Source organism: Rhinopithecus roxellana, chromosome 19, assembly GCF_007565055.1.
Source record: "Rhinopithecus roxellana isolate Shanxi Qingling chromosome 19, ASM756505v1, whole genome shotgun sequence".
NCBI classification, from domain to species: Eukaryota; Metazoa; Chordata; class Mammalia; order Primates; family Cercopithecidae; genus Rhinopithecus; species Rhinopithecus roxellana.
Genome location: NC_044567.1, coordinates 18,591 through 90,679, shown reverse-complemented (window position 1 = coordinate 90,679; position 72,089 = coordinate 18,591). Strand labels below are relative to the sequence as shown.

Below are 72,089 nucleotides of genomic sequence, written 5' to 3'. Positions count from 1 at the left end.
CGAGTAGCTGGGACTACAGGCGCCAGCCACCTCGCCCGGCTAGCTTTTTGTATTTTTTAGTAGAGACCGGGTTTCACCGTGTTAGCCAGGAAGGTCTCAAACTCCTGACCTCGTGATCGCCCGTCTCGGCCTCCCAAAGTGCTGGGATTACAGGCTTGAGCTACCGCGCCCGGCCGAGATTCTCTTTTAAATTGAATTAGAATCTAATTTGAAATGTCAGTAAAACGTTTAAATATTCAACTCAATTATATTAAATTTTGTTTTGTTTTGTTTTGAGACCAAGTTTAGCTGTTGTTACCCAGCCTGGTGTATAATGGCGTGATTTCAGCTCACTGCAAGCACCTTGTCCCAGGTTCAAGCGATTCTCCTGTCTCAACCTCCCAAGTAGCTGGGATTACCGGAGCCTGCCACCACGCCCGGCTGATTTTTGTATTTTTAGTAGAGATGGGGTTTCGCCATGTTTGCCAGGCTGGTCTCGAACTCCTGACCTCAGGTAATCCACCCACCTCGGCCTCCCAAAGTGCTGGGATTACAGGCATGAGCCACCGTGCCTGGCCTTTTTAGATTATTTTACTTTATTTTAGTTACTTATTTTTATGACTTTATTGTTACAAAAATGCTAGTTTTAAAAAAAGTCAATCAATATAGCAAAGAACAAAGAAGATGATCAACAAGCATTCCCACCTCCAAGATCTAGAAATAAGTGTCATCATTCCAAAAGTTGATACATGGTGGATTCCTTCACACCAGTTTGCAGTACAAAGTAACCCCTTGCTTGTAGAAAACATTATTATTATCATTATTATTTTTGAGGCAGAATTTGACTCTTGTGGCCCAAGCTGGAGTGCAATGGTGCAATCTCAGCTCACTGCAACCTCTGCCTCATGGGTTCAAATGGTTCTCCTGCCTCAGTCTCCCAAGAAGCTGGGATTACCGACACATACCACAATGGCTGACTAATTGTGTGTATTTTCAGTAGAGACAGGATTTCACCATGTTGGCCAAGCTGGTCTTGAACTCCTGACCTCAGGTGATCTAGTCGCCTCAACATCCCAAAGCACTGGGATTACAGGTATGAGCCACCACACCCAGATTCGAAAACATTATTAAGTAGCAAACAGTAGCAGTATGCTTGGGGGTTTTAGGATTGATTATTTTCAAATCTCTAGAAAAGCTCAATACATTATCTTGGGCTATGATCCCAAGGCAGAGTCTCATCTGTTAATTGGGGGCAGGTCTAAGGGTCCTTTCAGTTCTGAGATGAATGGTTTTCCAGGTTGATCTGCTACCTGCCACCCACCCATCCTCGGTTTTGTTTGTTTGCTTTTTCAGAGACAATGTCTCACTATGTTGACCAGCCTGGTCTTGAACTCCTGGCCTCAAGCGATCCTCGTGCCTTGGCCTCCCAAAGTGCTGGAGTTAGAGATGTGAGCCTCTGTGCTCAGCCCATCCTTAGCTGTTCAAGTGTGGAGGTAAATAGTAAATGCCAAGTTTACATCCGGGTCAGAAGTGGAGATGCCCCAGGGCAGAATCATAACCCTAATCAGGCCTCCCACTGCATGAAGACCTTATTTTCTAAAGCTTAAACCTGGACAAAGGTGGCCGGACACGGTGGCTCAGGCCTGTAATCCCAGCACTTTGGGAGGCCATGGCGGGTGGATCATGAAGTCAGGAGATGAAAACCATCCTGGCTAACTTTGTGAAACCCCGTCTCTACTAAAAATACCAAAAATTAGCCGGGCATGGTGGGGGGCACCTGTAGTCCCAGCTGCTTAGCAGGCTGAGTCAGCATAATGGTGTGAACCCGGGAGGCAGAGCTTGCAGTGAGCCGAGATTGTGTTATTGCACACCAGCCTGGGCGGCAGAGTGAGAATCCATCTCAAACAAACAAACAAACAAACAAACAAAAAAACACCTGGACAAAAATCTAACCAGTAGCACTGTGTTCATGAATATCAGGTTGAAAATTTTAAATTGGGACTATCAAGAAGAAACTGGTAGATGCAGGTGCCGTCCACAGTCCAGTGGTCAGCTATGAAAACAGGTTATTTGTACTTTTCTTTTTCATGGAGTCTTTGATGTAAACATTGATGACACTTTCTTACTTCTGCTGTGTTTCCCTTTCTTCTTCATTTTCCATAAGTAGCTTCCTCCATCCCGACTCCCAGCAAGCCACATTCAATTCAGGATATTTTCACCATGAAAATGAGTCTCCATAACACAAATTTAGAGGCCAGGCATGGTGGCTCATGTCTGTAATCCCAGCACTTCAGGAGGCCGAGGCGGGCAGAGCACCTGAGGTCTGGACTTCAAGACCAGCGTGACAAACATGGTGAAACCCTGTCTCTACTAAAAATACAAAATTAGCCACGCATGGTGGCCCGCACCTGTAGTCCCAGCTACTCAGGAGGCTGAGGCAGGAGAATCACTTGAAGCTGGGAGGCGGAGGTTGCAGTGAGTCAAGATCATGCCTGGGCAACAAGAGCAAAACTCCATCTCAAAAAAAGAAAAAGAAAGAATTTAAAAATTAAAATAGAGGAATGAACAAGGGGGTCAGCCCCTTAAAAATCTCCCAAACCTCTTTAATGGGAGTTTAGGTTATAATATAAATGTGTGGAGGATACTTTTTGCCTTTGTTGATGGAGTCCAGCGGGATTGTGCTGATGATATTGCTGTACTGGGAATGGACTGGCCCTTCCATTTCCCAGATTTGTCCCTTTATTCTTTTGAGTGCAGGCATACCTCATGTTATTACACTTGCTGATATTGTGTTTTTCACAAATTGAAGGTTTGGCAATCATGCATGGAGCGTCTATCTGTCCCACGTTTCTATCATCATGTGCTCACTTTGTGACTCTGTCACATTTTGGTAATTCTTACAATACATTAAACTTTTCCGTTACTATTATCTCTGTTACAGTGATCTGTGATAGGTGATCTTTGATATAACTGTTACAAGTATGTTGAACCAGGCCAGGCCCCTATATGATGGCAACATTAATTGATAAACATTGTGTGTGTTCTGACTGCTCCCCTGACCAGCCGTTTCTCCATCTCTCCCTCTCCTTGGCCCTCCCTATTCCTTGAGACTCAACAATATCAAAATTATACCAATGAATAATCCTCCAATGGCCTCTTAGAGTTCAAATAAAAGGAAGATACATGTCTTTCACTTTCAGTCCAAACCAAGAAATGATTAGGCTTAATAAGGAAGGCCATGTTGAAATCTGAGACAGGCTGAAAGCTATATTTCTTGTGCCAAAGTGAGCCAAGTTGTAAATGGAAAGAAAACGTTCTCGAAGGAAATTAGAAATGTTACTCCAGTGAAAACATACATGATAAGAAAACAAATCGCTAATCACTATGGCTAGTGCCTAGAGGAGTACTCCATGCCCTCTGGGCATACAAGAGATATTATCTAATGAATTGGAAAAGAGCAAACCAGAAGTGGCTTTATTCTCCCCCTTGGACTCCTTTGTACTAATTTTTAAGTCTTGGTTGGAAATCACTGAGTACATTCATAATGTGTATGACAGAAATCAGTCTTATAGTAGTTTATCTTCATTTAGCTCTGGAAGTTTACCTTTGCCTTAGTTTTGGAAGTAAATCTTAGTTTGTAGTTCTGAAGTTCTCATTTGTGTTGAACACATTAAAGACCAGATTTAAAAATTGCCTTCAAGATTGTTCTTACCTATAAGACTTACTCCTACTTCTATATGCTGAAAATTGACCCCGGAGGCCAGACGCAGTAGCTCACACCTGTAATCCCAGTACTTTAGGATGTCAAGGCGGCTGGATCATGAGGTCAGGAGTTCAAGACCAGCCTGACCAAGATGGTGAAACCCCTTCTCTACTACAAATGCAAAAATTAGCCGGGTGTGTTGGTGGCTGCCTGTAGACCAAGGTACTCCATAGGCTGGGGCAGAGAATTGCATGAACTGGAGGGCGGAGTTGCAGTGAGCCAAGATCGTGCCACTGTGCTCCAGCCCGGGTGACGGAGGGAGACTCCATCTCAGAAAAAGAAAAAATAAATAAAGAGGGGATGAAAATTGACTCTGGAGAGAATACTATAAGATTATGAGTTAGTGGAAAAGTGATCAGATTAATAAATGTATATTGGTAGTTGAATTTCACAAAGAAATAGAGATAATCATGATTATACCTTTATTTTTACAAGAAGAGATGATATAACTAGAGTATGTGTCTACAGGAGTAATAATGGTTTCCAAAGAGTATTTTTTAAAGGAAAAAAGTGAGCATGAATTAACTCTTTAATGTAAGCTCTAAAGTAACATTTGGTTGTGAGTCTAAATGGTACCACCTAGCACCTTTATGTTTTAAGGGTCTTCCAATGTTTCCAGAAAAAGCCTTTGTTTTCAATGGTTTTTTATAGACAAAATCTCTTTTCCTGGCAAAAGCTGCTCTGAAAAACCTCAACTTGGGAAGTTAAAATTTTTCCCTGAATTACAAAATCTACATATTTTGGCCTTTCATTTTGGAGGAGTGCAGAAGTTGGAAGTAAGAAGTTTTATTTTAAGTACTTTCAGTGCTAAAGAAATGCAGTCACTATGTTATATAAAATAGTTCATAGGTTGATCACTCATAATAATTGACTCTAAGGCTTTTATTCAGGAAACAGCAGAAAGATTAAATCTTGAATTAAGTCTTATTGGGGAAATGGCTACTGTGCAGATGGAGTTTTAGAGTAATAATGAAATTCTACCTAGAATGCAAAATTGCATAAATGAATTATATAGCATGTTGTTGGGATTTTTTCATTTTGTGACACAGTCTCATGCTGTCACCCAGGCTGGAGTGCAGTGGCATGATCTCATCTCATTGCAACCTCCACCTCCTGGGTTCAAGTGATTCTCCTGCCTCAGGAGAATCCTCAAGTAGCTGGGTTTACAGGCCTGAGCCACTACGCCTAGCTAATTTTTCTATTTTTAGTAGAGACAGGGTTTTGCCATGTTGGCCAGGCTGGTCTCAAACTCCTGACCTCAGGTGACCCTACTGCTTCAGCCTCATAAAGTGCTCGGAGGTATAAGCCATCTTCCACAGCTGGAATTTTTTTTAATGTGCAGAAGATCAAAGCTGCTTGGAAGGAGTGCCTGTAATTTTCCAGTAAGCCACAAATTAAGATGGCATCTTATATACCAGCAGAGTAGCTCTAGCTTCCAGGGGGAGGGTGGAAAGGTTGAGGTTCTGTGAAGATTTAGGAGGATCTTGATAGAGAACTTTATCAACTTCCTTCTCTTTAATAAACACTTGTCTTACATCTTGCTGTCATTAAAGGCAGCTGTTCCTGAAATTTCAAACACTTAAGTACATCCACAAAACAAGAATATGGAGATCTTCATTTCCCTTCAACTATAATTTGCTCAGTTATACCTCAGTGTTGTAACAGTACTGTGACACCTGGGACAGTGCTTTGATCTTGCGATAACCTCTGTATTGACCTATAGGAGACCTAAGAGACCTTTCTCTTTTTGAGTTTGAATCATAGGCTTGATGTAGTCTCTTGTTTTATGTACTTGTTCCTAATGTAAAAGTGCTTAACTGCCTCTTGGTTATATTGGGTAGCATTGGGATAAGGTTTTAACTGGATATTCTTGAATCACCTTTATAATAAACCAATTCTATAATATTTAAATAAGGAAAACAAAGCCTTATTGCTTGATATGGAGAAAGTTGAAGTGGCCTGGATAGAAGATCAAGCCAACCACAACTTTCCCTTAAGCCAAAGCCTAACCCTTAGCAAGGCCCTAATTCTCTTCAATTTTATGAAGGCCGAGAGAGATGAGGAAGATGCAGAAGGAAAGTCTGAAGTCAGCGTAGGTTGGTTCATGAGGTTTAAGGAAGGAAGCCATCTCTATGATATAATAGTGCAAGATGAAGCTGCAAGTTCTGATGTAGACGCTGTCCTAAGTTATCCAGAAGATCTGGCTAAGATCATTGATGAAGGTGGCCGTCATGCATGTCCATGTGAAGAGACCACCAAACAGGCTTTGTGTGAGCAACATGGCTGTTTATTTCACCTGGGTGCAGGCGGGCTGAGTCGGAAAAGAGAGTCAGCGAAGGGAGATAAGAGTGGGGCCGTTGTATAAGATTTGGGTAGGTAAAGGAAAATTACAGTCAAAGGGGGGTTGTTCTCTGGCGGGCAGGAGTGGGGGTTACAAGATGCTCAGTGGGGGAGCTTTTTGAGCCAGGATGAGCCAGGAAAAGGAATTTCACAAGATAATATCATCGCTTAAGGCAACGACCAGCTATTTTCACTTCTTTTGTGGTGGAATGTCATGGGTTAAGGAGAGGCAGGGCATTTGCACTTCTTTTGTGATTCTTCAGTTACTTCAGGCCATCTGGGCGTACACATGCAAGTCACAGGGGATGCGATGGCTTGGCTTGAGCTCGGAGGCCTGACATTCCTGTCTTCTTATGTTAATAAGAAAAATAAAACAAAATAGAGTGAAGTGTTGGGGCGGCAAAAATTTTTGGGGGGTGGTATGGAGAGAGAATGGGCGATGTTCCTCAGGGCTCCTTCAAGCGGGATTAGGGGTGGCGTGGGAACCTAGAGTGGGAGAGATTAAGCTGAAGGAAGATTTTGAGGTAAGGGGTGATATTGTCGGGTCATTAGAAGAAACATTTGTCGTATTGAATGATTGGTGTGGCCTGGATGCAGTTTTGCATGAATTATAAAACTAAACAGAGGACACAAGGTAAGAGAAGGAGACCTAGCACATCTAATTAGAGAGTGCTTAAGGAGGCTCAGCACAGCCTTGCCGGCAAAGATTATTTATTTACTTTAAGAGGAAATTTAAAGTGGCGGTTGGGGATAGCACTAGGAGATATCAGCTGTGATGGCTTGGAGAAACGGTGTAAACCAGCAGTGTAAACACAAGCAGGGCATTTATGAGTAGTTGAGAATGGTGAATAGGAGTATGGCTAGACAGCAGACAGAAGGGATGAAAGTTTTTTGGGTGCAGTCTAGTTGGTCTGGTGTCTGGAATGAGACTGGGACCTAATAAAAAGGAGTGTCCACACAGGAGCTCACATGGGCTGGAACCTGTCGCATTCCGAGGACAGGCCTGAATTCTGAGAAAGGAAACTGGTAAAAGTATTGCCTAGTCCTTTTTAAGTTGGTGACTGAGCTTGCTGAGGTGTGTTTTTAAAAGATTATTAGTCTGTTCTACCTTTCCTGAAGATTGAGGACGGCAAAGGATATAAGGGTTTCACTGAATACTAATAGCCTGAGAAACGGCTTGGGTGATTTGACTATTAAAAGCTGGTCCATTATCAGACTGTATAGAGGTAGGAAGGCCAAACAGAGGAATTATGTCTGACAGAAGGGAGGAAATGACCGTGGTGACCTTCTCTGTGGGAAAGGCCTCTACCCATCCAGTGAAAGTGTCTACCCAGGCTAAGAGATAATTTAGTTTTCTGACTTAGGGTATGTGAGTAAAGTCAATTTGCCAGTCCTGGGCAGGGGCAAATCCCCAAGCTTGATGTGTAGGAAAGGGAGGGGGCCTGAACAATCCCTGAGGGGTAGTAGAATAGCAGATGGAACACTGAGAAGTGATCTCCTTGAAAATAGATTTCCATGATGGAAAGGAAATGAGAGGTTCTAAGAGACAGGCTAGCAGCATGTAACCTACATGGAAGAGGTTATGAAACGACGATAGAATAGAATGGGCCTGTGAGGTTGGAAGGAGATAATTTTCCTTGGTCTAAGAACCATTTGCCTTGTGTGGGAAGAGATTGATAGGTGGACGTTTCAGGGAAGGAGTAGGTGGGAGTGGCCGATGTGAAGGAGGAAATCTGGTGTGAGAAGTTGGAAGCTCCTTTTTTAGCTCACTTATCAGCATAAACATTGTTCTGAGCGATGGGATCCGATGCTTTTTGATGGCTGCTTTTTTAGCTACCTTATCAGCATAAGCGTTGTCTTGAGCAAAGCTTGGGGGAAGAAAATAAATTTTGGAAGTTATGAGAACTGTAGAGAGTTGATCATAGTTTGTGATTTTTAGGGCCTCTAACAGTATTAAAGCGGTGGCAGCCGCTGTGCGCAGACATGGAGGCTAGGCTGAAACATTAAGGTCGTTTGGACAGAAAGGCTACAGGACGCGGTCCCGGCTCTTGGGTAAGAATTCTGTCTGCACTAACCATGCCTAGGAAGGAAAGGAGTTGTTGTTTTGTAGAAGGGGGGGTTTGGGAGATTAGCCGGACACGATCAGCAGGGAGAGTAAGTGTGTATTTATGATAATTATGTCGAGATAGGTAACAGATGAGGCAGAAATTTGGGCTTGACTGAAGTAATGGGGGTTGTCCGTGAGGCCTTGCAGCAGTACAGACTAGGTAATTTGCTGAGCCTGATGGATGTCAGGGTCAGTCCAAGTGAAAGTGAAGAGAAGCTGGGATGAAGGGTGTAAAGGAATAGTAAAGAAAGTATGTTTGAGATCCAGAACAGAATAATGGGTTGTGGAGAGAGGTATTGACGATAGGAGAGTATATGGGTTTGGCACCACGGGGTGGATAGGCAAGACAATTTGGTTGATAAGGTGCAGATCTTGAACTAATCTGTAAGACTTGTCCGGTTTTTGGACGGGTAAAATGGGGAAATTGTAAGAGAGTTTATAGGTTTTAAAAGCCCATGCTGTAGCAGGCGAGTGATAACTGGCTTTAATCCTTTTAAAGCGTGCTGCAGGATGGGATATTGGCATTGAGTGGGGTAAGGGTGATTAGGTTTTAATGAGATGGTAAGGGGTGCATGATCAGTTGTGAAGGAGGGAGTAGAGGTGTCCTATACTTGTGGGTTAAGGTGGGGGGATACGAAGGGAGGATGTGAAGGAGGCTTTGAACTGGGGGAAAAGGCAGCAATGAGGTGTGGGTGTAGCCTAGGAATAGTCAGGGAAGCAGATAATTTATTTAAAATGTCTTGGCCTAATAGGGAACTGGGCAGGTGGGGATAACTGAAAAGGAGTGCATGAAAGAATGTTGTCCAAGTTGGCACTAGAGTTTTGGAGTTTTAAGAGGTTTAGAAGCCTGGCCGTCAATACCCACAACATTTATGGAGGCAAGGGAAACAGGCCCTTGAAGAGAAGGTAATGTGAAGTGTGTAGCTTCCATATTGATTAAGAAGGGGAGGGACTTACCCTCCACTGTAAGAGTTACCCAAAGCATCTGTGATGGTTCAGGAGGCTTCCGAGGCGATGGGGCAGCGCTGATCTTCAGCCACTAAGTTGAGAATAAACGAAAAAAGAAAAAAGAAAGGAAAAACAATAAGCCAGGTATGATGGTGTGCACCTCTGGGGGACGTATCACTTGAGCCCAGAAGGAGGAGGTTGCAGTGAGCCGAGATTGTGCCACTGCACTTCAGCCTGGGAGACAGCATGACACCCTACTCTGCCACGGAAAGTTTTAGTTAGGTCCCCATTATCAATTTTTGTTTTTGTTGCAATTGCTTCTGAGGACTTAGTCATAAATTCTTTTGCAAGGTGGATGTCCAGAATGGTATTTCCCAGGCTTTCTTGAATTCTTATAGTTTGAGGTTGACATTTAAATCTTTAATCTTTTTAAATTTTCTAATATAGTGAAAGGTAAGGTTCCTGTTTCATTCTGCCTATGGCTGGCCAGTTATCCCAGCACCATTTATTGAATAGGGAGTCCTTTCCTCAATGCTTATTTTTGTTGACTTTGTCAAAGATCAGATGGCTCTAGGTGTGTGGATTTATTTCTGGGCTCTTTATTCTGTTCCATTGGTCTCTGTTAGCACCAGTGTCATGCTGTTTTGGGTACTGTAGGCTTACAGTATAGTTTGAAGTCAAGTAATGTAATGCTTCCAGCTTTGTTCTTTTTGCTTAGGATTGCTTTGGCTATTTGGGCTCTTTTTTGATTCCATGTAAATTTTAGAATAGTTTCTGCTGTGAAAAATGATGGTAGTAATTTGATAGGAATAGCAATGAATCGTAGATTGCTTTGGGCAGTATGGCCATTTTAACGATATTGATCCTTTCATTCCATGAGCGTGGCATGCTTTTTCATTTAGCAAACCTTTTTAGATCAAATGATCAAACGATGTATTATATAAATGTTTACAGATGGGCAAATAAAACCCTCACTAAAATGATAAGGTCATTATCTCTGCTATTTCTTTGAAAAAAAAAAAAAGAAAGAAAGATATTGAATGGCAACTGTAGGTGTTAGGCAACCAGTATCATGTTTCTGGGACACCAACTGACTTAAAGAAGTAGATGACATTTTCAAAGATGAATGAATCATTAACGTGCCTATAGCACAGATTAGCAATTAGTGTATTCAGACTCCAGTTGCATCTACTTCTCTTTTGAGACAGGGTCTCACTCTGTTGCCCAGGCAGGAGTGTAGTGGCATGATCATGGCTCACAAAACCTCAGCCTCCCAGTCTCCAGTGATCGTCCCGCCTCAGCCTCCTAAGTAGCTGGGACTACAGGTCCAGAGACCAAAATGTCTGACGGCCTACAATGAGGCTGCAATATCACTTACAGTTCATGTCTTAACTCAAGTAAATTTCAGAAAGAGGTCAAACCTTAAAGATAAATGTAAGCTGGGGGTGGAGGCACAAGTCTGTAGTCCCAGCTACTCAGGAGGCTGAGCCGGGAAGATCCCTTGAGTTCAGGAGTTTAAGACCAGCCTGGCCACCAACAGGCTTGCTAATTAAAAAAATATATATTTGTATAGATGGAGCCTTAAGTTGCCCAGGCTGGTGCATTTCCATTTTGACATAAAGACTGAGGACTTTACAAAAGGAATAGCACTTTTAAGGGAATCTGATCTGGAAGTCAGAAGACTCAAGTTCCATGAACAGTTTGTTTCTTCTCCCCATTCTTTCCAAAGATATCTAATGTTATGCTGCTCCATTTGTTTTTAACAGTGTGACTTTGGGAAAAAATTTATACATCTTAGGTTTTCTATCTGTAAAATAAAAATCATAGTTATTTGTTTTCTTCCTAAAAATATTGTAAATTCAACAAAAATTCCTAGTAGACTCACTTGCATGCAATGTGATTTGTTAGTTTTTGTTGTTTTGTTTGCTTGTTGTTGTAACCATACGGCCAACCTTCATGCTCTTCTCCCTTCTCATGTTTTACTATTGCCCTCTCCACAGGGCTTGACTCTGATTAAAGAAAAACAGACACCAGTTGAATTTTCATGGAATAGAGGAGCTGTGGGAAAGAAACAGGTGGAAGAGTCATGGGGTTAAAAGTCAGGGCCAGGAGAAGACAGGTCAGAGGATGGGATTTTGACCCTTTATAAAGACTTGTGTGGCTAATTTATGAAAATTTATGGAAACACTCAACTAGAAACTTGTATCATTTACTAGGCTGGCACCATCTCCCTCAGTTCCCATCATGCTTGCTACAAGGAATTTTTGCTAGAAAGAAAAAGCAAAAAGGAAATTACAAAATTACAAGTCACAGATGATCTACAACAGATTGATTTTAGTGAATTTCATGACTTCAAGGTGTCATCACTTAAATACCATGATGAATGCTTTATATAACAAGGATCTCACTCTCCCTGCCACTCAGTATCCCTGTCACCACCGCATCTGCTCAGGAGGCCTCATTCCACTTCCTGGCCCATCACAGAGTCTGGTGCCCTCCACTGGTGAAGCTGCCTCTTTCCTGGTCTGGGCTTTGGAGTGGAAGACTTGTGCACCTGTCATGAGCACTCAAGCCATGAGCAGCAGGTCTGAGCAGAAGGCAGATGGCCCTTCTCAACCAGGTTGGAGATTTAACTTGCAATAATTTCATGTCAGGCAGTGCATCCTATCCTCAGTGGAAATATTTCTCATCTCTCCAGGAGACTGGCCAGGTAATAAAGCCCTGGGAACCAATGATCAAATTATCTAAAGACCCTCAGAGTGGAACAGTAATCACTGCTGATTTTCCTACCATCTCCTATCCCAGATGAAACTGTGTGATTGTGAAACAGCACAAAGTCTAGGCGCCTTGGGAGCGGCTTCGATTCTCCAAGGTCAGCACAAGGTCAGCAGAAATGACCAGGAGATATGCAGTGAAGGGACGAGATGCTAGGGAACATATGTCTTTGATGAATGTCTACCCAGCATCAGTGTCATCACAATGGGAGGGCATAGGCCTGGGAAGAAATTCAGTGATTCAGCCCCAGGTGGAGGCCTTTCTCTGTCCTAGGCCTCCAGAAGGCAAGATTTGCCCTGTTGAGTCTCCAGAGGAGTTGGTAGGAAAGTGTGAATGCCTGTGTTGAACTTGCACCCAGAGCAACCTCCCCTGATCAGCAGAGGGCAAACTAACTTGAATTACACTTGAATTTCTTAGGAGAACAGGTCACAAATGGCAAATAGTGATCCAGAGGCTGAAGTGTCCGACGGTCTAAAATGAGCCTGCCATGTCACTTAGGGTACATGCCTTAACGCAAATAAATTTCAAAAAGGGTCAAACCCTTGTTTAAAGATAAATGTAAGCGAGGTGTGGAGGCACATGTCTATAGTCCCAGTTACTCAGGAGGCTGAAGTGGCAGGATCCCTTGAGCTCAGGAGTTCAAGACCAGCCTGGGTAACATAGGAAGATCCCATCTCAATTTGTAAAAAGAAAAAAATAGATCAACTTAAGTATATTAGAATTTTAAAGAGGGCATTTGAGCAAACAGAGTTTCATGGATCAGGCAGCTCCAAACTGGAAGTGATTGGAGGATCCACTAGAGGTGTTTGTAGGGAAGGTTTTATAGGGTGAATGTAGAAACAGACTAGAGAAATTATTTGATTGGCAAAAATTTGGGCAATTGCATTATTTGAACTATCCTGGTGGAAGGTCTCTCATCACAAAGCTAATACTCAGCTGGTCACTTGTGACGGGTGAAGCTTGGTTCATTTTCTCTATGTAGGATACCAGGCCATAGGAGCTATCTCAGCCTAATACTCTCCCATTAAGTTATTTTACACCTTCTCTCTGTGTCAGGGTAAGTGGGGGTCTTCCCCATGAGTCTTACCACCCTATTTCCCTCAGCAAAGTGAAACTGTCCCTTTTGCCTCTGTAGGCAATCTTCTGAACAAGTTTTTCCTAATAATCTTAGTTCATCTTATTTTATCTTATCCTCTTCTCTGTACTTTGTTTACATGCTTCTGGAACACTTGTGTGTCTTGCACGCAGTCCCTGCATTATTTAGGCAATCCTAAAAGAAGACTTCTAGGATGGATTGGTAAAGAACTGCTGACATATCAAACCCTCTCTCTTTGTACCTGAAACTTTCATAATTACCTTAGTTCTCCAGGCCAATTTTGCAATTATCTTTGTTCTCTGCTTCAAAATGCATTTACCTCTGAAAGAAGTTGAGCACATAAAAGGGACATTGTCCAGTGGTACATATGAGGCAGGAGACGTGATATACTTAAAATTATAAACTAAAAGTTTTCTGACACCAAAAGCATGGGCAACACTTGAATTTCATAGGCGAGCAGATCACAAGTGGCAAATGGTGGTCCAGACATCAAATTGTCCAACGGTCTAAAATGAGCCTGCCATATCACTTAGGGTACATGCCTTAACACAAATAAATTTCAAAACGGGGTCAAACCCTTGTTTAAAGATAAATGTAAGCTGGTGTGGAGGCACATGTGTGCAGTCCCAGCTACTCAGGAGACTTGAAAGTAAAGCCCATCCTCTGACCTGTCTTCTCCTGACCCTGGCTTTTAATCCCATGACTCTTCCACCTGTTTCTTTCCCACAGTTCCTCTATTCCATAAAAATTCAACTGGTGTCTGTTTTTCTTTAATCAGAGTCAAGCCCTCTGGAGAGGGCAAGAATAAAGCATGGGAAGGGAGAAGAGCATGAATGTTGGCTCTATGGTTACAACAAAAAGCAAACAAACAACAATTTACTTGAAAGTAAATTGGACTTCATCAAAATTTAAAATTTTTGTGTAATCAAAGACAACCTGCAGAACGGAAAAAAATATTTCAAATGATATCTTTGATAATGGATCAATATCCAGAATATATAAAACATTCCTATAGCTCAGCAATAAACAACCCAACGAAAAAATAGGCAAAGGACTTACATAGACATTTTCCCAAAGAAGATATACAAATGGCCATGAAACACGTGAAAGATGCTCAACATCACGGATTACTCAGGAAATGCAACTCAGCACCACAATAAGATACCACTTCATACCCGTTCAGATGGCAATCATCAAAAATCCAAGAAATAGTAAGTGTTGGTGAGGATGTAGCCAGTCGGAACTCTTGTGCATTGCTAGTGGACTCTACATTGTTATAGTCATGGTGGAAAAGAGTACAGTGGTTCCTAATTCTTTTTTAGAAGTAGGAACCTAGGCTGGGTGTGGTGGCTCATGCCTGTAATCCCAGCACTTTGGGAGGCTGAGCCGGGCAGATCACAAGGTCAGGATTTCGAGACCAGCCTTACCAACAAAGTGAAATCCCGTCTTTACTCAAAATACAAAACTTAGCCAGGCATTGAGGTGTGTGCCTGTAATCCTAGCTACTCAGGAGGCTGAGGTAGCAGAATCACTTGAACCTGGGAGGCGGAGGTCACAGTGAGCCGAGATCATGCCACTTCACTCTAGCCTGGGCAACAGAGAGAGACTCCATCTCAAAAATAAATAAATAAATAAAAATGGAACCTAGAATTACCATATGAGTCAGCAAGTCAACTTCTGGGTTTAAACCCACAAGAGTTGAAAGCAGGGACTTCCACAAATATTTGCAAAGTCATGTGCATAGCAACATTATTCATGATAGCCAAAAGGTGGAAACAGTCATTGACAGAGAAACAGATAAACAAAATGTGGTACAGACATACAGTGGGATATTACTTAGCCTTAAAAAGGGACATTCTGACGCATGCTACAACATGGATGAACCTTGACATAATGCTAAGTCAAAGAAACTGGATACGAAAAGCTAATACTGCATGACTCCACTTATATGAGGTATCTAGAGTGTCATATTCATAGAAACCAAAAGTGGAATGATGGTTCCCAGGTACTTGGAGGAGAGAGTAATGATGGGATATTGTTTAATGGGTACAGAGTTTCAGTTTCAGAAATTAAAAAGGAAAAAGCTCTAGAGATGGTGCCTGGTGGTGATGGTTGTACAATCAGGTGACTGTATTTAGTGACATTGAACTATGCACTTAAAAATGGTTAAAATGGCAAATTTTATGTTATGTATATTTTGCCACAGGAAAAATTAAAATCTTTTTTAAAATTAAAAGCTTTACAATAATTAATTAAAATAAAAGTAATTAAATCTATTTTAAAATTAAAGCTAAAATGAATTCTCCCTCAATCCCAATAACTACATGCCAAAAGTGCTATTTCTGTTCTGATCTTTACACCTACTGTCAATATCCATGTGTGACTTTTTGGTTAGTTCATAAAATAAACTTGAATGAACATTAGATTTTTCTAATTCTGTTACTCTATCCACCAGCTACATTCTACATCTTACAACTTGTAGACCACACCTGATACAGATGAATCACTTTTCTGCTCCCTTTCTCAATTTCCTCTAGTATCTGTGACTTATATGCCACCTCCTGCTGCTCTAGGTCCAATCTCTGTGCAGTTGGCTGTCTTGGTATTGGTAACTCTTGACCTGGGTAAGCAAGAAACACAAAGAAATTGATATTTTCTCTTTGAAGATGACCCTGGAATAGTAGAATCTTTGGGTGATCCATCCATGTCCATTCATTCTATTAACAATGTTATATATTTTCTGGCTTAGGACTTTAAAAAAGGAGAATTTTATTTTATTTTTTATTGTTATTTTATTTATTTTTTTGAGACGGAGTCTCGCTGTGTCACCCAGGCTGGAGTGCAGTTGTGCAATCTTGGCTCACTGCAACCTCCGCCTCCCAGGTTCAAGCAATTTTCCTGCCTCAGCTTCCAAAGTATCTGGGATTACAGGTGCATGCCACCATGCCTGGCTAATTTTTTAGTATTTTTAGTAGAGATGGGATTTCACCGTGTTAGCCAGGATGGTCTCGACCTCCTGACCTCATTATCCTCTTGCCTTGGCCTCCCAAAGTGCTGGGATTACAGGTGTGAGCCACCACACCTTGCTTAAGGAAAGAGAATTTTATTAATTTATCAGCTGAATCACCATTTACAGGGGCTTATGAAGCATTTGCCATTGTTTGGGGTTGCAGTGAGGTCAACATGAAACACTTGATGAAAAACTTTCACAAAACCTGGTCTCTGTCCAACAGCTTGGCTATGTGAGAATAGCTTTTATCACATGACAATTCTAAAAATAAAACCATTTTCAATTTAAAGCTACCCTTCCAGTTGCTGTTTCAAACTTCATCCCAGGAACTGAGGTGCCATTCAGTAAAAGACAACTATAGGCTTCTCAGCAATAAGGCTAAGTACTTGTTTTATGTTTTCTGATGATGAATTTATTTCTTGTCTTTGAGTTTACAGTGACAGCTATAAAAGTAATTGTCAATAATATTAGTATAATTTCATTTCTAATAGAATGAGTGCTCTGTGTATGTGTTACTCAGAGCTATGATATTCTTAATAATACCAGAATATATTTTGTGCTCTATGATGATGATATTAGTGAACTGTATTCTCAGCAGTATTTTGCAATGTTTCAGAGTATTAATATACCTCCCTGTGTTTTTGGCTGGGTGCTGCGCTCATGCCTGTAATCCCAGCACTTTCAGAGGCTGAAACAAGGGGATCACTCAAGCTCAGGAGTTCAAGACCAGCATGGGCAATATTGTGAAAGCCCCTCTCTACTAAAAATACAAAAATTAGCTGGGTGTGATGGCGGACACCGGTAGTTCCAGCTACTTGGGAGGCTGAGGCAGGAATATCATTTGAACCTTGGGAGGTAGAGGCTTGCAGTGACGGAGATGGCACCATTACACTGCAGCCTGGGCAACAAGAGGGAAACTCCACCTCAAAGGAAAAAAAAAAAAAAAAGACAGGGTAAATAGTAAGGTTGGGCACAGTGGCTCACACCTGTAATCCTAGCACTTAGGGAGGCTGAGGCGGGCGGATCACCTGAGGTCAGGAGTTCAAGACCAGCCTGACCAACATGGAGAAATCCCATCTCTACTAAAAATACAAAATTAGCCAGGTTTGGCGGTGCATGTCTGTAATCCCAGCTACTCAGGAGACTGAGGAAAGAGAATCACTTGAACCAGGGAGATGGAGGTTGTGGTGAGCTGAGATTGTGCCATTGCACTCCAGCCTGGGCAACAAGAGCGAAACTATGTATCCAAATAAAATTTAAAAATAAATAAATAAACAAAATAGTGAATAGTATTCATATATCTATGTGTGTGTGTGTGTGTGTGTGTGTGTGTGTGTGTGTGTGTATCACATTTTCTTTATCCATTCATCCAATGCTGGCCTCCTAGGTTGCTCCCATATCTTAGCTGTTTTGAAGAATGCTGCAGTGAATATGGGAGTGCAGTTATGTTGCAGGCTGATTTCAATTCCTTTAACTATACACCCACAGGAGGGATTGCTGGAACATACAGTAATTCTATTTTTAGTTTCTCTGATGAATCTTCATATTATTTTCCATAATGCCTATATTAATATACATTAGGATATGTAGCTACTTTTGATGCTGTTGGGAGTGAACTGGTTTATTTAATAAATTGTGTTAGGTACATTGACTAATAGTGTGTAGAAGTGAAGTTATATTTACTGAATTCTGTTTTGACATATAGTCAAAACAGACTGAATAATTAAATGTAAAAATGATCTGGAGAAAACCTTGGTTTTGGTTTTTGCTTTTGTTTATTGAGATGGAGTCTCCTCGCCCAGGCTGGAGTGCAGTGGCATGATCTCGACTCACTGCAACCTCTGTCTCCGGGTTCAAGTGATTCTCCTGCTTCAATCTCCCTAGTAGCTGGGATTACAGGCGTGTGCCAACACAACTGACTAATTGTATATGTTTTAAAATATTAACTTAGGAATGGGTTTTCTAAGCTAAACTGAAGGGAAATGCTAAGGAAATAGTGAGATTTGACTTGATAATTATGTGTCTGAATGAATCAGTCAATTAAAAAAATGAAAACAGGCCAGGGGCGGTGGTGAATGCCTGTCATTTCAGCACTTTGGGAGACCAAGGTGGGCAGATTGCTTGAGTCCAGGAGTTTGAGACCAACCTCAGCAACATATCAAAACCCCATCTCTAAAAAAAATACAAAAATTAGCCAGGCGTGGTGGCTCGAGCCTATAGTCCCCGCTACTTGGGAGGCTGAGGCAGGAGGATCACCTGAGCCTGGAGATGTCGAGGCTGCAGTGACATGTGATTATACTACTGCACCTCCAGCCTGGATGACAGAGTGAGATTTTAACACATAATATGATGAACACACATAGTTTGTCGATCAAACTCATGGTCACAAGTCTAAAGGAAATAGAAATAACAACTATAAATTCACAACCATTTACAACATTAGAAATGCAAATTATCAACAGATATGTCAGACTCACAATTACTTGACCTTTTAAGAATTCATCCTGCTCTCCATAATGAATAAGAAAATATTGATAACTCTTCTCCCCTTAACTTAGCCCTTTGTGGTCCTGAATCTCTGAATTTGTGTTCACGTCTTAACACTGTTTTTTTTTTTTTTTTTGTAATTATTTTCTGTAGCATTTTCTATTCAGTTGAGACATCGCCTATATTCTCTTTACACTTTTCCACAAATGATCCAATTTTTTCATAAGCATCATTGATGAGTTCCATGTGTGTGATGATAGTGTAATGATAAATTATCAATATGGTTTCCCTCCTGTCTTGTTCATTATTCAAGTGACTCTTCTTGGTTTGGCAACAGGCCAGGAGGTATATATGACATTTTGTTCAGGTTAAGCAGTAAGAAGAAAACAAAATCTACATTCTCTTTTTCATATTTTAAACACAAGCCAACAAATAATTTGAAAGGACCCATGATTAGACAGTGAGGATTTTATGCCCCCTCAAGAGTAATTGAGATTATTTAGTTGTATGGAGGAATGAGCATATCTCAAAGGGAAGCAAGAAGATATAATATTTAGATGATATAATCATTAAGAAGTGGCTTTGCGCCCTGGCTACACCGCTGTACACAGGAAATATCAGGGCACAGTGGTGCGTGCCTGTAATCCCAGCACTTTGGGAGGCTGAGGTGAGTGGATCACCTGAGGTCAGGAGTTCAAGAACAGTCTGATGAACATGGTGAAGCTCCATCTTTATTAAATATAAAAAATTAGCCAGGCGTGGTAGTGCATGCCTGCAATCCCAGCTACTTGGGAGGCTGAGACAGGAGAATCACTTGAACCTGGGAGGTAAATGTTGCAGTGAGATGAGGTCATGCCATTGCACTTCATTCTGGGCAACAAGAGCAAAACTCTGTCTCAAAAAAAAAAAAAAAAAAAAGTTACTGCCCCACAAACTTTTTTACATAGAATGATGAAGGATTTCAGAGTCCATGCTACCTCTAGGGGCTCCTACTCCTGCCACACCATACATATAGCTTGACAGGGCCTGTTACAGAGAAGAAAATGCCCAGTTAATTAATATCACAATCATTGGCACATACCCACCAAAAGACTCAAAATTTTGACAAAATTAAGTATCAACAAGAATGCGAAGATTTGGGAATTGTCAGACCTTGGAAGACTGTCGGTTGGTGTGTTAACACTGGGATGAAACCAGTAATACCTAGTAAAACTGAAGGTCTGTTACCCTGTAACCTATGATTTTACCTCTTGCTTTATAGTGTACATAAGTACACACTAATGATAACCAAATAGAAATACAAAAGTATTCACAACAGCATCATTTGTAACTGACAAAAATGAACACAACCCACATGTCCATCAACAATGAAGGGATACACACTAGTGTACTGTATGTTTTAATATATATTTTTCGAAATAGAGTCTTGCTTAGTTGCTCAGGTTGGAGTGCAGCGGCATGATCTCAGCTTACTGCAACCTATGCCTCCTGAGTTCAAGCATTTCTCCTGTCTTAGCTTCCTGATAGCTGGGATTACAGGTACATGCCGCCACTCCTGGCAAATTTTTGTATTTTTAGTAGAGACGGGTTTCACCATGTTGGTAAGGCTGGTCTCAAACTCCTGACCTCAGGTGATCCACCTGCCTTGGCCTCCCAAAGTACTGGGATTTCAGGTGTGAGCCACCGTGCCTAGCATTTTTTTTTTTTTTTTTGAGACTGAGTCTCACTGTGTTGCCCAGGCTGGAGTAGAGGGCATGATCTCGGCTCACTGCAACCTCCACCTCCAAGGTTCAAGGGATAATCCTGCCTCAGTCTCCCAAGTACCTGGGATTACAGGCACACACCACCACACCTGCCTAATTTTTTTTTTTTTTTTAAGACAGATTCTCGCTTTGTTGCCCAGGCTGGAGTGCAGTGGTCCTAATCTCGGCTCACTACAACCTCCGCCTCACGGGTTCAAGCGATTCTCCTGCCTCAGCCTCTTGAGTAACTGGGACTACAGGTGCGTGCCACCATGACTGGCTAATTTTTGTATTTTTAGTAGAGGTGGGGTTTCTCCATGTTGGCTAGGCTGGTCAGGAACTCCTGACATCAAGTGATCTGCCTGCCTCAGCTTCCCAAAGTGCTGGGATTATAGGCATGAGCCACCATGCCTTGCTGGTGTACTGTTCTAATAGAATGCAGACACAATGCTAAGTGTGAATCTTAAAAACTTAGTATTGAGTAAAAGAAGGCAGATGCAACAGGATACAGACTATTACTCCAATTATGTAAAAGAAAAACCAGGCAAAATCAGGCTTTACTTTAGGCATATTAAAAATACATAATAAGGACAGACACTGAGGTCAGGAGTTCAACACCAGCCTGGCCAACATGCAAAACCCCTGTCTTTACTAAAAATACAACAATTATCCAGGCATGGTGGCATGTAGCCCATGCCTGTAATCCCAGCTATACAGGAGGCTGAGGCTGCAGTGAGCCAAGATCACACCACTGCATTCCAGCATGGGTGAAACAGCGAGGTTCCATCTCCAAAAAAAAAAAAAAAAAAAAAAAAAAAAAGAAAAGAAAAGAAAGAAAGAAAATACATAATAAAATTACAAAGAGAAGCAAGGAGAAGATGGCAGATATCCACCCCTGGAAGTTGTGGGTCACGCCTGTAATTTCAGCACTTTGGGAGGCTAAGACGGGAGAATCATGAGGTCAGAGATTCAAATGCAACCTGGCTAGCATGGTGAAACCCCAAGTCTAAAAAACAAACAAACAAACAAACAAAAAGAAAACACTTGGGCCAGGAGTGGTGGCTCACACCTGTACTTCCAGCACTTTGGGAGGCTGAGGCAGGAGGATTGCTTGAGCCCAGGAGTTCAAGGACAGCCTACAGTCTTGGCAACATAGTTAGCCCGTATCTCCATTAAAAAAAGAAAGAAGGCCAAGAGGCGGATGTGGCAGTGAGCTGAGATCTCACCATTGCACTCCAGCCTGGGTGACAGGCCGAGACACTCTATCTCCAAAAAAAAAAAAAAAAAAAAAAGATAAAGAGAATAATTGATGAAAGTATGCACAATAACATTAAAATGTTGACTTTAAAGTGATCTACTGAATGGGATACGTGAGAGAAAAAGTTACTTAACATTTTTCATACCTATTGAATTGTATAACCTATGTATGCATTACAAATTTAAATGTACAATAATGCAGATAACTGAAATGTGGGTATGCTTTGATTAGGACTTTGCATTTCCCATTTGCTCAAATTCCTCATGATTCTAGATGCAAATGAATAGAAATACAAAATGTAAGGAGACACAGTGCTTCTGATAGCCCTTTCTTTTTTCCACATTTTGTGTCTCTGCCTGTAGTTCACCTTATGAGTCCATATGGCTAACGAACAAAATATTTTTCATTTGGATACCTGTGACCAAGCATTGCAAGTTAAAGATATTTCTGAATCTTGGACCTCTTATTCACAGTGAAGCCTGCCCAGGCATAATAAAGCCGAGAGGAATAGTAAAAGGTTGCTGAATGGATGATCAATTTCTGGTGAGCAATAATTAAAGGTAATGTAAAATGAGACAATTATTGCTTTTCATCATGTCTTGAAAGAACTCCTACAGTCAATGATTTTGAAAAAAAAAAATCTAAGTTCACTCTTTTATTTTCTATAATGAAAAGATATTATCCACTAGAAGTTCAAGAGTAAAATCTGAAGGCAGCTTATCTGACCTGGCCATATGGTCTTGCTACTTATTAAACATAACTTTCTACAAACTAACCTCTCCAGACCTCAGATCTTCAACTCTCTAAAATGGAAACCTAGTAGTATTTACCTCTAGAGCCCCAGCTGAACTGAGCATTTTAGGGAAGGAACAAACACACACATGGTATGTGTAGTCATATTATGAACCCAGCATAGCCCAGAATACAAAAATTTCTCAGTAATAGAGATCCTCAAGAGAAAAATGAGATGTAGCCTATCTCAGTGGCCTTTCATGTGGCAAATGAAAAGTGAAAGTCCATAATGAGAAAGACATGGGCAGCCAGTGACACCATCCATTCAGTGTGGACTCTCAATATCTCTGACAGTCATTACCTGTTGTATCCCAATCTGCTTAGATATTGGGGTGATACTGCCTTTTGCTCAAAACATACATAAACCTCAAACCTCAGTAAGAAATGTTTATGGACAACCAGATATTCTGTGTTTCCAGTCAAAACTCAGGTAGACTACATCTTATCTGACAGGAGAAGGCACAGTTGATGCCCAGTTAACCCTGAGATCATCTCTGCCTGTAGCTTCCGATCATTATAGCAAGCTCTTTCTCTGCAGTCCATCATCTGTATCTGCCCTTTGCTATAAAGGTAGCAAAAATAAGCATCTGAAAAGATGCTCAACACCATATGTCACTAGGGAATTCAAATTAAAACAATGATAAGTTACCACTACACATCTATTAGACTGGCTCAAATCCAAACGCTGACACCACCAAATGCTGGTGAGGATATGGAGCATCAGGAACTCTCATTGATTGCTGTTGGGAATGCAAAAGGTACAGTCACTTTGGAAGTCAGTTTTGCAAATTCCTGCAAAACTAAACATAGGTTTACCATACGATCTGGCAATTGCAATCTTTGGTATATACCCAAATGAGCTGAAAACTTAAATCCACTCAAATCCTGCACATGAATGTTTACAGCAGCTTACACATAACCAACAAAGATTGGAAGTAACCAAGATATCAGATATCCTACAATAGCGTAATGGATAAACTAACTCTGAAACATTCATACAATTGAATACTCTTCAGAAATAAAAAGAAATGAACTACCAAGGCGTGAAAAGACATGGAGGAATCTTAAACACGTATTTCTAAGTGAAAGAAGCCCATGCAAAAAGGCCACATGGTGTAGAGTTCCAATTATATGGAATACTAGAAAAGGTAAAACTAGGCAAATGATATTATAAAAAGTTCAGTGGTTGCCAGAGGCTTGAGCAGAGGGAAGGATGAATAGGTGGAGCACAGAAGATTTTTAGGGCAGTGAAAGTTTTCTGTGTGACCCTATAATGGTGGATATATGTTCTTAAGCATTTGTCAAAGCCCATAAATGGTAGAACACAAAGAGTGAATCTTAATATAAACCATGAACTGAATGATATCAATACGGGCTCATCAAGCCTAACAAATGTACCACACTAACAAGATGATAATACAGGAAGTGTGTGTACTGTGGTGTAAGGGGGATACTAGAGTGCAATATGCCTTCTGCTCCTTTTTCTGTACACCCACAACCTGTTCTAAAAATTAGGTCAATTATTTATTGATTTATTATTATTATTTTTTGAGACAGAGTCTCACTCTGTCACCCAGGCTGGAGTGCAGTGGCCGGATTTCAGCTCACTGCAAGCTCCGCCTCCTGGGTTGACGCCATTCTCCTGCCTCAGCCTCCCGAGTAGCTGGGACTACAGGCGCCCGCCACCTCGCCCAGCTAGTTTTTGTATTTTTTAGTAGAGACGGGTTTTCACCGCTTTAGCCAGGATGGTCTCGATCTCCTGACTTCGTGATCCACCCGTGTCGGCCTCCCAAAGTGCTGGGATTACAGGCTTGAGCCACTGCACCCAGCCAATTATTTATTTATTATTTATTTTTTGGAGATGGAGTCTCACTCTATCGCCCAGGCTGGAGTGCAATGGCGTGATCTCAGCTCATTGCAACCTTCACCTCCCGGGTTCAAGCCATTCTCCTGCCTCAGTCTCGCAAGTAGCTGGGATTACAGGCATCCGACACCATGCCTGTGGTCACACCATGTTTACACCAAGCTGCTGTAAACATTCACATGCAGGATTTTAGTGAATGTAAGTTTTCAAGTCATTTGTAGGGAAAGGAAAGAGAGATCAGACTGTTACTGTGTCTATATAGAAAGAAGTAGACAAACGAGACTCCATTTTGTTCTGTATTTGAGATGTTGTTAATCTGTGACCCTACCCCCAACCCTGTCCTTGCAAGAGACATGTGCTGTGGTGACTCAAGGTTAATGGATTTGGTGCTCTGCAGGATGTGCTTTGTTAAACAAGTGCCTGAAGGCAGCATGCTTGTTAAAAGTCATCACCATTCTCTTAATCTCAATTACCCAGGGACACATACACGGAAGGTCTCAGGGACCTCTGCCTAGGAAAGCTAGGTATTGTCCAAGATTTCTCCCCATGTGATAGTCTGAAATTTGGCTTCGTGGGAAGGGAAAGACCTGATCGTCCCCCAGCCTGACACTCATGAAGGGTCTGTGCTGAGGAGGATTAGTATAAGAGGAAAGAAGGCCTCTGGGCAGTTGAGATAGAGAAAGGCATCTGTCTTCTGCCCATCCCTGGGCAATGGAACGTCTTGGTGTAAAACCCGTTCTATTTACTGAGATAGGAGAAAATGCCTTAGGGCTGAAGGTGGGATGTGCTCCTGGCAATGCTGCTCTTTATGCACTGAAAATGTTAATGGAGATGTTTGCATATGCATATCAAGGCACAGCACTTTTCCTTAAACTTATTCATGTCACAGAGATCTTTATCCATATATTTTTCTGCTGACCTTCTCCCTACTATGCTCCTATTGTCTGGCCACTTTCCTTTTTTTGAGATGGTAAAGATAATGATCAATAAATACTGAGGGAACTCAGAGACCGGTGATGGTCCGGGTCCTCTGTATGCTGAGCACCCGTCCCCTGGGTCCACTTTTTCTTTCTCTATACTTTGTCTCTGTGTCTCATTTATTTTCTCAAGTCTCTCATTCCACCCAACAAGAAACGCCCACATGTATGGAGGGGCAGGCCACCCCTTCACCATTTGGGTATGTGCCTGGCTAATTTTTTGTATTTTTAGTAGAGATGGAGTTTCACCATGTTAGCCAGGATGGTCTTAATCGGCTGACCTCATGATCCACCCGTGTTGGCCTCCCAAAGTGCTCAGATTACAGGTGTGAGCCACTGCGCTCGGGCTTATTTATCTTTTTGAGACAGGGTTTAGCTCTGTCACTCAGCCTGGAGTGCAGTGGTGCAATCATAGCTCACTGCAGCCCCAACCCCCAGGGCTCAAGTAATCCTCCTGCCTTAGTCTCCTGAGTAGCTGGGACCACAGGCGTGTACCACCATGCTTGGCACATTTCTTAGACATCTGAAAAGATGCTCAACACCATATGTCACTAGGGAATTCAAATTAAAACAACGATGAGATACCATTACACATCTATTAGACTGGCTTGAATGCAAACACTGACACCACCAAATGCTGGTGAAGAAATGGAGCGACAGGAACTCTCATCTATTGCTGCTGGGAATGCAAAACGGTACGGCCACTATGGAAGGCAGTTTTGCAAGTTCCTGCCAGACTAAACATACACTTACCACATGATCTGGCAAAAAAATAAAATTTTAAAAATATATTTTATATACTTAAAAAATATATATTTACATAAATGTATATTATATATATATTTAAAATAATTTATTTTTATTTTTTGTAGAGACAGTCTCCCCACGTTGCCCAGCCTGCAGGATCTATTAGTTTTAAAAGCATTTTAAAATCTTGAACAAGAAATTATTTGAAGAGTAAAAAAATAAAATGATAGAGAGTGTTGATTGGTAAATTCCAAATGTTGTATATTACATAATTTGGATTAATTTTAAATTCCAAAAAGAGAAACTTTAAAAAATATTTTTAAAATTTCCTAATCCCAAGTCAATCCATGTTCAACACATTCAAGAGCCGATTTCAGAGGAGGAATAAGTGGTCAACAAGTTATTAGGTTTTGACTTTGTTGAGTATTTGTATTTGCGAATGGAGAATTTTTAGGTTTTGTTCCTTTCTTCTTAGGTTATTGACTAATATTTTATTAAGTCAGAGAGACAGTAAATTACAATTATCTGTCCATTTCATCTGTTATAAAGATTTCCTCCAAATTCATTTATCTAATTTTTTTGGTTTATTTAGTCGGGCACGATGGCTCACACCTGTAATCTCAACACTTTGGGAGGCTGAGGTAGGGGCTCACCTGAGGTCAGGCGTTGGAGATCAGCCTGGCCAACATGGCAAAACCCCTTACCTACTAAACGTACAAAAATGTGTTGGGCGGCAAGGTGCAGTGGCTCACTCCTGTAATCCTAGCACTTTGGGAGGCCGAGGTGGGCAGATCACCTCAGGTGGGTAGTTCGAGACCAGCCTGACCAACATGGAGAAACCCCATCTCTACTAAAAACACAAAATTCGTCAGACATGGTGGCACATGCCTGCATTCCCAGCTACTTGGGAGGCTGAGTTAGGAGAATCGTTTCAACCCAGGAGGTGGAGATTGCGGTTAGCCAAGATCTCGCCATTGCACTCCAACCTGGGCAACAACAGTGAAACTTCATCTCAAAACACAACATCAACAACAACAGCCACAACAACAAAAGAAAATTAACCAGGCATGGTGGTGCGCCTGTTGTCCCAGCTACTCGGGAGGCTGAGGCAGAATAGTCGCTTGAGCCCAGGAGGCGGGGGTTGCAGTGAGCTGAGATTGTGCCACTGCACTCCAGCCTGGGATGAAAGAAAGTTGTTTTTTTTTTTTTTAACTCATTTTTTTAACCATTTAGATATATAGGATGCTTATAGATAACCACCAAGATAAACAAATAATTACCATATCAAAGTTCTAAATTTTAAAAAATCTTTCTTTCCTTTGTTACTTTTAAGTAGCCTATTCCAGGCGGGGGGACGGTGGCTCAGGCCTGCATTCCTAGCACTTTGGGAGGCCGAGGCGGGCAGATGACGAGGCCAAGAGATGGAGACTATCCTGGCCAACATAGTGAAACCACGTCTCCACTAAAAATAAAAAAATTACCTGGGCGTGGTGACGGGCGCCTGTATAGTCCCAGCTACTCTGGAGGCTGAGGCAAGAGAATGGCTTGAACCAGAGAGTCCCAGGTTGCAATGAGCTGAGATCGCGCCACTGCACTCCAGCCTGTCGACAGGGGGAGACGCCTCAAAAAAAAAAAAAAAAAAAGAAAGAAAGAAAAAAAAAAAAAAAGAAGCCTATTCCAAAAGAAAAATAATGAAAGTATTTATTTCTTGGGATGTTTCCCGGGTCAGGTTCCACCCAGATTCGCCTCCTACTGGCCCTGAGAATGCACTGACTCCACCCTTGGCCTCAGGTCACTGGCGGAGCCTTTGGCCCCTATGCGCATGCCTACTCCGAGGTCAGGTGGCTACTCCCGGAAGTCTCCAGGGCTCCGGCGGTGGGCTGGGTGCGTGTTCCTCATGGTCACCGGCGTATTTCTTGTAGGCTTTTAGGACTCTGGACTTCACTTCTCACAGGTGCCTGCGGCCCTGACTGTTCCATCTTGGACTACATATTCCACGGGCGACGGAGAAATCTTGGACCTCTGGCTCCATCTCCCGGACCTCTGGCTCTGTCTTCCCGACCTCTGCGCTGCCCCTGACCTGGTCCCACCTGAGGAAGAAGGCGGTGCGGGTCTCTGCGGGCGCTTCTGCCGTCCCAGCCCGCAATCTACGTGGGACCCTGCGTGGCGGTGAGAGTGGAGGCCTTGGACGGGGGCTGAGCTTTTCTCCCGCCTCCTCAGGCCCGGGGGTGTTAGAGCTGCGGAGAAGGGGGCTCATCTCTAGGGAGACAGGTGGGGAACGTCTCCTTTGTGATGTTGGGACTGAGAAGGGTGCGTGAGTTTCTTGTGTGACTGGGACATAGAGTGAGTGTCCTTTGCAAAGCCTGCTTTGCTGTAGCTCTGTGGTGTCACTGACCGTGGGTCCAGAGTCTCAGTTTCCCTGTCTCCTCTGAGCCTAGTATGACTGCCACAGAGAAATGATGGAAGCGGGAAATCAGATAATGAGCTTTAGATGAAGTTTCCCAGTGAGAAGAAACAGATAGGATGGGAAGCTTAGAGCAGGAATTGCCCTAAAAGCGATGTGATAGACTCTGTTAAGAAAAAAATGTTCAGTCACACTTGTTAAAGCATGCAAAGGAAGACTTGATTCAGGATCATCGTGATAGATATTGAAAGCACAGCAGTGAGATTTTGCAGTGGGTACAAGAGATTGGGTTCAACTCTGAATTCAGCATGAACGAGTGAGAATTTATAGTCAAGGAGCAGGTTAGGGATCACCGGATGACAAAATACTAAGGAAATGTCTGGGATAAGTAGGGTACTGGCTAAATGCACCTGTTGGGATTCTTTTTGGCGAGAACTGGGTGATAAGACATCATCACTTGGGGATGGTGGGGGATGAAGATAGGGGGGCAGAGGATTCCTGCTAAACTGGCTTAGAAGGGGTCTTTGCTATTTTTGGTTTTTACAGTGAAGTGGACAAATGGGCCCAGGAGAAGGTGTAAGAGCCTGAGTAAAGTTTGGTCAGGCAGAGTTTGTGTAGGCGTCCTTCCTAGAAGGCTTGTACACTCTGCCCCCATCTCCCGATTCTTGGAGTTTCATTTCCGTGTTTAAGATACCGGCCTTCTTGAATTCTGACCCCAGGAACCTGCAGTGAAGGATGATTACAGATTCCACCCACCATATTCCTTCTGGTTATGTGTATGAAATTATGCACCTGTAGCCTTGGAGTGAGAAACAAACACTATTTTAAGGTGTTTTTGATCATTCCGTTTTGGACTTCTTTAGATCAAAAGCAACAGGAGTATGAAGTCAGTTATGATGTGTCCTTGCAAATGAAGGAAGTGAGCCTGAGTGTAAGTGTTTCTGAAATCGGAATTCTTAGTCATTGGAATTCTTAGTCATTGGGTCCATTGTCTGTTTTTATGGGTATACAGGGCACAACAATCCCCCTGAAGCTCTATATACATGTTTGCTCATTTGCATTTTTCCAAGGTTCCATCATCCAAATAATTTAGACTTGAACTTTAGATCTGGAATCAGAGGTTTATACCTTTGAATGGTTTTGCAGAAAACTAGTGATCAAGATTATGAGAAAAGTTAAGAAAATCATACAACATCGGTGGGATTGGACATTATATTGATAATAAAATATATGTTTTTAAAGAATTTGTGAATAGCTGCATACCAGGTATCAGAAAAACAAAACATAATAAGAATTTGTCATTCATGGAAAAATGCCTATGATCTCACTTTCAATAGGATTCATAGTTGTAGGTCGCAGTTCTCAAAAACCATCTATGCAGTCCATTTTTTAAAAATGGAAGTTCACAAAACCTTTTGCAAGCATTGAATCTAATATGACCATTTAACTTGTTTTTCAGAAATGAATAGAAGGGGCGAGGCCATTTTTATTGAAGTTCTAATATATGTGCAAAATCATGTGGTCTGTTTTCTGTATCTTTTCTCATTAAATGTGCAAAGGCCATTTCTGTGTTAATTAAGGGAAGAATCTTTATAGTGAAATGTTTCTAATTATGTAGAAGTGGTGCAGGTAAAGTTGATTCAAGAAAACACAATGTTACATGGTTCTGTCACATTGATTTTTTTAAATTCTAGGCCTAGTATTTAGGTTTCTTTTAATGACAAAAATGTACCCTGGCCCCATAATGATAGTTTTGAAAGTTTAATACTTTGAAATGTGTTGCTATTCTATTTGTAAGGATGGAATTAAGGCAGGCTCATTGCAAATATGTCATTACCTAAGGAAGTTATGAAGAAGACAGAATAACCCCAAGTCCCCCCTGCCCAGAGAAAATCACTTAAAAAATGTTGGTGTATGTGTTTCTGATTTTCATGTATGAGCATTTGTGTGTAGTTTTGTCATTGCAGAAGAGAATTAATAGAGACACAAAGACTCCAACTGTTAGTTTGAAAATGGAATTTACCTTAATTGTTGCTGTTAAACCAAAATTATGGTATGATATTGCTTTGGACTGAGCTTCTGCACTAGGCTTCAACAGACCAGACCAAACCAAAATGAAGTCACTCATGCTAAATGCCACATTATCACACTGAAATTTTAAGGGGGCAGATAAATCTCAAAAGAAACCTGTTTTTCCTGAAAACAGGAGATTCCAGTCTAAATAACTTGATGTTCACCAATCCTTATTTTTATTTTTATTAAAAAAATTTTTTAAGTGTTCCTCTCACCTCAGCCTGCCATGCAGCTGGGACTACAGACATGTGTCACCAGGCCTCAGTTCTTTTTTCTCTAGTTCTGTTATTTGTTCGTATCTTACACAAAATCCACTGTGTTGCAGAAGGGCTCTCATTCTGTTTTATACAATGGAGGCTGCCTCATTTGTGAATCCCAAATAAAAGCTCATGAGATCTATAAGTCAATTTATTGTAACTTTGTCTTTTGACATGGGTTTCCATGTATCTGTGCATCTTAGGAGGAGAGGGAAGTACCAGGGACCACCTGAGGTGAAAAACAGTCACGTATTTACACCTTTTCGATATTGAAAACGTCATCTAACACTCAAGAGGGCACATATTAGGAAGTAAGATATCCTCCCAGAGTTAATATTTTATGCTGGGCTCATGTCTGTAAAATCCCAGCTCTTTGGGAGGCTGAGGTGAGTGGATAGCTTGAGCCCAGGAGTTTGAGACCAGCCTGGGAAACATGGCGAAACCCCGTCTCTATAAAAAATACAAAAATTAGCTGGGTGTGGGAGTGCTTGCCTATAGTCCCAGCAACTTAGGGGGCTGGGGTGGGCGGATCGCTTGAGCCCAGGAGGAGGCACAGGCTGCAGTAAACTGTATTTGCGCCACTGCACTCCAGCTTCAGCCACAAAGTGAGACCCTGTCTCAAAAAAAAAAAAAAAAAAAGAATAATTTAGAGATGCAAGATTACTTCAGAGAAAGAGAGCAGTAATGTATGATTTCCAGGTGTATTGCAAGTATGAATAATATTTCCAAAGATAGCTTAAATACTGTAAAACATAGGTATAGTAATATTTACAAGTATTTACATAAATGCCCATTTTTGCAGAAAAATAAGGTCCACTATCATTAATTTAGCACTGTATTGGATCCTGTGCATTGAACATGTATATGAGGCTGTAGGGTGTTTTCCTTGTTTTCTGTAACATCCAGGGAGTAAGGAAAGGGGCATTTTCTCCTTAAGTATCTGAAAATCTTTTTTGCTGTTGTTTTTAAAGCTAAAGGTTTTTTTTTTTTTTTGGAAGATCAATATTTTCTCATAGGTGAGCCTTGAAATTTGTAAAATTGGAATTATAAGAAAGAGAAAGCTACAAAACGCAAACTGTAAGTAAAACAAGAAACAACAGAATTAAGTTCCTTTTATAATAGTAGATGAATGGACAGGTGGACATTTTTATCTTCAGTGATGAGACATTATTATGCTAGCTATCATGTACTTGTTTCTATGGATTATCTTGATTAATCTTCAGAACTGATGTGTAGTGAGATGGGGAAACAGAGGCACCAAGCTGTTAACATCTCACAATGCAGAGCTCAGTATCACTTCCTTAGAGGCCGACAAGACAGCCTGTTTCCTTAATTTTACCAGGATACCACTTAATTTATGCATAGATTTTTATACCTTTTTTTTTTTTTTTTAGGAGACAAGGTCTTGCTCTGTTGCCTAGGCTGCAGTACAGTGGTGTGAACACTGCTTACTGCAGCCTCAACCCCCTGGGTTCAAGCAATCCTCGTGCCTCAGCCTTCCAAAGTGTCGGGATTAAAAACCTGAACCACCACACCTGGCCTAAGCCTGTCTTCTTTACTGAGTAATTCATCCTTGATAGTATTTTTCATCGATTATATAATTTAACATCAATCTTATTAGTAATGGCATAAGGTTGGGTGCGGTGCCTCACACCTGTATTCCCAGCACTTTAGGAGGCCGAGGTAGGTGGATCACCTGAGGTCCAGAGTTCGAGATCAGCCTGACCAACATGGAGAAACCCCATCTCTACTAAAAATACAAAATTAGCCGGGTGTGGTGGCACATGCCTGTAATCGCAGCTACTCGGGAGACTGAGGCCGAGCATTGCTTGAACCCGGGAGATGGAGCTTACAGTGAGCTGAGATTGTGTCACTGCACCCCACCATGGGGGTAAGAGTGAGACTCGTCTAAAAAAAAATTAAAAAGTTCCTAGAAGCAAGTTTAGTTTTATGGGGCTGGGCATGGTGTCTCATGCCTGTAATCCTAGCACTTTGGGAGGCCTATGTGGAAGGATCCCTTGAGCCCAGGAATTCAAGACTAACCTGTGTAACATAGTGAGACCCCATCTCTCAGAAAAAAAGAAAGAATCAGACTATACTATTAAGTGCTTCTGCTCTGCCATACCTGCAAATTGTAGTATTGAGGGTGGGACGATCACAGAAGAGAAGAGTTGCTTCCTTTAAAATATTCATAATCTATCACATCTAAATAGGAGTAAGTTGAAGGCAGTGTGTGATAGAACCTACTTGAAGAGATTTAGGTGACCTACCTGGTGATGTCACATAAAACAGACATCAGTCTGACTATAGCGATAGTCAGGCTGTGGACAAATTTGACTGAGTCTATGGGATCTGCATGGTGATAAACAGATTTTATAGTCTATCTTTTATATCTTGTAGTTGTCACTCTAATGATATTGGATGGAAAACAAAATTAATTGCAGAGGGAAATTCAGCTGGTGTCTGGAGGAAATCCTGACCAACCTGTCAGGTTTAGAAACAAAATAAACCCTTCTGTCAAGATCTGGAATAAAACTATATTGAGACCATCATCAATTCATAGAGGAGATGACTCAGGGCCTATTCCCCATACTGTTGGAGACACAGTTCCAGCACCCCTGAGAACAAGTGACAAAATGAGTTGAGGTTTTGGGATCCAAAGGAACCCACAGAAGATAAGCCATTCAGTAAAATGAGTTTAAATTTAGAGTAAAAAAGAGTTTTTGAAATCCTCACCTTAAATTTTGAAAGAAACACCTGAAGTAACTTCAAACAAACATACATATTTCAAGTTACTATGTCCATGGTTACAAAATTATGAAGGAAATGTTAATCAGGAAAGACCAACATCCAATTTAAAATCTAAGAAATGCTGATTATTAACCTCTGATTATGGAGAAGTTGCTAAGCAGAGGCTTATTTTACTTCTCCTTTAGCTTTACTTAGTTGTTTCATTTGTTTCATGTATTGACTGAAAACTGAATATATAGCAATTTATTTAGTTATGTAAATTTTTTTAAATTTAGAGATGGGATGTCACTATGTTGCTCAGGATGGTCTCAAAATCCTTGATTCAAGCAATCCTCCTACTTTGGGCTCTCAAAGTGCTGGGATTACAGGTAGGAGCCACTGTGCCTGGCTGACAGTGATATATGTATAATAAGCAAAATTAAAACCAAACAAAAACTGTAAACACTGTTATAACACGGTCATATAATTTCCAGACTTTTTCTGTCTCCTGTTTGATGATTATCTGTTTGTCATTCTTCTCTCTGTATGAATGTATGTATAGTCATATATCTTACAAAAATAAGTGTATCGGTCAGTCTGATTTTTTCCATTGACATTAGTTTAGAATATTGTCCATGTCCTTAAATACTTTTATGAACTTCACATTTAATGACTCCTTTGCATTCTAGGGCAGTGATAGTCTATTCTATATTTACCTAGGAATTTGCAGGAGGAAATTCGCAGCCATCTGGAGGATATCCTGACCAACCTGCCAGGTTTAGAAACAAAATAAACCCTTTTGTCAAGATCCGAAATAAAACTGTATTGGAAAAAATAGGAATCTTTGCTAGGGTCACAATACTGAGCACTTGCCATCCAACTCCTCTATCTTGACCAATTTTGCCCAGTCTCAAGACTAAAAAGAGATTCTGGTGTGGATCATGTGCTCTGTCTTTGGCCTTGAAGATGGGAAGGGAAGTAGGTGCATCTGCTCAGTGTAGGACAGAGCTCCCTCGTCTTAGGTCCACATCTGCCTCAGAATAGTGCATTGGCCAGAACATTTCCACTGAATTCTCTGGGTTTGGCTTCAGTGATGACATGTTTCTGTTCTGTGACTCTGTATAGGTGAGAAATCTGGGAATTTGGGGAAGAAATTAGCTATTCCAGAATTCTAAACTTCCCAAATTGTATGTGATGGGAGGCGGTTTGGAACCTAGAATGGCAGCACAGGACAATACTGTTACACTGAGTCCTTTGGGGGACACTGAAGTCCTGTGGGGAGCATTAAAGATCTCAAGATATTCTCTTCTTTCAGGTCTGGGTTCTCCCAAATCTACTTCTCTGGTAGAGAAACCTGAGCACTGATTGGCTCTTGCTTGTCTAAAACAATGACCTGAGTGAGTCAATACTTCTCTTCATGTTGATGTGTATGTTATTTTTTAGGCCATGTAAGTCTTGTCATCATCTTCCCTAAAGATATTTACCATGAGAGAGTGCTCAGTTAACCAGTTCCTCAGTTCTTGCTCTTCCTGTCAAATGTGTGCCATTTCACCTGGCATCCTCCCTCTGTGGGCCACTGTAAATTCACTAGCACTCCTGTCATTATTGACCAAATTACTCAATGTCCTCTACGTGCCCATTTTTCTATTTTGGGCTTTGATATGTGGGAAAGCAGTCAAGTTCTTTGATGTACAGATATACACATTTCAGTTCAGTTTTGTCATTTGTTTAGGCCAAGGCAGTGGTTCCATTTGACCATTCATGAGAAGTCTTTGAAATTTTCCAGATACCTGAGTTTTTCAGCTCGGTAAAGTGAAAAATGGCATTGAAGGATCTAAACCTTCATGTAGGGTAAAATCACATGCTTTGTGTGAATTAGTCTGTTGGATTGAAACTTATAAACACAGAGGTCATGGATTTGGATAGAAAACCCTGAAAAATAAACACTATAAAATAATGATGTTACGTGCCCAAGAATCCTTTTGTTTTGTCAAAAGAAAGAAAAATGCTTATGGTAAGATTTGACATAATGAAATACATGATGCTTAAAGTCATTATTAATTTTATGAATAGTTTTCTTTTTTTTTTTTTTTTGAGACGGAGTCTCACTCTGTTGCTCAGGCTGGAGTGCAGTGGCACTATCTCAGTTCACTGCAAGCTCCCTCTCCCCGGTTCACACCATTCTCCTGCCTCAGCCTCCCAAGTAGCTGGGACTACAGGCACCCGCCACCTCCCCCAGCTAGTTTTTTGTAATTTGTTTTAGTAGAGACAGGGTTTCACCATGTTAGCCAGGATGGTTTCGATCTTCTGACCTCGTGATCCGCCCACCTCAGCCTCCCAAAGTGCTGGGATTACAGGCTTGAGCCACCGCGCCCGGCCTTGTGAATAGTTTTCTAAAATTGAGACCGTATACCATATTTTAGATAAAATGTCTCATGATTAAATTTTTAAATTCCTTCCAAGTGAAAATATTCTCAATTAGCACACATTCATTGAGAATTTATGAGGCAGATACCTCTTGGTTATTACATATTTAATAAGGATTTAACAGAAGAGCTTTATTAATTTTGTCATTTTCAAAAGGGTCAGATATTTAAGAAGTGTCCCAAAGCAGGCAGAAAGTTTTTTCTGTGTTGTAGTCTTCCGCAAAAATACGTAGACATTCTGCTGAATTCCCCTCCCCTGATAGCACAGATTTCTAGTCTATGCACTGGTTATATTGCCCTTCTGCTGCAATACAGTCTTTCATTTTCTAAGTCTTTTCTTTAATTTCCCCAGTAATATGTGGGTTTGCTGTTTCAGGAATTCCTAATGTTCAGGGATGTGGCCCTAGACTTCTCCCATCAGGAGTGGGAATACCTTGACCTGTTTCAGAAGACCTTGTACCAGGAGGTGATGGTGAAGAACTATGGTAACTTGGTCCTCACTGGATGTGTTTATCATCTGTAGGATGTGTGCTTTTTCCATTATGATTTTCAGGGCTGCCTTTCAAGAAACTAGCCTGCCTTCCTTCCTTCCTTCCTTCCTTCCTTCCTTCCTTCCTTCCTTCCTTCCTTCCTTCCTTCCTTCCTTCCTTCCTTCCTTCCTTCCTTCCTCCTTCCTTCCTTCCTTCTCTCACTCTCTCTCTTCTTTCTTTTGTTTAGAGATGGGGGTCTCATTATGTTGCCCAGGTTGGTCTCAAAAAACTAGGCTCAAGCAGTCCACTCACCTTATCCTCCCAGAGTACTGGCTTTGTTTCCCTTGTGTTTATTGAAGTGATTTGAGCTTTATTGAGTCAGGAATGGCAGCACCATTAAACACTTTCATTGGTCATAAAGTTCCTTTCTCAGTGAGGAGGCTTGTGATGTGGAGAAGAAATGAGTATTTCAGTGTGAGACAGCCAGTGAACTGTGTGTTTCTTTCAGTACCTACTCACCATGTTATTTTTCTTCTCTTTCCCTCCCAGCTGAGGGACAAGCACTGTCCTTCCAGGATGCCATCATTTTACATAGATTTTGGATTAAAATCCACATATTGCAATCCACAATTGCACATAGATTCGTATATATGGCCCAATTCCCTAAAATACGCTTGTTTGTATATATGGCAAATACTTGAATACTCTCTGCCTGGGGCCATGCTTGACACAATCAGTGTGGTGATACTGAGTAATGTTTCTGTCATTATGAGATTTGAGTATGTTAAGGAAGACATAAAATTCACATGAAAACAAACAGATAAATCACATCAGGCATGAAATACAAAGGTCAGTAAACAAAAATAGGCACCTTCACACATGTAGGGTGTTCAGGGATTCTTTTCTCTGTAGATAACATTTGTCCAGAGACGTAGAGGCCTTAGGTCATTGAACTGTTTGAGGAAAGGCATTCCAACAAGAGTGAACAACACATGCACAGGCCCTAAATGGGGAATAGGGTTTGTGTGTTTGAGGAGCAGCTGTTAGAGCAGAGCAGAGTTAGTGAGGGGTGATTTATAGGCTAAGAAGTCAATATGTTAGGAAGAATCAAGTCCTATATGATTTTTTTGTTTCATTGTTAAGAATTAGGATTGTCTGTGAAATGTAATTAGTTGCCATTAACTGATGATGTAGAACTTTTATTAATTTTTGAAAGATATAAACCTTTTAATTAAAGTTTAGACATATGCAAAATCCAGATTAAACCAATAAGATGGATCAGTTACTGACTTTCATGTCCTTTTGGCATATTTCTTTCCTTTTGTTTTTAAAAATACTCCTGAAGACTCATGGGTTGAATTCTTCTTCCTTTTGACTTTGCTATTCTGAACTTAACGTTTTCATTTTCATTGTAGTCTTCAAGTCTAACACTTCAGTTTTTAGTTTTTGTAATTCTGAATTCTGTTCTATCACTTCTCAAAGTATTTTATTGTTTTGTAGCATATTTTTAAGTAGTGTGGTATACTTTTTTTCTGTATTGAGGCATTTGTTTGATGTGTATTTGAATTGTCTCTATGTCTGTCATTCACTATTTTCTTTTTTCTTATACTCTCTTGGATGGGGTTTGAACTTGCATCTCTTTTTTGGACATTTATATCTCAGATTAGTTTTTCTCAACCTTGGGCAAGGTGTTGTAGTTCTGGGTATTATTTCTAAGTTTGTGATTTCAGCATGCTCTATTATCTTGTTTTGTTGTATTCACATTATCATGGTTGAGAGGTGAATGGAGGTATAGAGCACAGTTCTGTGTAGTGTTGTAATTGAATTGATATTAATCCAGTTTAAAGTTGTTACAAATTATGATGTTACTTAATTCCCAGGGAATTCAGAAAGAAAATAACTGAAAAAATATATATTGAGTAAAAAATCAACAAGGGAATTGAAAAGCTATCCTGGAAAATATCTATTTAATAGCAAATTATGCAGTAATAGAAGAATAGAGGAATAAAGGAGATGTAAGACATATAGAAAATAGCAGAATGTCAGCCATACTGTACTATATGATTGCATGTATAGAGGTGGCTAGAGCAGTCAGATTCATAGACAGAAAGTACAATGGTGATTGCAAGTGGCTGGGTGTACAGGAGATGGGGAGACACTATTCAATGGGCACAAGGTTTCTTTAATCAAGATAAATAAGCTCTTGAGACCTGCTGTACCACATTTTCCCAATAGTCAAAAAATTAAGTGTTGTATACTTAAAAATGTAAGTGGCTAGATACCATCTTAAGTGTCCCTACTATAATTTAAAAAAACAAACTCACCAGAAAAAATTTTGAATAAGTAGAAATATTAAAAGCTGTTGTTCATCCCAGGGATTACCTCATGGCTTTCAGTTTTCCCCTTGAATTTTCTGTAAACCACAATTTGTCTGAACTTCAAAAACTGTTCCTGTAAAATGTTCCATGAAATAAAAAAATAAAAGGGATTTTTTTCACCCTCAAAAACAATAACAGTGGCAGGGCATGGTGGCTCAGGCCTGTAATCCCAGCACTTTGGAAGGCTGAGCCTGGCAGATCACCTGAGGTCAGGAGTTTGAGACCAGCCTGGCAAACATGGTAAAACCCCGTCTCTACTAAAAATACTAAAAATTTAGCCAGGCATGGTGGCACATGCCTGTAATCCCAGCTACTTGGGAGGCTGAGGTAGGAGAATCAGTTGAACCTGTGAGACAGAAGTTGTAGTGAGCTGAGATCGTGCCATTGCACTCCAGCCTGGGTAAGAAGAATGGAACTCCATCTCAAAAAAAAAAAAAAAAAAAAAACCAGTAACAGAGAGATATTTGGGAATTTTTTAATAGGTGGAAAGTAAACAACACAAGCCTAAACATTCAGAGGGACAGAGAAGAAATGAAAAGGAAAATTAGATAATACTTTGTATAGGATAAACAAACAAAACATACTAAAATTTATGGCATATAGCTAAAACAGTGCTAAGACAGAATTTATAGCCATAAATGCCCATATTGAGAAAGAGCAGGCCGGGCGCGTTGGCTCAAGCCTGTAATCCCAGCACTTTGGGAGGCCGAGACGGGTGGATCACGAGGTCAGGAGATCAAGACCATCCTGGCTAACATGGTGAAACCCCGTCTCTACTAAAAATACAAAAAGCTAGCCGGGCGACCTGGCGGGCGCCTGTAGTCCCAGCTACTCGGGAGGCTGAGGCAGGAGAATGGCGTGAACCCGGGAGGCGGAGCTTGCAGTGAGCTGAGATCCGGCCACTGCACTCCAGCCTGGGCGACAGAGCGAGACTCCGTCTCAAAAAAAAAAAAAAAAAAAAAAAAAAAAGAATCTGATACTAACCTACAATATGGAACAATTCCTTTACATTATATCCTATGGTTTAATAGTTACTTGGTTTTGCCTTTAAGCCGCATTGAGGATCTTCTTGGTCACCACAGGTGTACCCTGGTTTTTAATTTTTTTCTTTTATTCGTTTAGTTTTCTATGTGTATATATATGTATATATATTACATATAAAGAATATATATTATTTTAAAGTGACTCAAATAGTTTTCTAACTAGGAAAAAGTGACATTTTCTTTAGCAAAATCCACATTTGTGTTTTATAAACTTCACCAAAAACACATTTTACACTCCTGCTATTTTAACTTTGAATAACTGAAATTTCCAGGATAAAAAACTGAGATTTTAATTTAACATTGGCTTTAAGATTTTAAACTATTGAGGAGAATTTTAAGATTAAATTTACCAGATTAATCTTACCAAAGGTTACTGAAGTCATGTGAATTAAAAAGCATCTGAGCTAGCTTCTATCAGTCTGATTGGCCCTTTCTTTAGGTTGATTGATTCATGCTCTTTCATGCAGTTTAATAGTGAAATATCACTTCGCAGTGACACATATAAACAAGTGCATAAGACCCAAAAGATATTTCATTTTCCTGTTTTCAAAAATTATCTCATTTACTTTAGACTATTATTTAAAAAGTTACAGCAAATGCTAAAGAGGAGAGTTACCATCCAAGGCCTTCTTAAAAGAGGGAAGATGAAGCAGCTGGGTACAGCTTCTGAGATAGCAATTTGAATAATTTCAAAAAGAAATAGATTATAGAATTTAAAAATAAAAACTACATGTATTAACAATATTTTTAAAGAAATTGTGTTTTATCCAATTATTTAGTTTTGTGTATTTTTAATATCAATGTTCAATTTCTAGAAGAACTTTATTATATTTTATTTATTTATTTATTTATTTATTTATTTATTTATTTATATTTTTGAGATGCAGTCTCGCTCTGTCGCCTAGGCTGGAGTGCAGTGGCACCATCTCCACTCACTGCAAGCTCCACCTCCTTGGTTCATGCCATTCTTCTGCCTCAGGCTCCCAATTAGCTGGGAATACAGGTACCCACCACCACGCCCAACTAATTGTTTTGTATTTTTAGTAGAGATGGGTTTCACTGTGTTAGCTAGGATGGTTTCAATCTTCTGACCTTGTGATCTGCCCACCTCGCCTCCCAAATTACTGGGATTACAGGCGTGAGCCATGCGCCTGGCCTGTTTTTTCTTATTTGTAGTTAATTAATCACATATTTTAAAAAATTCTTTTTTTTTTCTGTTTTCTACTAACCTTGATATGATTTAAGCCATTCAGAAAATGCTTGGATTTTCTGGCTTAAAAAAGAAATATTTATCTTTCTTGAACAACCTCGTCATTTTATTTTAGGAAAAAAATTTATCATCCAAGACTCTCATATAAATTTACCTTTGTTTAAGCCTTCTTACAAAAAAAATACTTTTTGTTTTTTAACATTGCTCTCATTTCCTGGTTCCTTTTAAGCCTTGATTTATATAAAACATTTAAAGAAGTTTTGAATTAGACCAAAATTTGTTACTAAGAACACATTAGTAACAAGAATGTTACTTAACATTAGTAAAACAAGAAAGATTTACTAATACATGTACTGTTTAAATTAGAAAATACCTAGAAATTTCAGACATTTAATAAAATATTTAACATAAGTTTAGATCCTAAATTATGACAAATTTGTTTCTAAATATTTATTTCATTTCATTTACCTAGTGTATTAGTGCATTTTCACACTGCTGATAAAGACATACCCAAGACTGGGCAATTTACAAAAGAAAGAGGGTTATTAAACTTACAGTTTCACATGGCTTGGGAGGCTTCACAATCATGACAGAAGGCAAGAGCAGCAAGTCACTTGTTACATTGATGGCAACAGGCAAAAAGGGCTTGTGTAGGAAAATTGCCCCTTATAATAATCATCACATCTCGTGAGACTTACTGTCACGAGAATAGCAGGGGAAAGACCTGCCTACATGATTCAATTACATCCCAGTTGTTCCCTCCCACAACACATGGAGATTCAAGATGAGATTTGGGTGGGGACACAACCAAACCATATCACATTGTTATTTTAATAGTTTAGCTAGATTATTCATAAAAACTGTGGTAGTCACCATTTAAAGTTATTTTTCTCTCAACCATTTTTAAAGCCTGTGAATTTGTAATCCCAGCACTTTGGGGGGCTGAGGCAGGTCAGTCACTTGAGGCCTGAAGTTTGAGACCAGCCTGGCCAACATGGTGAAACCCTGTCTCTACTAAACGTAGAAAAATTAGCCAGCTGTGGTGGCACACACCTGTAATCTCAGTACTTGGGAGGCTGAAGAATGAGAATCACTTGAACCTGGGAGGCAGGGGTTGCAGTTAGTTGAGTTCATGCCACTGCACTCCAGCCTGGGCAACAGATAGAGACTCGGTCTCAAAACAAACCAAAAAAAATAGGAAAAAAGAAAAAGATTAAATATACGTTTATATGTTTTCAAAATATTCAAGATTTGACTTTTTAGCAATAATGATATTAATGTCTTATGTATTTTAAAATTATACAAGGAAAGATCATTCTGATTTTGGCTGGCTTTACAGTTTTATAACCTTTATGCCAAATTTTAACATCTTATATAGTATTTCACAGGGATAAGTATGAAATGGCTTAATCAATAAATACAACAATGTATGCTGCCAATTCTTGACATTTCTAATATTGATTTACCAATAATTTTAAAGCTAGTTTACTTATTGAAGGTTTTGCTTAAGTCTTGTGAACTTGAAAAGCATTTGGGCTTCTTATTAAATTTATGAGTACTCTTTAAGTTTAAGCCAAGTTTGGTGCTTTGTGGCCAGAAATACAAAAAAAGTGCACATACACATACACACACACATACACACTCATACAAAGATTAGTAGCCTCTAGTTTTTACTTCAGAACTCTAGCAATGAGATGTTAATACAAACTCATTGCTTAGCAAAAACAATAACAGAAAAAGTTGGATGAAAACGGTACATTTTTATCTCAGTAGTTTCCTTTGATAGTAAACTCTAGTTTACTTTAGACATTAGTAGTCTAAAGTGAAGTCTTAAAGCAGACTATTAATAGCCTAAAAACAGACTTAAACCAGGCAGAAAAAAAGCAGAGAAATAGAGAACTTAATAGCTGCAGGTGGACGTTTGAGCTCTGAATTTTCCTTGATGTAATTTGCTTGTCAGTTTAAAACGTGCATAAGATCATAGCTGATGTGTAGCAATCTGGAGTTTGAGAAAACCTGACGTGCCCTTCCATTTACACAACCACTTGAAGTGGAGGCACCATAAATCCAAACGGGGTGCCCAAGACAGGTTGTTCTCCTTGTCTTTCTTTATTCTTACATAATTTGTATTCCACATTTTTTCTTAAAAGGAGGAACTGGGCTGTGGCCTAGGATTTAGTGGAGTGGATCAAAATGTACTGATTGTGGATGGGACTCCACAGTGTGTGACCACTGAGTGATTTCTGCCCTCTTACATGCCTCAGCTTCTCTCTCTGAAGGTCTATCACCTGCAAAAGAGCTCACAGTGTGGAGTGACCAGCTCCTGTATGTGTTTCCTGGATGAAACTTTTAAAATCAAATTGTTGAGAGTTCCCTTAGGGCCATGGCAGCATTGCAGGGCATCAACACCCTAGACGCTCCCAATCAGCCCTCCGTCACCCAAAGATACCATTCAGGGGAGAGAATCAATATGCCTTTTCTCTTTAGACCTGAGGAAACTCAGTCTCCCATTTATCTATAAAATTAACAGTCCAGTTTCTCACCCAAATGGACAGACAAGCCAATTAAGATTAATTTGAAGAGGAAAGGCAATGAAGAAGACTCTTTAGAATGCATCTCTGAACTAGAATTAGGATCCTAAACAAACAACTTCCAAGGGAAAAAATATATATGTTCCTCCTTTAAGAAAAACTGTGGAAAACAAATTAAGAATAAAGAAAGACAAGGAGAACAACCTCTCTTGGGCATCCTATTAGGATTCATGGGGCCTCACTTACAAGTGGTTGTGTAAATGGAAGGGCACGCCGGGTTTTCTAATACTACAAATTGTTACACATCAGGTATGATCTTATGCATGTTCTAAACTGACAAGCAAATTACATCAAGGAAAATTCAGAGCTCAAAGGTCAACCTGCAACTAATAAGTTCTCTATTTCTCTGCTTTTTTTCTGCCTGCTTTAAGTCTGCTTTTAGACTATTAATAGTACACACACACACACACACACACACACACACACACACACACAGAGCTAAGACCACTTCCTGTATACAGTCCTAAGTCACCCCTAACTTTTTAACTCTCATCTGCCGTTACACTTGCTAAGGTCAAATCCTCTCACAATACAAGGTAATCTCTAGAACCCCCAAAAATAAAATGGTAAGATAATGGGATACTGAAAATAGAGATTTAGACCTAAGAAGAATCTGCCCATGGCTCTTGAAACTCCACAAAGAAAAGAGAGCATTTCAAAAAGGGGTGAGTGGCATCTTGAGGGGTTCAAGTCATTAGAAGCCTGCTATAGATATTTTTCTTGGTACCAAAGATTGAAAAGGAGAAGGAGGAATAGGGGACAGAAAAGTAAAACAAGAAGCAAACACAGAAACCAAGTGCAGGGCTTTTTCTTTCTTTATTTTTTCAGCTGTGAGGAATTTTAGACAATTCAGAGGCCGGTAGAGTTGGTCGAATCAGTTGGGAGAGAGACTGGAATAATAATAAGGAAAGCCAACAATATGATCACAGAATGCTCTAACGGAAAGAGGAAATTAAGACCAGCTGGTTGTCAGTTGCACCGTTTAGTCATTAAGGAGAATTTACAAAACAAATGAAACCCAACTCAGCTACTTACCTAGGAATGGGGCCCTGGCTGAAGACTGCTCTCTGCCATTTTAGAAGCAGGAAGAAACTCAAACTCACCTTTTCTATTGGAGGTGAGCTAAAACTCCAGAAAGGAGTTACCTGCCTTTTATCAGTATGGAAGCAGGACAACTTGCCCTCACTGTCGAAAGCAAGCAAAACTCCATAAAAGAAGTTGTACAGGAAAACAAACTTTAGATGTCAACCAAATTTGGGTATATTAGGGATTCTCTTGAGGGAGGAGACCCCCAGGTCTCAGCAAATTGTCTCATTGGTTTGAGCCATAAGGATAGATGAAGTTGGTATCAAGCACTGACAGGAGATTTGTCAAAATCAGGGGCACCTCCACTCAGAATCCCTGTGGTTACTAATTGTGAACCCAAAATATCTGAGACAGGGCTCAGTCAATTTAAAAAGTTTATTTTGCCAAGGTTACAGCCATGCCTGTCACACAGCCTCAGGGGGGTCCCGATGATATGTGCCCAAGGTGGTCGGGGCACAGCTTGCTTTTATGCATTTTTGGGAGGCATCCTGCATCAGTCAATGCGTGTAAGATTTACATTGGTTTGATCTGAGTGGGCAAGACAACTTAAGTCAGGGCTTCCAGGTCATAGGGTGATTTAAACATATTCTTTTTAATTAATTAATTTATTTTTGATATGGGGTCTCACTGTGTCACCCAGGCTGGAGTGCAGTGGTATGGTCTTGGCTCACTGCAACCTCTGCCCACTGAGGTCAAGTGATCCTACCTCTTCAGTGTCCCAAGTAGCTAGGACCACTGACGCCTGCCACCATGCCTGGCTAAGTTTTTGTGTTTTTTTTTTTTTTTTTTTTTTTTTTTTTTTTTTTTTTTTTTTTTTTTTTTTTGGTGGAGGTTGGGTTTCACCATGTTGCCCTAGACTGGTCTGGAACTCCAGAGCTCAAGGGATCCACCCTCCTCGGCAGACCTAAAGTGCTGGATTTACAGGCGTGAGCAACCACACTTGCCAGATTTAAACATATATAGTGATGTAGTTGGTTAGAAGAGTTATCAGCAGTAGAAAGGAGTGGCTGAGTCAAGATGAAGGGTTGTGCAGACCAAGGTTTTATTGTGCAGAAGAAGCCTCCAGGTAGCGGCTTCAGAGGAAATAGAGTAAATGTTTCTTATCAGACTTAATGTTGTGTTAATGTTAATGCTGGAGGTATATAATGAGGCATGTCTAATCCCCTCTTCCACAATGCCAGAACTAGATTTTCTGATTACTCTGAAATTGTTCTGGCCGCGAGGAGGAGTTCATCAGATGGTGGTGGGGGGATCTTTATAATTTCTATTTGGTTTACATTTGCCAAGTTTTTTCACCAAAAATAAAAGTTGCTAAGAGTTAGCATGTTCCATGTAATTGAGAACTACTAAGAAAACAGTTTTACATCCAAGGTATTTTGCAAAGATAATATGGCAAATTTGGTAGGGGGAGGTTTGTTTAGAGGTTACAGGATGTTTTAAGCAAAGTTTGAGAAAGTTAAAGTTGGCAAGGTTTGTAAAACATTTAATATTGTAAAAGAAATTCTGTGTGTGTGCATATTGGCTAATGTTAAAAAAGTATTCAGATTTCATACATTGAACATGAAAATAAAAGCACAGCATGGTTTTCTTGGAGCGTGATCTGCTCTTTAACAGAAAATTGTAAAGAGTTAAGAAAGTTTAATGAGACTCATACCTCATGGTCAAACATTAAAATTGTGGTAGATTTGTCTGTAAAGCTTATTAAGAATTGAGTTTGACATTATAGTACCCTGATGCAAAGGGTGAAATTGTGGCTCTCTCTCTAGAACAAGTTTTCAGTTGATATTAAGTAAGAGGAAAAATTTGTTTCCCTTTTCAATAAGCTATAAAGAAAAATAAGGAAAAGAAAAGAAACAGATTGTTTAGAAAGCTAGTTTTCCCCCTATTAATGAGTAAAGTTTTTGCCTTTTAAAATGTTTTGGGTTATCATTTTGGATAAATGGATGACTTATGGTAACCTAGAATTCTATTTATACTATAAAAATGATTTAAACCTTTGATATTTGACAAATTTTCCATAATCATATTATAAATGTCTCTTTTATTCCTGATTCAACTTTTAGATATTAGTTCTCCTAAAGTCCATTGTTCGGAACAGAAGTAATAAAAATTTCTATTTAATTTTGGCTTATTAATAGTGGCTATCCTAAAACTTTTTGCTGTCCACAATTGTGTGTGACTTAGTAATATGCTTTTAGTGACTCCTAACTCTCCCCATGGAACTTGGCTGCCAGAGATTTTAGGGAACAAAAGGGAAACTGGAGTGGCTGGCTGCATTCTGGTTGTGGGTAGTGGTCTAGTTGTGTGGGTGGGGTGGGTTGTGTTCATGTTGCAGAAGGCTCTGGGTCTTCTGGCAGGAATCTTTGAATGTGGCTTGGACTCCAGCACAGGCCTTGGTTCTCTTAGGCGAGCATTGATTTCCTTATCTTCCAGGGTGGTCCACAGTGACCCTCACCCCGCACTCCTGGACATGCTCTTCAGGCTTGCAATCACCCCAGACGGCCTCTGAGACACTCTCTCATCTTCATTTGCTCTTGTGGGTTATCATTTCCACTTCAAAGACCGGTACCAGATTGGCCTTGTTTTTGTCGTGGTTCCTGCATTCGCAAAAAAAGTGTGCTGAGAAGCACGAGCGTCTGGGAGACCCAGGATAAAGGAGGCAATGAGCTCAAGGGCCCGGCTCACTGTCAGTGGACCACCCGCCTAAGGGGTATCAGGGATGATTCCATCACCCAGAGACCCCTCATCAACTCACCAGACTGCATTCCCGTCCCCGTGGGACCCACTTCCTGCACACAGCCTCTTTCGGCAACGGATTCCGAAGAGCGGTTTCCAGCGCCCACTCACATTCTTGAAACTCCTCTCCCTTTAGCAGGACCCTGGCCAGGAGATGGCCGGAGGAGGCCCTATGGTCAAGACTTTTAGGGTTCCGCAGTGGTTGGCGCAGGCAGTCTTTTCCCGGAACCACTGGCTCGGCCTGTCCCATTTTCCGCTGCTTAGGCAGGCTGACAGCCCTGACAGTTCAGCTCCGAGGTGCCTCGCGAATGCGCATGGCCAGTCTCTGGCCCTCCCATGTGCTTGTGGTGAGGGAAGGCTCGCGTCACAGTGACTGCCACTGTGCCTGGCGACAAGTATCCGTGGTGGCAGAGGAGATTTGTGCACGTGTGTCCGCGTTGGACTCTCGCTGTCTTCACTGAACGATCCACGTGATAGTCCCAAATCCTAGCAGAGGCATGGCAGTCAGCCTGAAGAAATCTCAAGCGGAGCTTCAGAAATAACAGGCGAATCTCCTGAGGATCCTAAAGGACCTGCGGGAGACGTCAGACCTGCCTAGACCGTGTGGGGGTGAGTCTCCTGGGGTTTCCCCCTGTCATTTCTAGGTACAGCCCACCTGTTTTTTGGGGCTGCTTCCCTGGTAGGGCTTCGTGGGAGCAGTAAGCGCAGTCTCAGAAGCTGCTGGGCTGTGTTTGCTATGGGAATGTTGCAAGTGGGTATGTTTCCAGTGTATGTGGCTGTGTGTGTGTGTGTGGTCTGTGTGTGTGTAAGTGATGTCTCCTGAAACCAACGTGGGTCTTACACTGCACGCTTTCGTTTTTGACTCGCCCTGCCCTTCTGGATCGCCGTCTCTGTGGCTCTGCTGGGCTGCGTCGCACGTGTCTTTGTTTTCTGTGGTTCCTGATCATCCGCTGAACTGGGGGAGCTTAAAACCCTGAGGCCAAAATCACCTTCCCGTTATTTTTTTTTTAAAACATTATAGGATGTGTTTTTATTTAATCAATTTCTTATCTTTATGACTTTACTTGAGGTTTTCAAATAACTTCTGAGATAACTGCAGATAAGTGAGTTTCAAGCTTTCTTCTTTCTTTATCATGCATTTGTAGCGAAGTCTACTTCAAAAACGTCTGCCTTCATATACACATATTGGTATAATATATTTTAGTTGTCATTAAATTTAAAAGATTTTTATTTCCAGTGTGCCTCTTTTCTTATATGTTTTATTTAAAAAAGTTTTCTTAATTCCCAACCTTGAAATATTTTTATTCTGGGTATCTGTGTTGTTTTAATTTTTAACTTAATTCTACATGATCAGAAACATTATCTTTATAAATTCAATCCTTGGAAGTGTTTGAAACTTGATGATGACCCTACACGAGCTTAATTTTGTAAATGTTTTATGGTAAGGGCTGTGATGATCCTGTCTTGTGATGTGCTTGTTTTCATATAAGGGCAAGCTGGGGCTGGACTTCTCTAGCTGTTTGCCACCCACTGTCCAACACAGGAGGGCAGCAAACTGTCCAGTCCCATTTCCTGGCCAGCCCTCATGCCAAAGACCAGAGGAAGCAGAGGCCAAAATCGTAGGTCACAGATCAATTTTTTTTTACACCGTCTTAACTAATCCATTCAACTTTTTGTCCCAGGCCTCTATCAGAAACAGAAGCTGCCACTCCCTGGCGCCCACACCCTGGTGCCGCTCAGAGGCTGTGAGCAGTGCCCCTGACCAATTAAACCAGGTCTCTGGAACAGAGGCCAGGGCCCTGCAACCTTGTCACCGCTCTTGACTCTGTGGGTGGGGGAAAGACCAGGCAGTGTCTTTTCTACCCACTTAATTTCCAAGGATGAGAGACCTGCAGCCAGGGGACGGAGTCCTGAGGCTGCAGCCTCACCCAGGAACTGAACCTTTTCCCTGTTCCTCTTATTCTTCCCTGCTCCTGGTCAAGGAAACAGATTACTTAAATCATGCCATAGGGACCTAAGACAAGTGAGAAATCCCCTCCCCAGGGCAGGGCCAGGGTTCGTGGGCCTTCATTGTGTCAGTTTGAGGGCCCCTTTAAGACAAAGAGTGAAGAAAACAGCTTAACTTTAAAAATTACAAAAATGTATGGCGATGGGCACCAGGTGCTTGACGGACTCCACAAGACTATATTTTAGGGTGGTGGTCATGTTTTTGCTTGTTTAACTTTATTTACTTTGGTGTTTGGGGGCCTTTCTGTTGTATGTGCAGGAAAATTCTTAATGAATTCAATTTTTTAAAAATTCTAACACGCAGAGAGGGGGGATTTCTCTGTGGGTAGAGACTTAGGTGGGTGAGTTAGGGGCTCTGTCACTATCCTTGGTTATGCTCGCCCTCAGCAGCAGGATAGCCCCGGTGAGCCTGATGCAGTGGGATGACTATGTGAGGATGGAGCTGTGGCTTGCTGCCCACCATGCTGAGGTACAGTGCTCGGGTTTGGATTCAGTCCATCCTCCCTGATTTGCAAAATAGACCTTTCCTGGGAAAATGAGCTCCAGCCCACCAGCCACACAACGTGAATTCTGTGTCCCCTATCCTTCTAGTTGTCCCATTCATGGTGACTATGTGGTGGCCTGTCCGGGGCCATCCAGCCTCATCTATGAGGACTCTGGGGAGGGAAGAAAAGGGGGCCCACTCCATCCCAACCTGCAGTGAGGCTGGAGAGTGTGTGTCTGAAGATCTGAAAGTGTGACAGGGCAGGGTGGGGATCAGGGGGCTAGGGCTGGTGACACAGTGGGGGTGAGTACCTAGGTGCTTCTTTCTGGGATACAGAAGGAGCCCTAGTGGTGATGTGATGGGCAGGGCTGAAATCTGCCCCCTCCAAGACCCATCAATGTGATTTCTCCTTCCTGGGCAATTGTAGGAGCACTCAGTAAACTAGGTACTCCCCTTTCTCTGGACAAAGACTCCCTAATGTGAGACCAGCTGCCTTCATGGGGCTCTTGGGGGTGAGGGGGTGGCCTCTACTAGGAAGCTTTGACCATGTGTGCCATGCCAGTGGAGCACAGCACCACACGCAACAGTCCTGCAAGAGCAGGGTATGTGAGGAGCTGATCAACAAGGCTTTGGGCCTCCCCACAGCCCAGGCCAGCCCTGACCCACTGCCTATAGGAGCTAAGAGCCCATGACTAGAAGGCCTTGGAAGACAATCCTATCTGTATGTTTACAGAAATGCATGAGCACACTTTACTATCAAAATACTTGCCAAATCTTAAGAAAAAAATTAAAAAGCCCTTTTATGTGACCATTACATTTTGGTCGGGCCAGATTATGATTTCAGGCATCTTCTGGTGATGGCTTTTACTCATATTCCTTCTGACAGAAGCCACAGCAAGGAACACTGGGCAGAGCTCCAAAGCCAGTCTGTGCCAGGAGGGGTCCCACAGGAAATCCCAAATGCCACATGGACTGACACATATGTGCAAACACTAACACACTACTGATGCATTCCCACACTAACATACAGAACCATGTGCACACCACTAACATACACACAGTACCACGTGCACACACTAACATACACTGATGCATGCCACATTAAACACACATAGAACTGTGTGCACACACTACATACACTGAAATGCATGCCAATACTAAAGCACACACAGAACCGACACACATAGAATACACACATGATGTGCTCAGCTGTCAGCCCCCCAGCTCTCTGAGCCCCTCAGCTGTTCTTGTTGCTGGGGAAGGTGGTTGCAGTCCTGGGTACTCTGACCTGGCCTGCTCCCTAGGATGCCATCTAGGGCAGACAGCCAGCCTGGGACAGGACAGAAGGAAGCCTGTCCAGGAACAACAGCATCCTGGGGTCTCTACTCCAGGGGGGTGGTGGAGGACAGGGCATCTGAGGGGGACTCCTAGGAAGACCCTGGGGGATTCCTCTTCTGGTGTGAGTGGAAATTCCCTGGAGGCTGTCATACTAGTGAGCAAGGAGTGGGCCTCAGGCACTGAAGCGGAACCCCACAGCCCCACAGCACCCTCAGCAGAGGGGCCCAGCAGCCAGCCTCTCTGAAGTCAGTAGGGAGGAGGGGACCCTATCTCCTGAAAGACGGGAATGAAGAGGGAACTGGACAATGGTGGTGAATTTGTGGTTGCCCCTGTGTGGCAACAAATCCCACGCAGCTTACCTCTGTACAGGGGTAATGGCAACCAAAGGGTATTGTGCTTGACAAAGAACAGTGCCTGATGTGTGGATTTATTCATAAAAAGGTGCATTGATTTTTGTAAGTAACAAGCATTATTTCTTTATTAAGAGACACTTTTATCTTTAAAGTAAGGTGCAGGAACTCCAGACAGTGTGGGGGGAAGCCCAAGGTGCCTGTGTAATGGGTGGTCTACTGCCCAGAAGCCCGCCCAGCCCAGCATCAGCCATGAGATGCTGCATAGCACCCTGTGGGGTAGAAGGACTAAAGAGGGGGTGGCAACCACCACAAGCCCTCAGGAAATTATGTTATTCTCGGAGCTTCCTGTAGACACTGTGCAGGGTATCACACACTGCATGCACACATGATGTGTATTTTATTTCAAGCACTCCCCACATGATTAGACTTTTCCCTGAGGTTGGAATTGTGCCACCAAATTGAAATAAGTGGTTCCCATCACTGATGTCCTCAGGGTTGTGGAGGTGGACATCCTGGACAAAGTGAGGCCCTCGAAAGACTGCATCAAGGCCAGCAAGCTCCTGCTGGTGACAGACATTCACTGGTGATAGAGCTGCATACTGTTGGGCTCTTCCGCCAGGATCTGGGTCACTGCCTCCTGCTGGCCCCTGGAGGCCAGTGTTCCCAAGAAGGTGCCAACAGGTCAGCACATTCTGCTCCATGATAACCCAGCATATGTGATTGATCCAATTCTGAACTCCAGGCTCAATGGTCCCTCAGAGCACGGAGGGAGGTCGGGCTGGGCAAGCCAGGAGGGCCAGTGCCCTTGCATGTTTTAATTGGAACAGCCGCATGAGCGCCTCCATCTTTGGGCTGTCATATGATTTGGCTCTATGTCCCCACCCAAATCTCATATTGAATTGTAATCCCCAGAATCCATGGTGTCAAGGGCAGGACCTGGTGGGATGTGATCAGATAATGGGTGCCTTCCCCCCATGCTGTTTTCATGTGATAGTGAGTGAGTTCTCTTGAGATCTGATGGTTTTATGTTTCACAGTTCCTCCTACACACACTCACTCTCTCCCACCTGCTGCCATGTAAGACACGCTTACTTCCCCTTCTGCCATGAGTGTAAGTCTCCCGAGGCCCTCCCCAGCCATGTGAACTGTGACTCAATTAAAACTCTGTTCCTTATCAATTCCCAGTCTCTAGAAGTTCTTTACAGCACTGTGAAAATGGACTAATACAGATTATTTCAAAGAAAATAAGGCAAGGGCTTTCAAGGATGGTGCCCTGCCAGTTAGAGAGAGAGGAGCCAAACACATCAGAAGTCAGAAGCCTGTGTCCAGGATGGCTCTCGACTGGGTTATGGTGGGACTAAGGGGAGAAAGGAGAAATAATTTGATTTGTCTCCAATTAAAATTTGTGGTCAGCTTGGGGATAGAAGCTCATAATGAAGAATGTGGTGCAGGGGATGGGAATGTCAAAACTTGGAGGGGGCCACTGGTTACAGAGGTTCGTGTGCCGGGAGAACATGGTCTCAAGTCCACATAATCCAAGATGTGGAGGTGAGAGACACTTTGGGGTCAACAAGGCCAAGCTTCTCCTGTATGAGTGGGAAAATGAGGCCAGCTGGGAAGTTACCTATCTAAAGTCATTCAGCAGCCCTAGGACTAGCGCTTAGCCTCTGACTATGTTTTCACCTACCATAACATACATGGGTATGTGATTCCAACCAAAGCACCCACACAGAAGCATGCCCACGAGTAAGTCTCTGCCAAACACAGCTGCTCAGGAAGCGAGATGCATCACAGGGGGATGGCTAGGTGACTGGGAAGTGGGACCAGCCTGGGCTGCTGCTGCAGGAACAGGGGAACAGGTGGGCATTCTGCATGGGGCCCAGCTGCTGACAGTGAACGTGAGGAACAGAGCCAAGCTGCCCCCCTCCAGAGCCTCTCCTTTTGGGTTCTTGGTAATACCCAAATGCCTATTAGGAGAGCTTTTAAAGGAGACCCATTTAAAATCATCATATCTGTCATCATCATTATATGAATAATTCCATTTAATCTCAAATAACTCTATTTCTGTCTATGAATCTCCTTTTATAGATGAGAAAACGAGGCAAAATCAGTGAAATAATTTCCAAAGGTCCTACACAGAGTGACTGGAAGAACTGGAATCCAACACCAGGAGCCCACACTCTCCCCAAATGCACTGCTCAGCCTCCTCTGAGAGTGGAAAATGGGATAAAATTGAAAGATGGATGCAGGGAGTCCTGCAGCTCACCAAAAAGGGAGGCCAAAGGAAAACTAGAAAGAGTACAGCCCAGTAATGAGGATAACCACACCAGGACATAGCACCATAATGTGTCATAACACTGAGGAAAAGAGATGCATTCAGAAGTTCCAGTGAGGAAAAAACAAAGCAGATCATAAACACAGGACCAGGATAAAAATGGCTTACAGTAAAACAACCAGAATATTGAGACAATGAAACCAACACCTTCAAAATGCTGAGGAGAAATAATTTCCCAATCTAGGCACCGCATTCAAACACGCCATCAGTAGGTTTTCTTTGCACACAGACAATTTCAAAGAAAAATGTTTCAAATTTAACTGCCATGAACCATTTCTCAGAAAGCTACAAGAGGATGTGCTCTAGGAAATAAAAGGACACAGACCAAAGGAAAAACCAGGACAGGAAATGCAAACCCAAGCAAGGCCCAAGAATCCCCTGGTGATGGCAAAAGCAAGTCCCAAGACAGCCACTGATGGCCCTGTGGACTACAGGTAGGTTGACAGTCCTGATCCCTGCCTGTACTCAGTGGAATGATTAATAGCTGTCCGTCTCACTCCCCGTGTGTTTCTGGTTAGCATAAGAACTAGAGAGCAACCAGAAACAGTGAAGAAAACACAAAGATGCATCCAAGAAAAATAAGCCAATGACACAAACAGAACCCAGAAGCCCATTTTCAGAGAAATTTTACCTCTTTACAATAGGCTAGAATTAATGAGTGGCAGCTGCCTAGAAATTGTTGCAAATAAAATAACAAAAAAATTGTAATGCAGGCAAAAAAAGGTTACTAAGAGAAAATGAAACCACAGTTCTGCACGTGGCTGGAGTGTGAACATTATTTATGCATTCATAACAGTATAAACCTGTTGTGAAGTAACTAGGCTGCCAAGGTGTGTGTAAGGTTACAATCTATTCTCCAACAGCACACAAATGCAATAGAAAAGCTTTAACTGTAAGGCATACATATGTTTATGTAAGAGTGTAATTATGTACTTTTAAAATCTCAAGTTTAAATACAGATAAAAATCTGCAACAACTGAAAATGGCTGATTGTGAGGCAGAAATCAGTGAGCTGGTGAGAGAAGTGAGGTTGCCTGTGTCTGTGTAACAGCAAGCTTGCAGTTCAAATGCTGCTTCCAGAAATGCTGCAAGGAAGGGTCCTTGGACAAGGACATGAGCCCAAGAATCTGTCAGAGAGAAGGTGAGGGATGTTCTCACAAAGTGCGTGGATGCGCCATCTAGTGGCTAGGACTGGGAGAGAGCAGAAAAGTTTGCAACCTGAGAACTTGAAGATACTGGGGGAAAGAGGACAATGGTGGAGGTGGGGAGCAGGGAAGGGCCCTCTCGGGATGATCAGCATGGGCAGCTACCTTGTGTTAGATGGTGTCATCTGAATCAAGCTGAACAAGGTCACAGGAACAATCAGGTTGAGGGTGATGATGAGTGCACTGGAACTGGAGGGTTTCAGTTGCCAGAGCCTTCCAAGCAGCCACATGCAGCTGGCTAAGTCCTGAGCCCAGGGCAGAAACCAGTGGACCCAGCCCGTAGGGTGCAGTGACCAAGGGTTTGGTACATGCCTAGATTCAAACCTGTGATCTGGTCTTAGGGGTGTTGAGAGGAAGCAGGGCCTGACGAAGTGAGAGCTGGGGGCCTGGAAGGTGCCAAGCTATACCATAACAGAGTTCTCAAGGACCTTAGGTTTCCAGAGCCAGGCAGCTGAGGTTCAAATCCTGACTGGTCAATTTCCTGGCGTGTGACCTTGGGCAAGTTGCTTAACCTCCCTGTGCCTACCTCCAGCATGGGGCTGCTATCTGCTTGATGTATGAGGGGTAAACATACATGAAGCAGAAAGAACTGTGTCCAGTTCAGATGCAGGACAAGTCAAAGGCATGGTTGCCCCCTCATCATCCTGCCTTATGTGAAACCTGAGACTTTGAGGCAGGATTCTATGGAGTGAACAATTGTGTCTGGGGGGATCCTGACCTGTGGCATGGGCATACCATGATGGGGGGATTGGCGTGAGAATGATGGTCAAGTGTTGCCAGTGGTTGGGGGCCTGGGCCTGGGAGGCAGCATGTGAGAGGCCAGGTGGACGCCAGTTAGTGGACTGATGGTCCTCATCCCAGACACTGCAATGAGCTCCCCATGAGGGTGGGACATGGGCTGGGGGCACAACTTCCCCACTGGAAGGAAACTCTTAGCAGAGACAACGACCAGGTAGGCAAAAGTCCTGAGACACACAAGCAACTCTTCCTGCACCCATCAGCAGTGAACAACAGTAGAGGGCCCCACCCTAAGCTTCTTTCCACCACAGGAAAGCCCAGCAACAACTGCTGGGCTATGCCCAGTCTAATGTGGGCTTTGTGTGAGGTTCTCCCTCTCTTCTTTTGATACTTTTAGGCCACATTTTGTATTTTAATGGAAATCTTCATGGCCCACATGTAGGTCATAAGACATTGAAAAAATAACTTAATATAATCAATGTGGTATTACTTGTCTCTAAAAATTATTTTCTGTGCACTTCTAAATTTCATAAAAATTATTTTATAATCCCTGGACCAGTTCATATAAAGAATACTTCATGAAGCCAAAAATATTTAAGAAATAAAGCAATTAGGATTCTAGCATGAGTGGCAGGCAAATAAAGACGAGAATTGCATGGGAGAGTCTGAATCATGAGCCATAATATTTCACAAAAATAAGTTCAATACAAATCAGAGATACAGATTTGTTTCAGAATCGTGAAGTTGCTAGTTGTATAGTCACTTTTATATTGCTATAAAATACTACCTGAGATGAGTAATTTATAAAGAAAAGCAGTTTAATTGACTCATAGTTCCCCAGGCTGTACAGAACACATGGCTGGGGAGGCCTCAGGAAACTTACAATCATGGCAGAAGGCAAAGGGGAAGGAGGCACAATTTACATGGCCAGAGAGGGAAAAGAGAAAGACAAGGTGAGAGTGCCACACTCTTTTTCAAAAGATCTCATGAGAACCAGTCACTATCATGAGAAACATCAAGGTGAATGAGGTCCCATGATTCAATCACCACCCATCATGTTCTCTCCAACACTGTTATTACAATTCGACGTGAGATTTGGGTGGGGACACACGGCCAAATCACACTATTAGTTTCTAGAAATTACCAAACCCTCAAAAAATTGTTTTCTTTCAATATTCTTTTCTTCAAATAGGTACACCACACACGCACACGAACCCAAATTGCTTGCCTCTAATTCCTAACATCAAAGATATCTTTAGATTAAGGACTTGTACATTTAACTCTATGTAATCAAAGATAAAAATCTGTATATGTTATAAGTTTGTAGGGAAAGAGGACCATGTTCAAATAAAATACAGGGCAAAAATTTTGTTAATTAGTCATTCAGGACTCAAAATTATAGATTTATTTGAACTCCTATAAGTTGTCATTGTGTAATAATAACCATGTAATCCTTACAAATTTAGTGTAAATTGAAAAATAAGAAGTATAATTGGATTATTGTAAACACAAAGGGTTACATTGCTTGAGATAATAGCATCTCCTTTACTCGAATGAGATCACTACACAGTAATGACGTATCAAAATATCATATAATGCTCATAAATATTAATCTAATACTCACACAAATTAAACATAGCTTTAAATAACTTTAAATAAAAATGAAAATACAATCTATGGGAGCAAAGTCTTCAAGTTATGTGTAAAGTCGCTGGCAAACAGGATTACTGGATATGTCATTCACTATGTACCAAAGTAATATATTGTTACCATCTTTTATATACCTTTAGTAGAGACAATTTAATGTTGGGTGGCAAGAGAAACACTTTATTACATGCATATAGTCTTAATACATTAACACAATTTGAATTGTGAAAACAAATAAGGTCACACATAATCTCCAAAAAAAAAAAAGTGTTACAACACTACATTCATTTTATTTACACAAAACTGCAATGGTAAAAGTTATTTACTACAAACATTTAAAATCTTTCTTTTGATTAAAATGCAGATGAATATTACTCTAAACATCCACCATCGCATTCTCTTACAAGGCTTAACTCAACCAAAAAGACTTCTCCACTTAGATTTTCATCACAGATCTTGCATTTATGTCCTCACTATCCATAAAATTTATGATGCCCATTAAATTACAAAAAAAAACCCCCATAGTGATGCGCACACAGTTGTTGACTCAGTGTTACATGAACAACAGGTATCAAGAAAGCATGAAGGTATTACTAATAGAAGGAATAACAGCTGAAGAAATAACCCAAAAAAACAAAAAAAAAAAAAAAACAACTAAAAAACGTAAATAATAAAAATAAAAAGATAATGAAATAATAATACAGTGAAAAAAAAAAACAAGCAGGCATGCGAAAGGTGAAAACATTGTGAGTTGGACAAAAACAAGGAAAAGACGCAAGGAAAAAGGAGAAATGAGGAAAAAAACATCATGGGCACAAGGAAGTACGACACGAAACAAGACTAAAAAAAACAATTATGTAATAATTTAGCTTTGTTCTATATTCAACACTTGATTGGTCAAATGCCTTAAAAGGACATTTTGTCTGTCTGATTTATCTAAGCTTGTGGTTTTTAAACAAATGTGTTTCCAATAAAGAACACTTTCTCATTCTCTTCAGATTTTAGATTAAAACACTGTATTTTAAACCAAATTTTAATTTTGTGTCCAAAATAAGTTTAAAGGCATTGTTTTCTCAGTGAAATAGGGTTAGGTGCCTATTTTATCACCTACAGAATGGTTTGCTTAGAAATTCTGCATGCTGCCTTTAGTGAGTGAAATGGAGTTGGGGTTCACTTGTATAAAAAGTCATCTTTCCTTAAAGAAATGAAAGAAAAACAAAGCAAAGTCAGTGAAAGACAGTCTATATAGTGTTCAGGAGTAAAGCTATATGCGGCTTGCCAAGCACTTGGTTGGAATAAATGCATCAACTTGTTTTTAAAAAGGCACAATTGCTTTCTTCCCTAAAATTATTACTTGCCTTTTCAAGTTGACAAAAACCACATTTGATATGCTTTTATGATTATAGTTGTGAACATATGAACTCAAGACTTTCTACTCTCATAATTTAATCTGTTTTAAAACATCACAAAACAGGAAACAGCATTCAAATAGATTTACTATATAAGAATACAATTCACATAGGATGCTGAGTGTGTTAACACTAAAACTATGAAACAATTACTTTTATATTGAAAAACCACATGGATAGAAACTAGGAAAATCCAAATGCAGGAAGTAATTTTTCTTACTTTTTAACTAGCTGAATTTATGAAAGCTATTGCAGGTGTTTAAAAAGAAAGAAAATTGTTTTATCTAATACTGTAAGTAGTTGTCTTTCTGGAAAATTTAATAGTTTAGTGCAATAATCTCCACATCCTTGGTTTAGGCAATTAAAACAGCCTTTCACCATGTGGATGATGCCCGGCTTAAAGCTTTAAAGGCTAAAGTTGAGCGCCGCTCATGCTTCTTTTGAGAATTCTATGTGGAATTTGATTACAGAAACTGATTAGTTTGTTCAGTTTGGCAGATAGATTTAGCACAGTACTATGGATAGGACGATGTTCTTCAACGGATGATTGTATACTGTAAGATGCTGATCTTTAGAATTGTTTAATCAGTCTTCTATTTTTGTACAGTATTAGTGACCTAAGTTATTTTACATGTCCATTTTTATAAATCAATGAAGTTATAAAGAGGATTCTGACAGTAGGTATTTTGTACAATGTATATATGTTGTCCAAACAAAATAATAAATGACAAAGAAAAAAATGTTCTTCCACATTCATATATTGTAAGTTTCTCTTGGATACAAATTCTCTGAAGTAATAAAGTTTTAGAAGCGTCTTCAGGGTTTTCCTCTGGAAAAAATATGTGTGCAAAAATATCTGTGATCAAAGGAGGTGATTACACTGTCTTTACAGTTTTTAATATTTATCTTCAGAATCAATACTCTTGTTCACTTTAAAGGCTTATGTTTTCTAAAAGTCTTAATTACATGTATAATGCTTTAATAAGTATGAAGTATTTTAAAGTTGTGAAGAATTTTACAGAAAACGTTTTGTACATTCTTTGTATTTTACAATATTTCCAAACTATAATTGCTTTCATATAGTATAAGCTGTGAACAGTGACTAAATGTAATAACCCCCTGCTTTGTATTGGTAGAGGCACTCTCCCAGTATCATGCTGCTGTGACAGTGTACAGCAATGTGGTGAAACATTAAAGGCTTTGTAACATCTCTTCACATTTTAGGGGTTTCTCCATTTGATTTATATTTAGAAATGTTTGAGTTCTGGATAAAACTCTGTCACATTTTTCAGGTTTCTAGACTTTCTCTCAAGTATGAAGTATCTCATGTAGAAAGGCTTAGAAGAATTAGAAGATTCTTCCACATTGTAAGATATCCTTCCTGTATGAATTCTCTTATGCTTTAGAAGGCTGGAGGCCCCAGTTAAAGATTTTGTCACATTCTTGCATTTGTAGGGTTCTCCCGATGATGAATTCTCTATGATCAGTAACAGATGAGTGACACTTAAAGCTTTCCCACATTCTTCACATTTGTAGGGGTTTCTCTACAGTATGAATTTCTATGTTATTGAGGTTTGAAGAGTATTAAAGGCTTTGCCACATTCCACAAGTACAGGGTTTCTCTTCAGTATGACTCCATTATGTCTAGTAAGGCATGACAACCACTTAAAGGCTTTGCCACACTTCAACATTTGTGGGGTTTCTCTCCAGTATGAATTTTTTTTTCCTTTTATGTCACTAAGGTCTGAGGCCTGGTTAAATGCTTGCCACACCCTTTACAAATGTAAAGTTTCTCTCCCTATGAATTCTCTTATGTCTAGTAAGGATTGAGAAACCATTTAAAGATTTGCCACAATCCTCACATTTGTAGGGTTTCTTCAGTATGAATTATCTTATGTTTTGTCAGGTCTGAGGTGGACTAAATGCTTTGCTACATTCATCATTTGTAGGTTTCCCTCCACAATGAATTCTCCTTATGTTTACTAAGGGTTGAGCGATACTTAAAGGCTTTCCCACATTCTCAATTTGTAGGCTTTCTCTCCAGATGAGTTTTCTTATGTTCATTAAGGTTTGAGGAGATTTAAGGCTTGCACATTCATCCCGATTATAGGGTTTCTCCAGTATGAGTCCTCTTATGTCTGTAAGGCATGGACCCACATAAAGGTTTGCCACATTCTTCACATTTGTAGCGTTTCTCTCCGTATGAATTTTCTTATGTCACTAAGGATGGAGGCCTCTTTAAAAGCTTGCCACATTCTTTACAAATGTAAAGGTTCTCTCGGTTATGAATTCTCTTATGGCTACTAAAAGTGAGAACCATTTAAAGCTTTGCCACAATCCTCACATTTTAGGGCTTCTATCCAGTATGAATTCTCTCATGTTTTGTCAGGACTGAGATGCACTTAAAGGGCTTTGCCACACTCATACATTTGTAGGGTGTCTATCAATGGAATTATCTTGTGTATAATAAGCTTGCAGACTGTAAAAAACCTTTGCCCATTCATCACATGTAGGGTTCTCTCTCAGTATGAATTCTCTCATGTTTAATAAGTTGAGAGTGAGTTAAGGCTTTGCCATATTCTTCACATTGTAGGGATTATCTTAGTGTGGATCCTCTGATGTTGAGTTCAGTGAGTGAGAACATGTGAAAAAATTTGCCACATCCTTTACATTTGAAAGGTTTATCTCCAGTAGGTCTTATCTTATGTCTATTTAAAATCTGACAATTTACTAAAGACTTTCACACATTTATTACATTGAAATATTACTATGTATAGTTGACAAAGTTGGTTAAGTCTGTTATAACATACCTTTCTGCCCCTTCTCACACTTCTACAGCCTTCCTACATTGTAAATTCCCATGAACACTATTCTATATCTTCTCAGTAGTGCTTCTTGCAATGAATATTTGGGCTTTCTCTGGCCAAAGCCTCTCAGTGTATTGAGATACCATAGCTGCAAAACATAAAATAACAAATTACCCCAAAAATAGACTTGATAAATATACTCTACAATTTAACATTAAAATTGTCATCAAGTACGTTAGCAAGGTGGCAAAACAAAATACATAGGCCCTAAAAGCTTCACAGACATATATAGTAACAACAACATACCGACTAAAATGCCTGCTTTGGGAAATCTATAAATGGGTGAAGTGTTTCCAGGCTCCCAACTGAGGACAATGCAAAAAGCCACATAGAAGGGGAAGGAGTTGTACATTTACCAAGGCACCTTCCTCCTTTGCAATACAGCATGGTGCTTTAGGAGTAAACTGCTAACTCCTGGTCACTTCCTCAAAAGAGGAAGACGATTTTCACAAAATTAGCTTACTTCTGGCTAGGGGGATGTTTTCCAAAGATGGGGTTTTGGTCTTCTGTGAAACAGGCTACTGAAAAGAATGGTGGGATAAAACTGGAAAGAAAGCTTGGGTTATGCTGCAATCAGTGGGAAATGATTGTACAGCAACAGAAAGACTGCAACTACCAGACAGTTCAAATGTGGTAGGAAATGATTACAGCTTTTAAGAAGAAACACGGAATTTAACTGAAAAATACATCACACCATCCAGACAATAGCCTAACCACAGATTTGAGAGGCTCTCAGAGTGTCTAGCACAGACAATAGGTTTCAGATTCTAACAGAGTTAAAACGACATTATAAAGATTGTGGACGTAGCTTTTGCTCTGATTGTAAAAAATCTCAACCAAGGATCCAATGTGTACAAAATAGCAGGACAAAGTGGTCCAATAAAAAAATTAAAAATTGCGAGAAAGCAACCATAAAAATGGATATGATATCAAACAATTTTAAATTAAAAATTCAAAATGTGGTAACTGAATAATGCCTCAAAAATCAGGGAAATGAGATTATCAACAAAAAGTTAACATAGCAAAGAACAATTGTGGATGGTGAAAATTACAGAGAAGAAATAATGACCTGGGAAAATTCTCCAGGATTAACAAAAAGGATGGAAAAAACCAGGACGCTCAACAAACTCCAATAGCGTACAACCAAGAAATTCATAACAAGACACATATCCAAGAGAAGATTTTAAGTCAGACAAGTGGAGACTAATTGAGGCAAGAGAAAAGTAATGTGTCCATTTGTAAGTGGTGCTCCTATGACTATTGAATTTGTCATGAAAACCCTGCAGACCAGAAAGGATTGTGACATGTGGTCAAACTGCTGGAAAAATAAAAAGCTTTCAAGTAATGCCCTAAATAACTCAAAACTGTCCCGACAAATGAAAACTAAATAACCTTCCTAGAAAACAAATGCTGCAAAAGTATATCGCACGATGACCTGCCTCATAAGAACAATGAAGGAATCACTTTCACTTAAGAAAAAGATGCTAGAAAACAACCACTAATACATAAAAAACACACAATTATCTAAAGAAAATTGGTGCACATCCACAAAAATAAAATCCTGTAGCATCAGCATAATGGATTGTGTAAACAGTTTTTATTATTTCCTAAAATTTTATAAGATAAAGCATAAAAATCGAATCATAAATATCTGTCAGTGTGTATTTAAACATGGATTAAAAATGGATATCGGTACTAGAAGTGAGGACAATATAAGAAGGAAAAAGATTTTTTGTAATGCAACTCAAGTTACGTTTTTTACCAAGATAAAATATTCTGTGTATCTTTCGTTTTATATAATCAGCAAGGTATCCACAGAGAAATGCCTATATAAATACACACAAAAGGAAAATAATAAAAGCAGTGAAAAACATATCAACATGAATATCAAAGACACAAAGGAAAAACAGAGAGAACACAAAGCAAAAGAAACAAAGCAATAAAATGGCAATAGGAAGTTTTCCTATTTCATAATTGTTTAATATAAAACAAATAAAGTTCCAAGTCAAAGTGCATACACCAAATGAAAAGAGTTTATGAAAAGTTATTTAGAGGCTGGCATGATGGCTCACGACCTATAATCCCCAGCACTTTGGTGAAGCCGAGACAGGCAGATCACGAGGTCAAGAGATTGAATCTCATACGGCCAACATGTGAAACCCCGTCTCGATGAAAAATACAAAAATTTAGCTGCATGTGGTGGTGGTGTGTTGTATCCCAGCTACTAGGAGGCTGAGGCCAGAAAATGCTGAATCTGGAAGGTCAGAACTTGCAGTGAAGCCAAGATCATGCCACTGCACTCCAGCCTGGTGGACAGAGGGAGACCCACTCAAAATATAATAATTATATAATTATAATATAATCTAAACAAAATTGATTTGGCTGTCTAAATAGTAATAATAATAATAATCATTTATAATCTAATCGGTGAAAGCGCCTTATCTTAAAAATGGCAGCGATGGAAGTAAGGTTATCTCTGTAAAAACTGACCAAATGAGATCAGGAGAGTCAAGATGTATACATAAAGTATACCTTAAGTCAAACAATTATCATATTTTATAAAAACTATACTTTAGGTTTAAAAGTCACAAGAGACCAAAAAGGACCTTAAGCCATAAGACGTGGGTCAGGTCCTGGGGAACCTATGACAAATGTGTGTGGATACATATATCTTTTGGGTGGTGGGTGTGGTCTTTCTACATTATGGTTACATATAAAGCATATTAACAGAATTAAGCATATTCTGCAGAGTAGATAGGTAAAGAATATTTTAAGACAATATCACTTTCAGTAATTGTAATTAAAACTATGAATAAAAATGGATAGGAGGGCAGAGGGACCTAGAGCAGTTTAAAGAATTAATGCCTTATGGAGTATAGAAGTCATCCATCAATGACATCAGGTTAATGGCCGCCTTCTCAACAGCTTCAAAAAAGTTAGCTTGAACAAAGAACTGGTTAGGCCACAAAAGAAGTCAAAAATTTTTTTAATGGAAAATTTACAGATGTATAACCAAAATGGCAATAAAAGTGGACACCCAATAACTGAGAAAAAAAAAAAAAAATTCACAAAATAATGGGAAACACTCATTTAAGGCATTCTCTTCTCAAAAAGGTTGTATAATTTAAAATGTTGTGAAAAATGCCCACACGCCCAATGTGATCACAGGTCAATGCAATTCATTCTAAAATTCTAATTTCATTTGTGCAGAATAGAGACAAGCAACCAAAAAGTCATCATAAAGTATTTCAAGGACATTTGTGAAGTGGACCAACCATACTTTAAAGCAGGAACTGTGTTGCAGGTATCACGTTCTTTGAATTTCAAAAGACAGTAGTAAAGCTATAGTAATTAAAACAGTTTAGGTATGGGCATAAAGGTGCATGAATAATAGACCAATAAAATATAATGCAGCACAAATATAAACTGTCACATATACATCACATGAAGTGTTATTTTATTAATGAATGCACATAGATGAGAGCAACCCAAAGTTCCTCAGCAAATGAATGGTAAATATAATATGGTGTACAAAAAAATAATGGGATATTCTCGGTTTTTAAAAAGTAGGAAATAACTAACAGCTAAAACAAAGAACATCTGATGCTTTATGCCAAAGGAAATAAGAAGCCACACAAAGACTGAGACTGTATATATCCATTATATGAATATCTAAAGGACTAGACAGCAGAAAAAAGCAGTAAGTAGTATTTGCAGAGGGCCAGGGGCATGGGGAGAACTGGTAGTCCTTTACCGGTGTATGAGATTTAGTTTTTGCAAGAATTGAAAACATTCTCAGAATATGTTCATAAAAATATGAATATACTTGGCATGATTAATGCATGTTTAAAAGATGTTTCAGATTGTAAATTTTCAAGTATGTGTTTTTGATAGATTAAAAATAAATAATAACACTAGGAGATACAGAGCTATGATGGTTTTAAAAAAATGTATCTTCAAATCCAAGTGTTTCCATACACAAAAAATAATGTAAGTTGCCAATAGATATTGGAAATTAAGATAAGTTCTATGACTACTCATGCTGAGCAGCAGAAGCAACCAATGACAACCAAAAAACAACAGAATATAAAAGTCAATAAACAATACAGGAGGAATATTTATACAGCAAATAAAACAACGAGATAATTATATGGGAACAACAATGGCTGACTCATATTTGACTTTTTGCCCCACACTGTCTTGAGTGTGTAAGAGTTGATATTGCCTTACAGAATATAATTAAAGTGGCCAGGCCGATGAGCTCATGCCATAAGGCCACAGAACTTTGGGAGGCCTAGATGGGAAGGATCCCACTGAGGTCAGGAAGTTCAAGACCCAGCCCTGGCCAAAGTGGTGAAATGCCGTCTCTTACAAAAAGTATTAAAAATTGGCCAGGCATCGTGACTCATGCCTGTAATCCTAGCACTTTGGGAGCCAGCAGGCTGATCACTGAGGTCAGGTGTTCGAGACCAACCTGACCACTAGGAGAAACCCTGTCTCTACTAAAAATACAAAACTAGCAGGTGTGGTGGCAGGTGCCTGTAATCCCCACTACGCGGAGCTGAGGCAGGAGAAGCACTTAAATCTGGGAGGCGGAGGTTGGGTGGCCAGATCACACATTGCATGCAGCTGGGCAACAAGAGCGAAACTCCCTTTAAAAAAAAAAAAAAAAAATTAGGCCAGGCACAGTGGGGCACACTTGAAATCCCAGCTCCTCAGGAGGAGAATAACTTAACCCGGGAGGCAAGATTTTGCATTGAGCTGGAATCACATCACAGCACTGACAGCCGGGGTGACAGAGTGAGACTCCATCTCAAAAAAAAATTGCAAAAATAAAAACTAAAAGAATTTACCTGATGTCAGAAGATACTGTAACACAAAATACACAGAAATACAAATATTGCAAAACCAAAATAAAACATGAAAGTTGAAAACTTATCAGATACCACAAGTAGAAAATATATTCATGAAAGAACTCCTAGAAGGGTAAACATAGGAAAGAAAAAATAGTACAAAGGTTATTGAAGAAGGAGGGGCCAAGAATTCGCTATATTTATTGAATGTGATGAAAATAAAAAACACTATCAAACCAAGAATTACCTATGCTAGAAAGATACTTCCAAAAAAAGAGAAAAATAAACTTTCCAAAATAACCAAAAAGTAGAGGTGTTCATCACGGCTAGACACTCCCAACAATAATGCAAACTGTGCATGCCTAGCAAGCTCATGACTATCACCCAGAAAATTTGGAAGGACAAGACAGGAAGGATTGCTTGAGGCAGGAGTTGTGTGACCTCTGGGCAACATAAGGAGACCTTGCCTTTAAAAAATGGCTAGAAAGATCCACTATGTGTGAAAACCAAATGGATGCCACCCAACATCATAAATCCAATTCAAAATATAAATTAAGCTCTTCATAAATGTAAATGAATCAACAGATATGAGAATTGTTACGTATTGTAATGATGGCACATACAACTAAATTTGCTGGATAGAATTTGAAAAACATATATAATTTGTATAAATCTGTTAGAGATATAATAAAAATAACTGGTGAATTTTAATAACAAACGAAGAATGTAAGAGCTGACATATTTCATATTTGATGAAGTTGTTATGAGACCAAAAATATTGTTTATAAACATAAGATGTTTTATGTAATCTTCCATTATTCAAGTGCTACACAAGAAAGTATTGTGAGAAAGTATGCAAAATAAAAGAAGAAAAAATCAAAACAATGTCACTTAAAAAACAACGAACGAAACAAAAATGAAGGCAGTCAAACGGAGTGAGGGAAACACCTATCTACAAGAAAAAAAGAAAACAGTAAGAACCAAAATAGTAGTAGTAAAGTCATTTACTTTAAGAAATGGTTTCAATGAAAACAGTTTTAAGCACTTAAAGAAACAAAGGCCTAACAAACACATTATAACATACACAATCGACAAGGAGACTCACTATTGAAACAGTCCAAACAGGCTGGAAGCCGAATTTTATAAAATCCATGCAATAGTTACCATGAATGGGGTATGTGGTCCAATTGATTAGAGAAAACAACCTTTTAAGTCAAAAACCAGAACAGAAGGCAAAGGACGAGATATAGTATATAATGGGTAAAATGAGTCTACTTATAGGGAATCTGTAACTGTTATAACTATCTATACGTTATATATTAACTATAAATCAGGGTTCCCAAATAATGAAGCAAATATTGAGCAGATATGAGAAAGAAATGTACAACAACATAGTAAACTGCAGACCCAAGATCCCATTTTCAGTAATGAATAGAGAAACCAGAAATAGAAAGTTAAAACTAAACACACTCTAAACAATCTTGCTCAAGGGCAAAATTTAATTTTGTTAGCATGCAGTATAACCCACAGTGGTGAACAAAGTTCAAAATGAATCTCTAGCAAAATCCCATGTTACATTGTTTTGTAGAAAGTATTTTAAAAATTTGATTCGAAAAAAATACACTAAAGGAGAGAAATGCTGATCAATGAGAAGATTAAAGAAAAACCTGGATAACTTAAGATTCTATTAGTTCAATTTTGCAATTACTATGAATGAATACCGAGAGGTGAGTAATTTGATAAAGAAGGTTTATTAACTTCAACAGTTCTGCCAGACTAATAAAAGAAGCATGGGACAGCAATCTGCTTTGTGGTGAGGGTCTCAGTAACCTAGAAATCATGACAGAAGGCAAAGGTAGGACCAAACGTTTCAATGGTGAAAGAGGGAGCAGTGCAGGGCAGATGTGCCAAGGCCCTTCAACAACTAGCTCTCAGGGAACTAAAAGAGTGAGAACTCAATCATCACCAAGGGGATGGTGCCCAGTTCATTCATGAGGGATTCGCTCCCCATGACACAAACAGACCTCACACCAGACCCCACCCTCTAAACTGGGGATCACATTTCACCAAGATGTGGAAGGAGAAAAATCCAAACTCTTACCATAGACAATTAGATAATAACAGCCATGTAGGAACTCTCAAGTCAAAAGCAACATAATAACATCCATATTCGTCATTGCAATTTGGTGCATTCTGGTAAGGCACAGAACAAGTTCTTATTAACTTAAGAAGACAAATCATATACATGTGTCTGTCTGACCAAAATGGAATGAAACTACAAAGAAAGAAGCTACAAAAGAAAAGCAAAGTTGCTACTGAAACACAGAGAGATTAAATGATGCTGAAAAACAATAGCTGACACTGAAAAACTTACAGTTGGATTTCGTTTACTTGCAACGCATATACAAAGAAAGTTTTAACAAAATAGCTAAACTTAAAAATATAAAAAACATGAACTCTTAGAGAAAAAATGGGTAAGATATAGACAGTGTCTTGGTACTGATTTCTTGGAGTATGACTCAAATCATGAGCAAACACAGAACAGAAAAATTGAATTACATTAAACTTCAAATTTCTGCACATCAAAGAAAAACATTTGGGGAGTAACAATGTCACTTACGAAATGGATGAAAATATTTGCAAACCACAATGTGATGGGAGTTAATAATCCTATCATAACCAATCTGTAAAATTCAACAAAAAGTGTTGAATAACTTGAATTTTAAAAATAGACAAAAGACGACTGACATTTCTCCAAAAAATACATAAAAAATGGCAAAAAGTATTTGAAAGGATGCTAAAATTACTAATTCTTATAGAAAATGCCAACAAAAATCACCACCCACAACCATTAGACTGATCATTCAACAATTAAAAATAAATATCAGTTTGTTGAGGAATGGTGAAGGAATTAAAAACCCACGTGAAAAATAATGTAGCTAAAAATGTGTATGAATGCTCCGCAAAATTATTAAAAAGGAAAAGCATCATATAATCCAGCAATCCACTTATGAATCGTATACCAAATATTCAACACCTGACCCTGGAAAACATTGAACACCATGTTGTGTTGGATCATTCTCACAAAAAACCAAAAGGAGAAGAAGAAAACAATCTTTATGTTCCCTGGACGAAGCCAGATTTCTTAAAGTGCCGATACACACATGGAATAATATTATGACAGGATATCGTGTACATTTCAAAATAAACTTTGAAATATTCTTCAACTGAAATAAGCCATAATCACAAAGTCATTCATACGATATGATTTTACTTACATGAGATATCTGTTAGTAGTCAAAACTAAGAAACAGAAAGTGGAAGGGTAAAGGGCTCAGAAAAACAAGGAAACGGGGGTGCTTGAGCTGTAAGGGCCTGAACCCTGGCTGGGCCCAGTGCCACAGAAGCAGCTAGGGCGGGTGGGCAGCTGTGAGAGGCAGGATTCTTCCCCTCTGCCCAGGAGCTGGCAAATTTGAAGGCAACAGAGAGGCCCACCAGCAGGGCACACTGCAGGGGCCAACATAACTCCCATCCTGCCAGTGATCTCTTCCTTTGCTTAACATGTGAGGATGACTCAGGTGGTCACAAAAACCCTTTCCCTTCAGCCCCTATGCACTGATCGAGTCTTTACAACAACATTTCCAAGATTCTTCCCTCATGTTTAAAGCTAAGAAATGGAGACCTGAGGTAGTGCTTGCGCCCACACAGCTTAGTGAGGTAAGGCCACGATCACCCAGGCTCCCACTCCAAGCCTCAGGCAAAGAACCTCAGCCAAGCCCCGGGCAGGTTGTTAGAGTTGGGGGAAACACAGTGCCCACCTTCCATTCCCCAACCCCAGGCAGGAAACTCCCGCCACCCCAGGGCCAGGGGCTTGTGAGTTACTTGAGGAAAACCCTACCGGCACCTCAGCGGAGTGCCAAGTGGGTTGTGGAGCCCCCGCACAGCTTCGGGGTTCTCGCTAACAGGCAGGCAATCCATCTGTTCTGCGAGCCAGCAAGCTCCCACAACCGATGGAGCCCAGAGGACCCATGGGCACTGGAGAATAACTCCGGCCCCTCCCCATTAGTTCATTATTTTCTTCTGCTCAGAAAGATGAAAGCAAGGGTGAATCTGTGGTGTGAAGAAATGGCCTCCCGCGTCCTGCGTTGCGTCCCTCCAATCCCACCTGTCTCAGGTGGGTGCCATCTCTCTAGGATCCACCCACACCATCCACTGCCCAGATTGTCCACTAACAAGTCAGAAGGCACAATAAGGCCAACCCTCACCTGGCTCCTAGAGTGCGCTCCAGCTATTGATTTTCTCATCCATGGGCGAGTGGGTGGTGTCAAGAGTCTGAAAACAGGACCGGCCATACCGCGGGCTCAGCTCACCCCGCCTTGCCCCAGTCTCCCATCCCCGCTAACCTTCCCATGACACAGTGCAAACGCAAGCCCCAGGGCGACCCCCAAAGGAAGTATCCAGCTCGGTCCCTGAACCTGGAAAGATGGCGGTAGCCACATGCTAGGCCACGTCGGCCGGCATCTCCCTGCGAAGTGAAAGCGAGCAACAGCTTCCTGGTGTTGTCGACCCTGGTCCTACCCTGCGCATAGGGCCACCCAGAGACGGAGGTAGCAGCAACAGCGCCGGCAGCGGTCCAGTAGGACAGTTGCAGTCACTGGCAGAGACTCAAGGGCCCGTGCGTTTGCTGAGTCGGTTGCCTGAATGTGGAGAAAACCTATTGTTCAAGCCACGGAAGATAAGGGCCCGGGCGGGTTCCAGCTGGAGGGTTGCGCCTGCGGCAGGTGTCCTACTTGGGCGTCTCAGTATTTGTTTTCACTCTCAGGCTCAGACCGGAAGCTCAGCGGCGCGGTGTCCCATCTGCACCCTGCCGCACTGAGAGCGGCGAGAAGAAGCCTCTAGCGGGTGGGCGCTTGAGACCTGGATCCAGAGATCACTCGAGCCCGATCAGACTTCTCTGGTTAAGCATCAAGGGAACCCTGGTTACGGAGAATCAGGGTTTGGCCTAGCCCTCCGCAAAACAGTGTCAGATTAAGCTCAGAGGCAGAAACAAGACCAGATCACTAACGGGGGCTGGAATGCGGCGCTGGGCTCGGGCGCTTCCCTCCCTCCTCTCGCCCTGAGCCCAGAGAGTGATGCAGACCCTGAGTTCTGCTGGGCCCACCTCGTCAATGTATTTCGGGTCTATCCCCGCCGCTTGCCAGCCACCTCGTGTGCCTCCCGCTGAACCGACTCTTCGAAGCCTTCTCCTACTGCCACCCCTGGTGACTCTGCCTGATCAAAGGGACTGCAGACTCCTGCACTGCCCAGAGAATTCTTTCCACCCCCTTAACTGGACATGCTTTTCCAACGCAGTCCCAACCCCTCTTGGCTCCCTGCGCTTTATGCTATCCGGCGAAAGTCTACAACTCGCCCATGCTATAAGCTACGCTGCTTTGATTTGCAGCCTGCATGCATTTTGAAGGAGTATTACCAAAAGATTCAGTTTTAAGCCGGAAAGACATCATATAGATTACATTCAAATTCCTGGTAAGCACAGGCTCAATGTTCCAAAAGATTGCCATTGCA

At 40.8% G+C, this 72,089-nt stretch overlaps 1 long non-coding RNA gene across 2 annotated transcripts; it reads left to right on the top strand.

Moving 5' to 3' along the window:
* The first annotated feature begins 27,781 nt into the window (after positions 1-27,781).
* Positions 27,782-44,368, top strand: LOC115894893. 2 transcript variants are annotated; one of them, XR_004055126.1, is made up of 3 exons: positions 27,782-27,990; positions 36,152-36,260; positions 44,296-44,368. It is a non-coding gene; the product is annotated as an uncharacterized LOC115894893 (long non-coding RNA). The 2 variants fall into 2 exon arrangements; XR_004055125.1 differs by having other exon boundaries at positions 27,782-28,054.
* Positions 44,369-72,089: the final 27,721 nt, after the last annotated feature.